Raw genomic sequence first — 63,563 nt, 5'->3', positions numbered from 1 at the left:
GAGGGGCCATGTGGTGATTCCAGAAGACACTTATCGAGTAAGAGTCTCCTAGGCCTGTTACCTGTGACCCTCGGAGCTTTACAGGCATTTGAGTGTCAGGGCTGTGCAGTGTCACGGGTATTATTCCTAAGACACCCATGCAGAGGCCTTTTAGTGGCCTCCACTTTGCCAAGACCCCTCTGGCCTCTGCAGGATCAGAGTCCCAAAGCCTGGGTAAGTTGACTGCTGGGTGGACACTCAGTTCTGAGGATCCTTGATCCTGTGGGAACAGCAGAAGCAAAGACTGGCCCCAGGGGGTCAACCACTGCCCCCTGGGCCCCCAGGACTGATCGAGGCAGCCATCCCACAGGGAGTCAGGCCCCTGCTGCCCTCTGCCATCGTCCTGGCGACCCGGAGAGGTGAATGTTTGTACTTGTCCCAGCAGGTGTGTGGCCACACCTGACTGGGACCAGGCTTGCCTGTCACATAAGAGTTTCCTTCCATCTGTCCGGGGAGGCCCTTCCAGCGGCCAGGAAGACACAGAGGCTGCAGGAATTACCCTGAGGAGCCCAAGATAGCAAAGTCCTGTAGAAGGGCTCAGCTCTGGCCACATTGCTTGGCTGCTGCTTCTAGAAGTTTCCATGAACTGAGGCATGTTAAAATGAACCATTTTCCTGTATGATCACATATTGACCCTGCTGCAAGGAGGGTGAGCCAGGCCTAGGGCCTGGTTTGGAGGCCCCAGCCGCCCATCCCCCAGCACGGCCCTTCTGCAGCTGGTCCCGGCCCTAGGGAGTGACCATCTATGCGGCTGCAGCCGCACAGACCTGTGACAGTGGAGGGGCAATCCGGCCAGCCCACGTGCTGGCAGCCGTTCCATCAGGCGCCTTGGGCTCCGAGGCCCGCGCCCCAGCTGCACCTGCGCGGATGCGGGCGCTGCGTGGGTGCAGGGATGTTCCGCCCGCTGCGCCCCGCCCACCCGCACTGGGAAGTGAAATTGCTGGGTGGGCGGGCAAGGGGCCGGCGAGGGGCCAGCTAGGGATGGGAGGGTCCACAGGCGAGGCTGGTCTTCTGCCCAGGCGCAGGGGTGGACTCCGGTGTCCTCCGCACAGGATCTGCAGGCTAGGAGAGTGGGAAAGAGACCCCCGCCCTGCCGACATGCCTCTGACCACTGACCAGCCCAACACAGGGAGAAGGGGTGATTGTACAGCCAGATCCACAGTGCCCATGCACATGGGTGGCCTGTGGGTCCGGCGTCCCACGTGGCCGGTCTTGGGGAGAGGGTCCACCTGGCCTCATCACCCATCACTGCCCCCAAAGTGGCGTAGTTATCCACGCCCTCCCCTTGTGTAGATGAGTAGTCAGAACCAGACCCACGGCTGGCTGCCTCCTCCGTGCAGCCCGTGGAAAATGAAAATTCAGGCTCTTGTTTAAAAAGTATGAAGCATTTCAAGACGTTAACAGCTGAGTCTTAACCAAGTGCAGGCGCTCCTGACCCTTGCAGAGGGCCACGGGCTCGCTCCTGCACAGCCCCTAGCAGGCCAGTGCCACCTCCAGGCGCTCCCAGGCCAAGCTGGGGGTCTGAAGCAGCCTAGTCCAGGCACTCTCAAACTGGGTTCCCTAGAGAATCAGTTCCCATGGGCCTCCCAGAGGTTACCCTAGGGGGTGGCCAAGCAAAACCTCTAACTTCCACCACTGGACCCCCAGGAACTCCAATTCTAGCTTAGGTATTTGTGGTCAGTATTGGTTTTTTGGAGGAAAGATGGTTCAAAGAGTTATATGTGTTAACAATGTAAAACATGCGGAGAAGGCAGTAGCACCCCACTCCAGTACTCTTGCCTGGAAAATCCCATGGACGGAGGAGCCTGGTGGGCCACAGTCCATGGGGTGGCTAAGAGTCGGACACGACTGAGTGACTTCACTTTCCCTTTTCACTTTCATGCATTGGAGAAGGAAAAGGTAACCCACTCCAGTGTTCTTGCCTGGAGAATCCCAGGGACAGAGGAGCCTAGTGAGCTGCCGTCTATGAGGTCACACAGAGTTGGACACGACTGACGAGACTTAGCAGCAGCAGCAGCAGCAGTATGGGCTGCCAGGGCCCTGGTGCACTGTGTGTCCCCCAGCTGCAGGTCGAAGAGCCTGTTTTAAGTTGAATCCCAGACTTTTTTTTTTCTTTTTCTGCTAAGCTTCTGCATTCTGTTGGTAGTTGGGTTTTAGTTCTGGGATGTTTTTTTCCCCCACAAGGAGTTCATGTTTTACAACTGTTAGAGTTTTCTTTGTTTCGATTTTCTTTTTCTTTGCAGTTAACACTCTGGTTCAAACCTGAGTTAACCCAAATATTTCTGCCGACTTTATAATTGTACAGTTTTGTATAAAACATTTATGAAGTTATTAATTTAAATAAAAATCATTTAGTTTATAGTTTATATTATAGTTAATAATAAATGCTATTTTCATTAAGAGTTGCTTTTTCAACTATTTTATTCAAATTGCCTATTGAAGTTTCCAGCAATTATTTATTTTCAATAAATTCTGTGTTGTGATTAGAAGGAAATTCTTTCAAAGATGAGTTGGGTGTCAAAAATAAAACAATTTGCTGTAACGTTTGATGTGAATGGTTTCAGTCAATGGGTTTATATTAATGCAATATTTTATTGTTGTAAAAGATTTAAAAGGTTTAAATAAAACATTTTTCCAAAAAAAAAAAAAGTAAAACATGGATTTCATCCAAGCCCTGATTTCAACGTGAAGGAAACTGAGGCCCCAAGAGTTAGTGGGAGCTCCTGCAGGGCTGATCCTGGGTCCAGGCCCCCTGCCTAGTCACTCAGAGCTGCTTGGACAGGCTGGGAGCCAGTCCCCTGAGTCGGGTCTGGGGGGTCTCCTTGCTGACTGGAGGGCTTCTCTTGTGGCTCAGCTGGTAAAGAATCTGCCTGCAACACAGGAGACCTAGGTTCGATCCCTGGGTTGGGAAGATCCCTGGAGCCGGGAAAGGCTACCCACTCCAGTATCCTGCCCTGGAGAATTCCATGGACTGTATAGCCCATTCACAAAGAGTCAGACACAACTGAGCGACTTTCACTTTTACTTGCTGGCCGGAGGTGCTTCAGGACTTCCGACACCATTTGCAGCACGCCTACATCCACACACGTGACTGTCGATCAAGGTCCCTTCTTGTGGGACTGTGTCACTCTATCTTGAGATGCCTACCCCCCTGTCGGGGAGCAGGACCCACGTGTGGAATTGCCTCGGCTGTGGAGGGGCAGGTAACAGGAGGCCAGCCCGTTCTCACAGCTGGCTGCTGTCCCCATCCCCACCAGCCAAGGACCAGGAGCAGTGACAATAAAGGGAGGCCCAGCAGGTGCAGGCCAGAGGAGGAGTGGGGGCAGGGGGAATAGGAGGGCACACCCTACCAAAGAGACCAAACTTCCCAGATGTCACTGTGTCCTGGCCAGGCAGCGAGTGTGGCCAGGTCTGCGGTTCAGGCCCCCGCCCCATGCCTTGCAGGCCCTCCTTCCACTACGTGGGGATGTGGGCACACCCCACCCGCCTCATCGCTGCCAGCAGCAAGTACTAGCTGTGCAGCTGTGGGCCCTTGCCCTGGGGGTCAGAGCTTCGATCCCATTCTGCAAGGGGCCTGCTGTGTGGCCCTGGCAAGCTGGTGGGCCTCTCTGAGCTTCAGTGTCCCCACCTGTAAAATAGGCAGTATGCTCAGAGCGAATGAGTGGATCACACATGTGAAAGGCTGGCCCAGGGGAGGCTCATTCAAGAGACATTTTGCTTGGGTTTTTTTTTAAGAGTAAGTGTCTCCTGTGAGCCTTGCAGCTAAAGAAAGATGAGGGGTGGGCAGGGGATGGCCTCTGGGGGAACTGGGGGTGCTGACCAGGTCATGTCAGTGGTGCCAAAGCAGTGCCCAGGCTCTGCACTCTAGCTGCCATGGAGGCTGTCTGTCATCTGGTGTGCACCTCCAGTGCCGGGGTCTGGTCTTGCTGCTATGGCAGGGGCCCTGTGTGCCCAGACAGATGTGTGGCAGGCTGCCAGTCAGCCCTGCCACATCACTGTGGCTCTTGTCTGAAGAGTGTGTTGCCCAGAGTGGCCAGGCCTCCCTGTGGCAGCCCTGCCCCGATCGTGATGCCCAGGGCTGCAGGCCAAGCTTTAGTGGGCAGCTGCAGCCCTTACCTGTTCTGTCCTCTACTGGGGCTGCCAGGGCCCCTCCCATGCAGGAACTGCCTGCCGCTTACGCAGCCCAATGCGCTGACCAGTGAGGGGTGATCACCGAGTCCCAGGTGCCATGGGAGACCTGGGGGCAGGGGGTTGGCCCAGTCCCAACACTGAGCTTGTGCAGGGCTCTCAGCTGGAGCACTTAAGTCCCAATGCCCAGGCTCAGCCAGACCAACCCATCAGAACCCCCATCAGCCAGTGCCTGGCATCACTGACATGCACTCAGAACTGAGACAGAGCGATGAAAAGACAGTTAGGAAGGGATGTGAACAGAGTCCAGTCCTGGCCAGTCCCAGGGTGGTCTTCCAGGTCCACCACCCACCAGCTCCAAGGCCTTAGCAGATCCCTGCCTTCCCTAGTCCTCAGTTTCCCCATCTGTAAAACAGATGGGAGTACTTTCACCCTCCTGGGTTCTTGGGAAGATCGGACGAGAAGTCAGCCACCTGATATGCACTGCGGTGTCATCTGCAGAGGCCAGAGGCTTTGATCCTCACAGCTACCTAAGAACAGAGGCATTGTTGCTGCCACTTACAGGAAAGGGGACAGCGCAGCGGCTCAGCAGTTCACAGTTCATGAAGCCATGCAGCCAGGAGAGAAGGGAGCTAGAGATTCACCAGGATGATGACGGTGACAGCGGTGACGATGGTCGTGGTCGTGATATGTAACACGTTCGTGTGTGCTAAGTCCTGCAGTCGTGTCCAACTCTTTGTAACCCTACGCACTATAGCCCGCCAGGCAGGCTCCTCTGTCCATGGGATCCTCCAGGCAAGAATACTGGAGTGAGTTGCCATGCCCTCCTGCAGGGGATCTTCCCGACCCAGGGATGCAACCTGCATCTCTTCTGTCTCCTGCATTGGCAAGCGGGTTCTTTACCACTAGTGCCACCTGGGAAGCCCGTGTAACACTTCCATAGCATTTACTCCACACCTGTCACTGTTCTTAGCAATTTATACATGTTAACTCCTTTAATTCTCACAACTAACCAATGATCATCTCCAGTTTACAGGTGAGGACAGGGAGGCATAAAGAGGGGGAGTAAATCACCTGCTTAAATCTACACAGCCAGGAAGTGACAGAGCAGGGATTCAGAGCAACAGGATTTGTAGTCTGTGTCACGAGCTCCCCCATGAAGCTCTCCTGCCTCCCACAAAGGCACCCAGTGAGAACAGCACAGGGCTGAGCCTGGAGCTGAGAGTGAGAACCCCGTGGAGGAGCCAGGGTTGTGCAGAAGATAAGGTTTGAGCTGGGCTTTGAAGGATGCATATAGGGGCTAGGTGGGAGGGTCTGCCCGGTATGGGCAGGGCTCTCCAATGGACCCTCAAAGAGGGAGTCCCGCTCCAGGGAGCCACAGCCCCCCGAGTCACTCGTCCCACTGACCAGGAGGTTCCCTCCTGGGCTTGGGGCTTACAGCCTCTCCACCTCAACCCTCCCACCTGGAGTCTTGCCTTCAGACCTGATCCGGGCCACACCTGGTGCCAGATGCACTGGAAGTTACTGGACTCAGGCAGGGACAGTGGGCTCTCGAGGGGGCACCACCAGCAGGCGCAGGCCTCAGAGCCCCTGCCTCCAGAACCCTCGCTTCCCACCTCCTCCCCGCATCTCACTGCTCCCTCAGCCACACCACAGGACACAGCCAGAAAACCCCAGACTTGGAAGAAACCTGGACTCCTCGCCCCCCACCTCAGTTCCTTTTCCTGGATATACACCCGATTTCGGCAAACACCACTGGCTGTCTCGTTCTCCCTCAGCAACACGGCCCAGATCTTCCCCTTGGAGTGACCACTCTGGCTCAGGTGGCAGTGTGGCCGCCGGCCCACCTGGCTGTTGGCAGGACTGTTTGGCAGCAAGGCCTGGGGTGTCCACTGGGGGTTTCCATCTCTACTTCTGCCAGGGGGCACTCTGGGGAGGTCAGCTGCTCTGGGTGAGGGGCAGAACAGGTTCCCAACTCTTGGCTCTTAGGCCGGTTAGTCAGGCTTTCGGCTGCTTGCACCCATGGCCACCCCATCACCTTCTTGTCCCAAAGATCAGTGGGACAGGGGTGGGACACCTGTGTTGGCTGGGAGGCGGGGCCCTCGGGCTCCTTCCTGAGTTCCTCTTTTCCAGTGGGACTCTACTCCAGAGACAGAAGGAAAGACAGAAGCGACGTCTGTCGGCCAAGCCTGCCTCTTCAATGTTCTCACTCAATCCCCCCCACCCCTCTGGAAGTCAGTGCCTCTGCTCAACCCATTTTATAGATGAGCACATTGAGGCTCAGGGAGGCTCGGTGGTAAGCAATGGAACCCGGACCCTCATGCCTGTGTCTCTCCTCTGCTGCCCCTCACAGTTCCTGAGGCTGCTTTCCCTTCTGTTGGGGCCCCAGCTGCAGCTATTTCTGCTCGGCACCCCCTTCCCTCACCCCATGGGGCCTGTCTGTGCTCGAACGCAGTGGTGTGTCTATCCATACCTCCATAAGGAGGACAGTCTCCGCTGCCTGTCACTCGCCACGTGTGGCCCCCCAACCCCAGCTCTGCTTCCTGGGCTGATCTGCAGTGGGTGGTTTTGTGGCCTATGCTGGCCCTGAGGAGAGCTTGGTGAGTTACTCGTGTCACCACTTCCACCTCACCATTGGGACCACCCTGCCTTGTTTCTGCAGGGCCCTAAGGGCCCAGTCCATCATGCTCTGGACCGTCAGATGACGGCCTCCTATGCCAAAAATCAGTCTGACCCGTGGCCTCTCCCGAGCCCAGGTACCCAGGGAGCAGCTCCCGTCTGAGGAGACAGGATGGGGTCCTGCACAGGAACCATCTGGTCCAGCATCTGGCCCTCCGGGCGGGGAACAGAGGCATCAAGGGGCGGTGGCACAGCAGGCAGGGGAGTGAGGACAGGACGGCTGTGCTGCAGGCTGGCTCGCCCGGAGCCCACTCTGGAACGGCCTGGGGCGAGGGGCCCAGGGCACTCAGCTGTCATTCTGATTACATCAGACGCCCCTCCCACCGGTGCACGCGTGTCCTGGGAGCATTTAAATGAAAAGCACAAGGATGGAGAAGTGTTTCTAGGAACCACGTGGGGCTTGGGGAGGGGCGAGCAGGCTGTGGGGTCTCCAATGCTCGCCCCTGGCCAATGGTCCTGGGCAGGGAGGTCCTCCCTCCTCTGCCCACTGCTTCCAGCCACTAGAACAGCCCATACCTGCTTGTTAGGAGCTGGGCAGGTGTTGAGCATGGGCTCGGGGCCACCTGGCTCCCCTAAGGCCGCCCAGGGAGATGCCTGGGTGGAGCATGGCCCACGTGTTCTGAAGCCTCTGCCCTGGGTCTGGAAATGGGGCGTTGAGCCCAAAGTGACCTGAATTCAAATATTCCGACAGAGAAGAGCAGAGGAGACCAGGAGCGGAGGCTGAGTCCAGGCCCCAGGATGGGGAACTTGAGTCCAGGCCCCAGCAGATGCGGCACGTCGGCGCGGCTCAGAGCCGGTGCTTGCTGAAGGGTCGGGCGGGGCCAGGCCCGGTGGGAGGGGAGGGGCTTCGTGGGGGAGGGGCCTCATCGGAGGGGAGGGGCCTCGTGGGAGGGGTGGGGCCTGCTGGGCTAAGGCTATGATCTGCACTCAGGGGACCTCCTGCTCCAGGCTCGTCCTGTCACACAATATGGACGTGAGCCGGGCAGGACCCCGGTCCAGAGCCACCTGCTGAGCCCAGACTACGGCAGAGCTGGGCCCTAGACTGGTCTGGAACCTTGTCAGGACGTGGTTTTCCCAACAATAAACTGCTCTAGGGAGCTGGGGATGACCCTAGAGCCCGAGAGACCACTCAGCCTCTCACCCCCATGCTCTGCCCTGGAAACCCAGCATCTTGCCGGACCTGGGGACACTGGACGAATCCCTCAGCTGCTGGCTTCGGGGGTAGCTCTGAGCTTGTGACTGATGTAGAAAGACCCACGGGGGAGTCCAGGTGCATTGTCTGGTTCACTGCTGCCCCTCCGCCTCACTCTTCCTCTCCCCTCCAACCTCCACAGACTCCTAGCACCGCTCACCTTGCTGACACCTGCCACCTCCGTCCCTGCAGCTGCCCAGACTCCACCTTCTTACTCTCGAGTGAGAAGCTGAGACTCAGATTAACTTACTTGCTATCACTATAACTAGTGGAAGCAGGGTAGTGGCTTTCTGTTACTATGTTCAAATCACCCCACACTTAGCAGCCGCCATGGCACACACTTATCTCACCGTTTCTGTGGGTCCAGAGCCCAGAAGTGGCTCGGCCTTGAGTGAGGCTGTGTCTCACCTGGAGGCTCGACCAGGGCTGGAGGCCTGATTCCTGGGAAGCTCCTCCCTCGGCTGTGGGTGGGGCCTCAGTTCCTCCCACGTGGATTCTCCCTCCAGCTGCCTGAGCGCCCTCACTACGTGGCTCCCCGGGTAAGCAATCTGAGAGTCAGGAAGAAGTTCAGGGCCTGTCATGACTGTGCCCGTCAGGAAGAAGTTCAGGGCCTGTCATGACTGTGCCCAGAGCCACTCACAGTCCTGCCCAGGTCAGCCATCTTCAGCTGAGACAGACGGTACATGGCAGGGACACCAGGAGGTGGGTCCAGTGGGACTGGATCTCCCATCTTGGAAGCTGGTGGCCACAGACAGGGTGGAAATCCAGGCCTTGCCTGACTCTAACCCCAGCTGCTGACCGGCCTGTCCTCTGTGTGTCCAGGGCCCGCTTGGCACCCTCAAACCTGTTCCCCACATGACGGCCATCCCTCTGCAGCGGGAGGCTCCATGCTCACAATCTGCAAATGTTCCCCTCCCGAGAACGCTGCTGCCAGCACATCTGTGTTTTGCTTTAATCAAGTGAAAAGGTGTGACCCGACGCCCCCAGCAGTTTGGGCTCATTAAGCTGGAGGTGTGAACAGAACTGGTGGAGGAAAAGCCTGCTGCCTGGTCTCCTGGGCCCCCGGGGTGCTCCAGCTGGAAGGGTTTCCCCAGGGGAAAGCTGGAGGTCAAGAATGGAGGGGGCCTCAGGGCAAGCTTCAGGTGGGGAGGCTCCAGTCTCAGTTGCCCTCTGTGGAAGCATCGCATTCATTCCACTCCCACTGACTGAGCACCTGCATGGGGTCTCTGTTGAGGGGCGGGCAATAAAGATGCTGGTGACGCCAGTAGCAGAGAGTGTCCACAGTTAGCACTGATGAACAGCTCTAAGTGTCCCGGCTCCTGGATCCTCCCAGCAGGACTGAACCAGGAATGGAGGTGGGAGCTGCCATGATCTGTTTTCATAGACTTGAGAGTGTGGATGCCAGCAACACTGCCACACGTCCTTGGGGCTCTCAGTTGGAGGCAGGTGTGGACTGAGTGGCCAGTGCCCCACAGCCCTGCCGAGGCTGCCCCCCACCAATCCTTTCCCCAGGGCACTTCTCCCAGGGTCAGATCCAAGACCAGCCCAGGTCCAGAACAGCTGGACTCCTCCAGATACCCCAGGAGCAGGGAGGCGCTCATCTTCTGTGGCCTCCCAGCTCCAAGGGGCTGCCATGCAAGGCGGCCCCCAGCACTGCACACAAAGGGATGGCCCCCTCCTGACCACATCAGCGACCATGGGGAGATCATAGTGGCCAAGATCCCAGCAGCCTGTCTCTTCCTCTTTCCAGGCACCCCATCCTTCAGGGCATGTCCGCGTACTCAGCGAGACACCTAGTGCACATGGTTTTGTGTTACAGTTTTTAAGTGTTAGTATCTAGGAGTTATTTTATGCTATTGGTATCCAGCCAGCTATGGCTGTGAGCAAGTCTAGCATTTCTCTGTGGCTTCGCTGCTATAGTTGCGTGGCCCTTCGTCTTGCTGTTTTCCTCTCTCCTGACTCAGCATGCCCCAGGCAGTACTTAGCTTGTTTCCTGGTTGTGGAAGCAACACCTTTTGAGGACACAGCTGTGGAGACCACTCATTCTTGATGGAAGGAGCTGTCTTGCGCTGTGTGGGGAAGACTTTGGTTTTAAGCACAGCAACACACGCCTGCTCATTCACTCAAGAATCTCACAGCCACGAAGAGACTAGAGGCCCAAGACAGGGGGCAGAGCTCTGTCACTTGGTCAGAGGGAGTGTGGACACTGGAAGCCTCAGTTTCCTCATTTGTAAACTAGGGACGACGCAGTCCTGGTGTCACATGGCCCTCAGACCCCCCGCCTGGTAGTGTACCCCTCCCAGGGCCCTGGGACCTCTGTGTCTGCAAGCCCTCATGGCCTTGCCTGACTTGATTTTGGTCCAGGTCACTGTCTGTCTTGGCTCAGATGGTCTGTTTCTCACATTTCTGGAGGCTGGACATGTGAGACCCCGTGCCTGATGAGAACTCATTTCATGGCATCTTCTCACTGTGTCCTCACCGGCTGGACAGCAGAGGAAAGCAGGCTCTCTCGTGACTAATCCCACCCTGGGGCTCCACCCTCATACCTCAAATAACCCCGTCTCCCAAAGACCCTGCTTCTTAGCACTGTCACACAAGGGATAGGGTTTCAACATGTGCATTGGGTGGAGGAGATTCACTCTATAACATTATCAATGGCGTATGACTTGTCTAACTATTCCCTTTTCTTCTCCCCGTGATCATGTTAAGTGACAGGAAGGCAAGGGCTCTGTGTACATGCTCAGTAGCCAGACCATACCTGGGGACACAGCGGCACCGGCACAACCACCCACTGGCCTGTCGTGAGCTGTGGGAGGCCGTGGGGTCCTGTGTTGCTTAGCTGAGGTGGTGGCGTGATGATAAGAATTTGCGATGGCTGCTGATCACGCTCCTTTTCCTGTTGTGTGCCTGGTGGAAAGGAAACCCTGGCAATCCTAGAAGTGTTTTGAGAACTGGAGGTGAGAGTGCAGCCACGGAGACTCAATGATGGGCGGGGGCTGCCTGGAGATGGAGAGGAGCCACGTTCTCGTGGGCATTCTTGAAGCGTTTCCCTGTCCCCTCCCCATTTAAAAGTTACTTTATAGTCTAGTTGAACTTTTATCTTTATCACAGGCATACGCAGCAATCCATCCACACAGTTTAAGAAACCACCCTTCCCTTCTCAATCACCAGAGGCACGACTTTTGGCTGATTCCTTGATATTTACCACCACATGTCCAAAGAGCCTATAAGGTCACTGTTACAGTTTGCTTCTGCAATGGACACCTGGCTTCACTCTGTCCCTCCATCCCAGCCCCTTCCTGTGTCCCCATCCCTCCAAGGCAGCTGGGGGGGGAACTGCCTAAACGCAGATAGATCGGTGTCAATGTTTGCATTATTTGTTGTCATTCAGTTGCTCAGTCATGTCTGACTCTCTGCGACCCTGTGGACTGCAGCATGCCAGGCTTCCCTTCCTTCACCATTTTCCGGAGACTGCTCAAACTCATCCACTGAGTTAATGATGCCATCCAACCATCTCGTCCTCCATCGCACCTTCTCCTCCTGCCTTCAATCTTTCCCAGCATCACGGTATTTTCCAGTGAGTCAGCACTTCTCATCAGGTGGCCAAAGTGTTGGAGCTTCAGCTTCAGCATCAGTCCTTCCAGTGAATATTCAGGATTGATTTCCTTTAGGGTTGACTGGTTTGATCTCCTTGCTGTCCAAGGGACTCTCAAGAGTCTTCTCCAGAACCACAGTTTGAAAGCATCAGTTCTTCGGTGCTCAGCCTTTATTGCAGTTCTGCAAATGCTGTCTGAACAAAGCCTCCTAGAGCCACAGGATACTTTGCCTTTACTGCTGTTTTCCCAGTATTTAATCATCACCTATTTCCTCTTGACCAGTTTTCTATCCTTCTTCTATCCTTCCCAGTATTTATCCTTCTTCTACCCCCAAACTCTCCCTCGATGCTTCAGATTTTCTCTCAGTAGATCAAATGCACCCATTATTGCCCCAGCTTCACCTTACTGAGGATGACTGGTCCTGTCTGTCTGGTGGGAGACCCAGAGTCCAGGATGCTAGGATCTGACTCAAGTGGTCACTGGACTACTCCAGTTGCTGTGCTGGGAACAGAGGGGGTTGGGTGTGCAAGCAGGGAAGCCAGGAGGAGGCTATTTTAGTAAGTGGGGTATAGGACCAGGCTCCCTCCTCCTCTGTGGTTGCAGTGCTGGTGGTGGGAAGTGGCTGGACTCTGAAAGATGCTGAAGGAGAAACCAGCAGAACTGCATGTGAGGTGGGAAGGAAGGAGAGGAGAGGAGTGTGCCTGACCCCACGAATGATGGATGCAACAGGATCACTGATTAACATCCTCAGGCAGGGGCAAGTTCTAGTCCATCCACACTGTTATAACAGATGGCGCAGGCTGGGGGGTGGGGCGGGGAAGGGGGATAGTTATTCCAGTTATGGATGCTAGAAGTCCAAGGTCAAGGTGCCAGCAGACTCCGTGTCTGGTGAGAGCCCCTTCCAGGTTCATGGAACGGGTCCTCTCACTGTGCCCTCACCTGGAGAAGAGGTGAGGGAGCCCTGTGGGGTATCTTTTCTAGGAACCCATTCATGGAATCCCTGCCCTAATGACCTAATCACGTCCCTGAAGGCCCCCCTTCCTGACGCCATCACATTGAGGGGTCCGAGCTTCAACACACGAATTCGTTCGGGCACAGACATTCAGGTCACAGCAAGGAAGATGCCAGGTTCAGGTGAGGCCACGTCCACGTGGCTCTCAGGTCAAGTGGGCGGTTAGGGTGGTTCCCAACCCCAGGCTCGGAAACAGCCCCGTTGTTCGCCCAAGGGCTGTGGATCTACTGCCACTCACTCCCACCAGGAGGTTCTGCTGATTTTCTTGAATTTCGTCGGTGATTCCTCCTTTGTCTTGTCTGCGGTCCCTTCCTGAAACTATTACACTTTTCTTACTGGACAGATCGGAGGCCCGGGGATCTTGTCATTTTTCGTCTCCATCGCAGTCGTTCTGCTGCTCCTGGGAGATTCCCAGCTTCTCTTCCCTCAGGCTCCCGTCTTCAGACCCCCGGGGATTCACGACCCCGAGGGTGCAGCGGCCCAGCCCTGGACCGGCCCGCCCCGGCCCGCGGGGCCCGGGGAGGAGGGCGGGAAGCACGCTGGCTCTAACCGTGTGTCTGCAGCCACACAGAGTGCGTGTTTATGGATTTGTTACTTAGGAGAAGTCTCACGTTTCGGTCCAATGGACTTCGTGCCCAGCTCCGCCCCGCAGGGAGTTAGCACACCTGCGGCGCCTGATTCCCAGCCCGCTTTGAGTCCGGGAGTGGGCGCGACCCCCTGAGGGGAACGTTCGCGTCCGGAACCCTCGCCGCCGTGCCCCGTCGCACCGGGGGAATGCGCTTGGGTGCAGGACGAGCGGTGCGCGGGTACCGCGGTTCCTGTTCCGGTTTTGACCCGGCTAGGAGGAGGTGCGCGATCCCGGCCTGAGGAGGTAGAGCCCGCCCCCTCACCCCTCACCCTTCACCCCCCTCACCCCGCCCACCGCGTCCCGTCCCGCCCCTCCCCCTCCCACGCAAGGGCCGCGTCACGTGGGGACCCTGCCTGGCCTTCTCGGCTCTGAGGCGACGTCCAGTCCCCTAGGGTGTGGGAGGGAGTCGACTTCAAGTTCAGCCAGAGTTGGAGGGGAATTTGCTCTGTTGTGACGGAAGTAGATCCGTTTCCTTCCTCGTTGGCCGCTGGAATCCTCCTCGAAGCATCCCCATACAGTCTTTTACACTAAAGAGGAGGTGGTAGTGAGGGGGACTCTGAAGGATGATTAGGAGTTTACCGAAAGGGGGAAGGATGACAACGTAGAGGTGGGAACAGGAATCACGTGTTGGGAAGTCTGTAGGTTTCCAGCCCGGGGAGGGGCGATGTTTGTCTGGAGGCCTAGGCAGGGACATTTGGGGGTAGGTGGGCACAAGTCCACAATGGGCTTCCGAGGGCCCCTGGCGGTTCTGTTGTGAAACGTGACAGACTAGCAAGTCTAGCGACCTTTCCTCAGCCCCTGCTGGGGCCGGGCAGTATGCAGAAGATCCACTCTTCAAAGCAGACAAATCACGGGCCAGGGGTCATAAGCTTCTTCGCTCCAGCTGGCATCTTTAAAATGGTATTTTATGTCCAAATATGGATATAGGTTTAAGTATTTGTTTTCTTCCTTTTTTTTTTTTAATACAGTGTGAATGTCTGTTACTTAAAAATGTAACTTTGAAAACAGCTCCCAAACCACAGGTGGCGTGCTGAAACAAGTGTTCCACCCCAGAGGGAGAGTGTGGTCCCCTCTCCTGCCCCACACCTCCAACCAGGGCTCAAGACAGCAGGAAGGAGGATGGGGGGGAAGGTGGTGCTGACCCATCAGGTGCCATTTTACTCATTTCGAAACCAGCCACCTTCATTTGAATGCAAGTATCATTCTTATCGAGTAATTTTTGTCACACGGCTCCGTGGTGAGCAAGGTGCTGAGCATGGCTAGTCCACTAGCCTCCCCCCTCTGTCAGTTCTCACAGGAACTGAAGGCTCAGACAGGTGAGGAAAACTCAGAAGAACCAGTGAATGTTTCAGTCTGGGTCTGTTTTGACTAAAATCTGTGCCGTCAACCAGCACCCTGGTTAGGACACGACAGATGTTATCATCTTCCAGGTGTCGGGCTTGTGTCCTGAGAGGGCCGTGCACCTCAGTGCTCTGACCCGAGAACCTGATGGTCAGAGCACCGGGTGGCCTCTGCTGCTTCTCTGCTGGGCTCCAGCCACCTGGCGGAATCTGAACGCAGGGTGGCCTTCCTAGGAGCAGGCGTCTGGCTCACCACAGTTCAGGTTTCCGTGCTCTTGGCTGGGATCCTTTCCTATTGCACACCGTGACAGTGGTCTTGTGATGTCGTTGACTGAGACAGGAAATATTCCTGGCCATGTTGCATGGCAGCATCACTCCAGTCTGTACCACGGTGGGTGAGGGCAGCCCGTGACCAAGTACACCTGTGGTTAGGAGGCAGGGCTCTTCCTGAGGCAGCTGGTCTGTCTGGACCTGGACCTGCTCAGGACACAGTCCTCTGCCCTGACCTGGTGCTTTTTGCTGCTCCCCATGGCCTTGGACATGTCTGACCATGGACAGAAGAGCCTGGCAGGCTATAGTCCATGGGGTCGCAAGAGTCGGGCATGACTTAGCAACTAAACCACCACTATGACCTTGGAGGTTTTAGCTCTGTTGAACAACTGGAAGATGAGTGGCTTCAGGAGCACATGAAGCTGTTCTGAAGGGGTGACCCCCCGTTCCCACATTTGGCCAGAGAATAAGTTAGTGCAGCCTCTCTGGAGGCCACTTGGGCCGTATTTACAGTGAAAGTCACTGTTGTTGTGAGGCTCAAGGGTGAGTAGGAGGGGCCCTTCTCAGCCTCTGCTTCACAAACACCCCTGGGTGAGCACAGCTAAACGTCCCCTCAGTTTTCTTCCCTGCAGGCTGATGTGACAGGCTCCCTGTCTCCCCAGCTCCAGCCACCTGCCCCACTGTGCCACAGAACACCCATCTCTACACGGAGCCAGCTGATCTCGCCACCTCCGAGCCCTGGGACACTGGGGTCAGGTCACTGCTGCTGGATACTGCCTGGCAGTGCTCTGAGTGCCAGTGTAGCAGGCTTCCAACCGACTTGATAACTGACTTCTTCATTCTCCATGTGAGACTTCTGTGAACTGCTAGCCTTAATTAAGAGAAGGCCATTGTCTCATTTTTATTTGCTTCTGTCATTTTGAGAAATTAAAGAGTTATTGACAATATCAAACACCCTGTAGATACACCATCCAGAACACATAATTTTAATATTTTCCTGTTTCTTTTATGTATCAAAATGTTTGTGCTGGGGTTGAAATAGCTCCATTTTAAAATATAAGCATCATTTACTAAATTTTTATTTTCCTGGGCTCCAAAATCACTGCAGATGGTGACTGCAGCCATGAAATTAAAAGATGCTTGCTCCTTGGAAGAAAAGCTATGACCAACCTAGACAGTGTATTAAAAAGCAAAGACATTACTTTGCCAGCAAAGGTGCGTATAGTCAAAGCTATGGTTTTTCCTGTAGTCACATACGAATGTAAGAGCTGGACCATAAAGAAGGCTGAGCGCTGAAGAATTGATGCTTTTGAACTGTGGCATTGGAGAAGACTCTTGAGAGTCCCTTGGACAGCAAGGAGATCCAACCAGTCCATCCTAAGGGAAATCAGTCCTGAATATTCACTGGAAGGACTGAAGCTGAAGCTCCAATACTTTGGCCGCTGGGAAAGATTGAAGGCAGGAGGAGAAGGGGATGACAGAGGACAAGATGGCTGGATGGCATCACTGACTTGATAGACATGAGTTTGAGCAGGCTCCGGGAGATGGTGCAGAGAAGCCTGGAGTGTTGCAGTTCATGGGGTCATAAAGAGTTGGACACAGCTGAGAGACTGAACAACAGTTAGACTTTTAAAATCTGATCACAAAAGTCATACATGCTCATTGCATAAAAACCGCAGAGAGTGGAGAAGCACGAAGAAGAAAACAAAAGCCACCTGCCATCTGGAGGCTCACCTTCCCATCCCTGGGTGGGATGTCCCTCCCCTGGGCCTCACTGAGGGGGCTTGTGCGGTCAGGCTGTGGCCCAGCCCCACACACACGTGTGTGCCCTGCTCCCCTCAGATCTTCCGGATCACCCAGGTCAGCCCTAATTTTTCAGTATCAGAAATAATGCTGCAGTGAAGACCCATGGTGAACCTTCACGTACATCGCTGATTATTTCCTTAGGATGCATTTGAAAAACAGCCGTAGGAACAGAGGGCTTGCATTTCCTATTTTCGTGTTTCATCTTGAAGGGACCACTCGGATGGTTGAGCCGAGGCCCCAGGCCTCACTAGGCTGGGGGCGCCAGCCAGTTAATGTGCAGTGTCTCTTGGGGCAGCTCGCAGCATGGTCTTGACCTTCCTCGCCCAAGGCCTTTCTCACCACTCCTGGTGTCGCAGGGTGGTCAGGGCCTGCGGGCAGCTGGGCCTGGGTTTGGGAGCTGCTTTTCCTGCTCCTCTGTGGCCCTGGGCAGGTGGCTTCACCTCTCTGTCTTCCTTGGAGGCACTGCTCTGGCTGCTGGCTCACTGCATCCGTTCCCGCCTGCCCCATGTGCAGTCAGAGGTCAGCTAGCCCTCCTGCCCTGGCTGGGGTCGGGGTGTGGGCAGGGAAAGTGGGGTTCAGCCCTCTTTTTTCCAGTTCAAGTCCTAGAAGCCCAGCTTTTCGCTGGGGTGGTGCAGCCCAATTCCCCAGAGGGAGCCGGCAGACGGCTCGCCCCTTGGCCCCTTGTGGTGTTAGAGGAAGGCCGCTCCAGTGGTCTCGCTGGCAGCAGTGTGACACTGCCCGTGCCGCCCTGTGGGGCCTGGTAGTTAGAGGGGTGGGAGCAGCAGCCACTCCTGGCCGTCCATCTGTCTGCTCCTCTGCACCCCAGAAAATGCTGCCGCTTCAGCAGGCATCCCTGAACATCTCTCTTGCATTGTCACCAGCAAAAATCAGGCCTCGGGCCATAACCCAGAAACAGGCGGTACGTTTTCTGTTTACGGTTTCCGTTTGTTTTCGTTTCTCTGCCCTTAAAGCAAATAGAGAAGGATTTGCTAGAAGTGAGAAGGGGAAGCACTGAACCCCTGGTTTGCTTTTCAGTGGCTCACTTTCTCTCTGAATCTGTCACATCCCACATGTTCGTCACATTTCTTGTTTTCTCTGGTCCAGCCGAGCTGTTTTCTTAGAACTTGTCATGTTTCTTTATGGTAACAAAAATCCAGAGGCGTGAACGGCTATGAGCCCACCTCTGAACCCTGCATAGCGGGTAAGCCATAAGACACTCCGGCTTTTGGTCGCTGCCTCTGAAAGGGGTGTGGGCCATGTGCCCTGGAGGGGCCATGGTGATGGAGGCCTGGAGCCTTCCGGAGCAGCTGCTAGGCCGGGCAGGCATCTCCCCCGTTCCAGGCTTCTGCCTGCTGGGCCTGGAGGCTGGTAGACCTTGTGTCAGGAGCCCCTGCTGCGGGGAGCAGGTGGCCGGCAGGCTGCACAGGGAGGGGCTCAGGACAGGTCTTTACTGCTGGGGGCTGTGTTTTGTTAGGTAATTATAAAGTGCTGTGTGTAATCTTGTTTTAAATGAAAAACAGAGGGCAAAACTGTTTGGTACAAATAACAAGCACAACACATTCTTTATCCTGGAGCAGGTTAGTGACAGAGAAAGTGAGGCTTATCAGGAACGGGATGCCTGAATCCAGGGCAGGGCGTGGGGGCTGGGGTTGGGGGCAAGCCACCGAGCCGTGGGTGAGGGGCCACCTGCTCATTTTAGCCTCTGACATTCAGAAGAGCCCTCTGGGGTCCCTGCACCTGTCCTCTATCCCTCAAACACGGAGGGATGCTTCCCCCGACAGTGCAGCCAGGATCAGGCCATTTCCTTGTGCTCTCGTGGGCAAGGAGGATGTGGGGTCTGGCATGGTGGCTGATGGGGAATGATGGCTAGGGGTGAAAGGCTCTGGCTGGACTCTGGGCTCTGATTTAGGAGCAGGCCGACTTGGAATTTTCTCATGGGTGAGATAGGGTTACCAAAGGTTGCCCTATTTCCTGAACAAGGCAGTTGAAGATGAAAACACATCATGATATATTAAGTGTAGTACTGCTGTCAAATAATGCTTGTTAAAAATCCTCTAAGAGAACTTCCCTCGTGGTCCTGTGGCTAAGACTCTGCTCCCAGTGCAGGAGGCCTGGTTTCAATCCCTGATCAGGGAACTAGATCCTATATGCTGCAACTAACACCCACTGCAGCCAATTAAATAAATATTTTTTAAAATCCTTTGGGAACAACTCAGAAAGCTGGTCTACCCATCATCTCCTGGTCAGGGATGCTGCTCTGGCCAAGAGCACCAAGGTGGAAGAGGTGGGCCTTGAGACAGGGCAGGTAGTGGTCTGTGGACCTCGCAGGCCGCCCTGGTGCTGGGAGGGAACCATTTTCAGTGGTACCGGGTGGCAGGCGGGTTCCTGACTGCTCCAGTTGCGGGGAGGCGTGGAGAGGGTGTGCCCAGGCCCCTGACCACCCAGGGTGGGTGGGGTCCTAGGGCAGAGCACAGAGTCAGGCTAGCCCTTCCCCAGGCTTTGTCCTCTCAAGCAGTCTGAAGAATTCCAGGTGCGTGTGGCGGGTCACGGCCCTCCTGGCTGTGTTGGTCGTTGTTTTGTCATCAGGTTGTGGGGGAGAAGGAGGGAGTTCTCTTCTAGCTTAAAGAACAGATGCACAGACTGTTGAGTGTGCTGCCTCTGAGGGTCTGCTCTGCTTTAGACAAGTTCCTGGGTGACCTCAGCGAGGTGAGTGTCCGGAGCCGAAGTGAGCCCTGTGTCTGTATCCGGCTCGCTGGAGCCTCCAGGCGCCTGCTGAGGGCGAGGGAGCACAGTTTGGGGGCTGGGGTGGGAGTTAAGGCACCAACCCCACACAGCTGGAAATCCAAGTAATCTCACAGTCAGTCCTCCTGTGCATCCCCAGCCTCCATGTTCATGTCATGGAAGGACGTAAGTAGCTCTGTTTCTCCTTGACTTACCTAGTTTAGTTCATTGTTTTAGAATCTTGTATGTTTTTAAAATCCTTAACATAATGAGATTAAATTAAAAGCCATTTAAGTTCCAAAGGCATGTATCAAGAGGGCGTTAGTGTTTCCTGTCTTGGGACGACCCTCGACTGGAGGTGAGGCCGCCTCTCCTGGCCACCATGGGCGTCAGGCCAGGGCAGGCTGTGACCTCAGTGCCCTCTTTTCCCTCCCAGGTACTGCCAGCTGGCGTCTGCTGCCGCGATGCCATCACCACACATGGGGATGGCCCTCCGGCGCCTGGCCTGGGCCGTGGCTTCCCGCCGGCTGGCCCCCTGGACATGTAGAGCGAGTGGCCTCCTGCACACGGCCTCGGCCACATGCTCAGACTGCAGTGCCCCGGTCTTCAGCCGCGCCCCGGCCTTCGGGGACAGGCTCGCCCTCGTCGACCAGCACGGCCACCACACGTACAAGGACCTCTATTCGCGCAGCCTCCACCTGTCCCGGGAGATATGCCAGCTCCGCGCACGTGCTGACGGGGACCTCCAGGAGGAGCGGGTCTCCCTCCTGTGCTCCAACGATGTCTCCTTCGTGGTGGCGCAGTGGGCCGCATGGATGAGCGGTGGCGTGGCCGTCCCCCTCTACAAGAAGCACCCCCGGGCCCAGCTGGAGTACTTCATCCAGGACTCGCGCAGCTCCGTGGTCCTTGCCAGCCCAGAGCACGTGGAGCTCCTAAGCCCGGTGGCCCAGAAGCTCGGAGTCCCGCTCCTGCCTCTCCCGCCCACAGTCTACCATGGGGTGGCCAAGGACCCTGAAGATGGCCTGGTGCCAGAGCGGGACTGGAGAGACCGGGGCGCCATGATCATCTACACAAGTGGGACCACGGGGAGGCCCAAGGGTGTCCTGAGCACCCACGACAACATCAGGGCCGTGGTGAGTGACCGGGCCGCCACCTTCGAGAGGGGTGAGCTGGGTCCCTGCAGTCAGTCCCTGCAACAGCCATGGCCAGACAAGTGCCTTCCTGGTGGCCTTCTCTTCACAGGCCCGTGACAGCTCTCACCATCATCCCCACCCTGCTGGAAGCACCCAGAAATGTAGGGCCAGGGCCGTGGGACCACCAGCCCCACTGGCCATGTAGGGGCGCTATGCCAAGGTGCCAGGGTTATGGGCCCCCCAGGCTCCTCCAGCACAGGATGGGCCACTGTACATGGGGGAAGGTTTTCAAAGAAACCAGCTGCCAGTGAGTACCAGGACGGTGCCCTCAGCATCTTGAAGCGTGGCTTCTTTGGGAAGCAAGAGAGGAGGTGCGTGCCACGGCTCAGGTATTACTCTGCATACTCAGTTACTGTCTTTGTAAAGCTCCACAGCTGCTTTATTCATCTGTAGTTTATACTATTCTTGCTTCCAAAAAGTATGTGCGTGTACAGCAGGAGTGGGAAATAGAAGTTCAGATCCACCAGAGGGAGGCCAGAGATCTGGCTAATTCAGTCCATAAGTCAGTGTGAACCGAGTTGGGCTGGCTGCAGGCCAAGCGTGATTATAGACTCTGTCTCCCAGGAGAGGCCATCTCTGGGCCAGTATTTCTGGGGGGTGGCAGTCACTGCAGCATGCACGAGGATGGGCTCGGCAGTGACTCAGGAGTTTTTGGTGGAACTGGGGAGAAAGAGGTTCTGGAATCAGCAGGGTCAGACTGGCAGCTGGATTCAAGCCTGGGCTTGAATCTACAGGAAGCACTTGTAGATTCTCTGACCGCCTTGAGGGAGAGCTGCCCAGAGTCTGCAGAGGTCTTGGGACTCCAAATTTAAGGTCCTTTTAAACTGGCTGAAGTCCCTGACTGCATGCAGCCCTGCTCTCCAACAGAAGGGTTGGTGGCTGGACAGACAGCCCCAGGTCAGACCCCAGGTCATTTTGTTATCAGCTCCCCGGGATGCGCCAAGGGCGGGCCAGCGGGTCTCCCTCTCCCCGCCTTGGCTAGGGAGGCCAGCCCTCCTGCCCTGAGGCTGTGCTGTCGTCCTGCAGGTGACGGGGCTGGTCGACAAGTGGGCCTGGACAAAGGATGATGTGATCCTCCACGTCCTCCCGCTGCACCACGTCCATGGTGTGGTCAACAAGCTGCTGTGCCCACTCTGGGTAGGGGCCACCTGTGTGATGCTGCCCGAGTTCAGTGCTCAGTTGGTAAGTTGGGGATGAGCTCTCAGTGTTGCCGGCTGGGCCCCTATGGGCCCAGCACCTCCTGGGGTGGGGCACAGGCACCCAACAGGGAGTTTCCTGTTGCTGCTGGAGCCAGGGATCCCGAGTCAGAGCTTCAGGCAGCACAAGTTATTCTGTCAGTTCTGGAAGTCCAGGTCCAGAAGGGTCTCACAGCGCTGGGGTCCAGGTGTCTCGGGCCTGATTCTGTCTAGAGGCCCCAGCAGGATCTGCTCCTGCCTCTCCCAGATCGTGGAGGTACCTGCATCACGCTAGCCTCTGCTTCTGTGTCCTCGTGGCTGCCGTCCCTTCTGTGGTCAGACCTCCCACTGCCTCCCTCCTGTAAGAACCATGTGATTGCATCGGGCCCACCCGGCATCTGGTCTGGTGGAGTACATCCCTGTGGTGTCATCTAGTGTGTCTCGCTGTCCCTTCTACTTCTAGAGATGTGATGCCAAACTGTTTCCCGGAGCTGTGGTAGTGTTCACGTTCTCACCAGCAGTGTGTGATGACTCCAGCTCCCCCCATTCTCACCAGCATTCGTTATCTCACTGTGGTTTAAGTTTGCATTTCCCTGATGACTGAGGATAGTGAGCATTTTTTCATGGTCTTATTGGCATCTGTGTTTCTTTGGTGAACTGTCTATTCAGATGTTTTGCCCATTTTAAAGTCAGGTTGTTTGACTTCTTAAGTTTGTTTATTCTGGATGCTAGTTCCTCATCACATAGATGGTTTTGCAGGTATTTTCTCCCATTTTGGCTTGTCTTCTCATTTTCTTAATGACATCTTTTGAAGCACACATGCTTTTAATTTTTTTGATGAAATCTATTTTATCTGTTTTTTTCATTTCTTAGATCATGTTTTTGCTGCCATACCTAAGAGATCTTCACCTAACCAAAAATCATGAAGATTTTCTCCTATGTTTTTTCCTTGAAGTTTTATGGTTTTAGCTGATACGTTTAGGTCTCTGACCCACTTTGGGTTAATTCTTAGGTATGGTGAGAAATGGGTCTAGAATTCCTCTTTTTGGATGTGGATATTCAGTTGTCTCTGCACTGTTGGTTGGAAAGATTGTCCTGCTGGAGTGATCTGGTGCCCCTGTCACAGATCAGCTGGCCGTCATCGTATCGATTGTTTCTGGAATCTCGTCTGCTCTAATGGTCTGTGCATCTGACCTTACACCAGCATCACATGCTGTTGAATGTAGCGCTCTGGAGTCAGTTTGGGGGCATTCTTCACTTTCCTCCCTCCTTTTCACATTTGTTTTGACTCCTCCGAGTCCTCTACCTTTCTCTGTAAATTGTAGGGTCAGCCTGTTGATTTCTGCAAATCAGAGCGTGCTGGGGTTTGGGGAGAACTGCTGTCTTAGCAACACTGGGTCTTCCCATCCGTGGACGTGGATGCATCTCTACTGACCGAGCACGCTGTCTCTCCTGACGTGTCATGCTGTGTCACCTCGTCCTACACTTGGTGACGCTCTTTTTCCTCTTCTCTCCTGTATGTATTTCTGTTTGGATCGTTTCCATTGACTTGTGCCTGATCTCTGTCTTTTCTCTGCTGCGTCTAGTCTGTTAGTGTTTGCAGTGAATTCCTCGTTTCGCATAATGTACTTTCCAGCATATAATGGTTCTCTTGTATTCCTACTTCTCTGATGAAATCCTTGATCATCCCCCAATTCATTCCTCCTCTCCAAATTTCTTAACCTATTTAATAATTTATACTCCTTGCCATAATTTCAACATGTGTATTCTGAGGGTCTGCTCCTGTTGACTTTTCTTCTTTTCATACAGGCTTTATAAAGGGGCGGGGTTGTCTGTAAAAGAACGATACAGTTTTCTTCCTACAGAGGCACACCTTTCCTGTGGAGTAGCTCAGGTGAGGAGCTAGTTACTAGCGTCTGATTAGGAGCCAGGGTAGGGGCTGCCTGTGGGAGAGGCTGTCTATGTGGGGTGTGCTGAACTGCTGTCCCACCCTGACCAGGTGCTGGTGCAGTGGCTCCATGGAAATGAGGGTGAGCACGCGCGAGCACTTTGTCAGTGTGAGCTGAAAAACTTGAAGCATCTCTATAATAAAACAAGAAACATCTGTTAAAGAGAGTAAAATACAAAATTGACGTGACTTCTTCGGATACAACAGTACCACCCTCTGCCCCCATCGTGCGTGGTCTGTGCTGCGCTCCAGCCTGCATGGCCCCTTCCCCGGCTGCGTCCACGCTCGTCTGCATGGCTGGAAAAGTCTGAGGTGCCACCTCTTGCCTGATGGTGGATCTGAAGCCAGTCCCTGAGCCAGGACCCATCCCCTGCCTGCCCCCCCCATCCTCTTCCACCTCAGACCAGACGCCAGGGTCCCCTGCACAGTGACTACACGAGGGCCAGGAGCTTCTGTCACCCTGTGAAAGTGAGACCCTCTGGCACTTGAGAAAAGGGGGTCCTCTGTTAATAGCACTATTCCTGGAACTGAAGGCCCACACACCTGTCTGTGCAGGTGTGTCTTCTAGTCTTTTTGCTGTCTGGGTCCTTTTCTCTTTTTAGGTTTGGGAGAAGTTCTTAAGTTCTGAAGCTCCCCGGGTTAATGTATTTATGGCAGTGCCTACCATCTACAGCAAGTTGATGGATTATTATGACAAGCATTTTACCCAGCCTCATGTCCAGGATTTTGTGCGTGCAGTTTGTGAAGAAAAAATCAGGTCAGTGAATATAGTCCACCTTCCCATCTGGAAAGTCCTAAAGATCAATAAATGTAACTCACTTTTAGTGAGTCAGTTCTACTAAGTTTTAGGAAGCACTGTGTTCTTTGTACTTTAAAATGTGTCTCTACATCTCTCTCAACACACTTGTATTCCCAGCACAGCTGCCTGGGTTCTGCATCCGTGTCTTTGTTCTGTCTCTGGGTCCCTCTGTCCGTCTATCTCTGTCTGCCCACCCATCTTCCAGTGGAGCCTGAAGGATGAGGGTGAGAATGTCCTATCTGAACCCACATCTGCAGGCTCTCAGCAGCCCCCAACCTCCACACAGATACCCTTCCTAACAGACATGCTAGCTCTTTGGCCCCATCTGTGGCACGTTTGGTCTCCATGTTCCCACGAGTCTGCAGACCACGGCTCCTCTCCGTTTGTAGTTGCTCGGTTCACCTGAGAGTGCAGGTACAGAAGTGACTAGTTTGGCAGGTCTTGACAGGTCTGATGACATGTGCACCGAGAGCCCGGACAGCCATGAACTTGGCACCCTCTGTGTATCTGATTCCTGGTTCTTACAAGGAGCTCAGGAAGGGTTTCCTGGAGAGAGTTCCCGACTGCCTGAGATGAATATCTGATCTGGGCCTTCTGCTCCCGTTTAACCGCTCTCTGCTCCTCTTCTGTAAGATGCTTGGTGGAACTGGTGCCCTCTGTGAGGGTGCCACCCTCCCACGAGGCACTGCTCTGGGGCCCCCAGGACAAGGATAGCATGCACTGTGCTGAAGCAGCTGTATGCTCCTGAGAGACTGAGATGCCTGTGGTTGTGCTGGGCAGGTTGATGGTCTCGGGCTCTGCTGCGCTGCCCCTGCCAGTGCTGGAGAAATGGAAGGGTATCACCGGCCACACTCTGCTGGAGAGGTACGGGATGACGGAGATTGGCATGGCCCTGTCCAACCCCCTGACCGCAGCTCGCCTGCCAGGTATGAGCAGCGCCCGCCAGCTGTGTCCTCCCTCTGCTCTGGGTCCTCGGGTGGACCAGTCTACAGGCGATGCTGCCCTGCTGGGTTAGGGGAGCCTTCCCAGGTGACCCTGGATTCCACGTGACCCGGAAGCCATGTGCTTGGTAGAGCACCCCCAGGCTGGGTGCTGCGTCCTCCAGACCAGGTCACCTGTGGCCCAGAGCCTCCCATCCAGGTGCCCTGAGCCACACAAGGGCAATGGCAACAGAGGAGATGGCGGGTGTGGGGGGCAAGGGAGGAAGGGCCCCCACCTGTGCTTGGTGACCTGCGTGCCTCTGGATGGCCTGCTGCTCTGGGAGGCCTCCTGCCCTTTGGTCTTCCTGTCCCTCCTTCTCTAGGGCATTCCACACAAACAGCCTTCAGATCTCGGATCCCTGAGAGGGAACCTGAGGGCAGAGTCTGAAGCCTGAGATGTGAGCCTGTTCTGTTCTGGGCTCTTTTCCAGCCCTTGTGGCCTGTCTCCTCCAGTTTGTCCAAAACACAGGAGGAGTCTCAGAAATAAATCTAAGGTGATTCTGTGCCTGTACTTCTGTCTGTCCATTCACTTGTCTTACATGGACAGTAAAAGGCACCCTTCTTGGGGGGTGGTCTGTGAGTTCTCAGTATGTCCCCCAGCACTGTCAAGTAGGCGACTCTGAGTCACCTCAAGAGCCTCCCCCTTTGTGGTCAGCACCTCCTCCCTGGCCAGCGAGCAGGTCCCTGGTTGCACCCCCTGTAGCTGTGCTTCTCCTGGACTATCGCACAGACTCAGCCTCTGGACCTGCCTTTGGGGTCTGTCTTCTCTCATGTGGTAGGACGAGTCTGAGACACATCCTGTGCCAAGCATCATCTATGGTGTTCATGGGCTGCCTTTTGCTAACCTGTCCACCACGGATGGATACTGGATTGTGTCCAGTCTTGGACAGTTACTAGTCAGCCTGTTGTGCAGGTTTGTGTGCAGGCTGCTGTGTGAACATGTCCTTACATCTCGTGGGCAGATGCCTCAGAATGCAACTGCTAGGTCACAAGGTGGGTGTGAACTGTGCACAGAACAGTCCTGAAGCAGAGTTGATCTTATCCTCGATAGATGAGGACCCTGAGGCTTGAGCAGTTGTTCATGCTCTGTTGCCACCAAAGACAGTTGGGTCTGGGGTAAGAGAGGGGCCAAGAGGTGGGCAGGGAATCTCCTGATCAAGACCAAGAGAAAGCTCAGGCTGGGAGCTGGGACCAGGGCCAGGATAGGATTCAGCAGCACAGGGCCATTCGGGCGTCTGCGGAAAGGTGTGGAGCACGCTTGGGGTAGAGGCAGAGGCCGGGGACAGAGGGACCTGCGCTAGCGCCCTCCTAGGGTGAGGCCCCGGGGGTGACCTGGACACGCACTGACGGGAGGCTGCCAGCACTTACTGGGCCCGGCCAAACAGGCACCCCAGGACCCAGTGCAGCACGACTTCCCGCCCCAGAAGCCAGGAGGGGCCAAAAGACAAAGTCACCCGGACACAGCTGACACCCATTTTAAAGGGAAGCGGAAGGATGGAGTGACCCTGACCACAGCCAGCGAGCTCCTTGGTGGACACGAAAAGTCCATGCAGTGTGGGAGGGGCTACGTCACACTGCAAAGAGCAGGGCTACGCCTCCATGTTGTGGGAGGGGCCGCATCCCCACTCTGTGGGAGAGGCGGTCACACCGTGTGGGAGGGGTCACTCCCCTCTCTGTGGGCGGGGCTGTGTCACGCAGTGCGGGAGAGGTCACGTTTCGTGTTGTGGGAGGGACCATGTCCAAACAGTGTGGGAGGAGTCATGTCCCGTAGTATGAGAGGGGTTGTATCACGCCCTGTGGGCAGAGCCACGTCCATGCAGCGTGGGAGGGCTTTGTCACACAGAATGGAAGGGGCTGCGTCACACCTTGTAGGCAGGCCGGTCATGTTCACGGCATGTGGGAGAGGCCACATCAACCTCATGTGGGACAGGTTTCTTTCTGGGCTGACAGAAAGTTATGGAACTACATGGGGTGCTGCTTGCACAACGTTGTGAATGTGCTAAATGCCACTAGTTCTATGCCTTATACTAAATAACTGCATCATATATAGATTTTGCTTCAGTTTTTAAAACCTTTGGGAGCAAAAGAGGAGGAGGCCCCTAGAACCTTAAAAGACAGGCTGAAATGAACAAGACGTCACCATCTAGCAAACTGAGACGTCACCATCTAGCAAACTGAGACCCGGTCACAGACTCTCCCAAGAGTGTGGATCCCAGAATACTGGGCAGCTCGTGGAGTTTGCCAACTGGGTTTCCTGGGGGTTTTTCAGTTCAGTTCAATCGCTCAATCGTGTCCGACTATTTGCGACCCCATGGATTGCAGCACGCCAGGCCTCCCTGTCCATCACCAACTCCTGGAGTCCACCCAAACCCATGTCCATTGAGTCAGTAATGCCATCCAACCTCATCCTCTATCGTCCTCTTGTCCTCTTGCCTTCAATCTTTCCCAGGATCAGGGTCTTTTCAAATGAGTCAGCAAGGGCCTGAAACGAAGTGAAGGCTCAGACACCAGGCCTCTGGCCCTAGAGGCTCTGTCCTGCCTCAATTGTTCATTATAGTGTCGTTGCAGCCACCACCTGCCCTCACTTTTGCAAGTTCAAATGTTGATTGTAACGATGCGGAGGAATGCACTGAGCAAACTACAGGGATCTAATAAGTGAGCCAGGATGCTAGCTGCATCACTCCTGCTGTGAGGATGCCCACTGCCCCCGCCCCACACCCGTTCCACTCTTGCCCCTCACCAGAGACAAATTACAGTCGCCTAGGCCCTGACTACCCAGACAGGTGCTCAGTGAGGCAGACGTTCCCTGCATCCGGCTCTGGGTGCTGGGCGACCACCAAGGTGACCTGAAGACCTTCTGGGGCATTTGGAGCCCCAGCTGCTGCTCTGTGGTTCCACCTAAGGCTCTGCTCTTGGCTGCTGGTGCTTTGCCCCTCGGTGTGCACCTGACCCTAGGTGGGATCCCCCTGTCTGTGCACAAGACGGTCCGCGGGTCTCCCTCCACCCCACCCCAGTGTGCCCACATGACGTCAGGCAGCTCCCAGCACCTCCGCATGCGGGCACTCTCCAGAATCCTACTGACCACCTCTGTTACTTGTGCCTTCCCGCCCCTTGCAGGGTCTGTGGGGACCCCGCTGCCCGGCGTCGAGGTGCGCATTGTGTCGGAAAACCCACAGAAGGACGGCTCCCCCTACATTATCCATGCAGAGGGAAATGAGGAGGACACCAAGGTGAGTCTGTTCGCACTGGTGGCACGTGGGCATTGCACAGCCATTACCACCCAGCAGGCCAGTGGCAGAGGCAAAGTCCCTGCTGTGCAGGGCAGCTCCTGGACCACAGCAGTGCTGGTGGACCTTGACTCCGGGCACTGCTGGTGTTTAGGGCACTGCCCACCATGCGGACAGTGCAGAGCAGAGTGAGGCCAGGTTTCTCCTCGGCTCCTTCCTCTGAGCCATGTTGAGGGGGGTCAGGAGGATCTCAGCTAGGACAGCCTGAGCTGATGGTGAGACTGGCCCCCCCAGCCTAACAGTCACCCCTTTGGAAAAAATTCATTGGAAATGGAGATTCCTGCTTGGGAAGCCACTGTCTGCTGTCTGTGTTGTTCTAAGATCTGGAGGTAAAGGGAAGCAAGGACTGTGGTCTCGTTTCAGTGAGGACTGTCACAGCCACAGGCCTGCTGGTCACCAGTGATCAGGGTCACAGAAGAGGTCAGGATTGGTGGGAAGTGGAATTTTTAAGAGATTGTTTTATGTACAGCAGCTCTTTATACTGTGGACTTCTGTTAAGCTGAAAGTACCAGGGGTTCCTCATTTCAGCATTTTTTTTCTTCCTGCCCGTGCTCTAGTGTCACTCCCCGTGCCCCCCACCCCACCCCTCACCTGTGCCTGGAGGGGCCCAGGCATCCCTGCCCTTGTGGACCTCAATCTCATCATGGGAGATGGCAACATCCAGGAGATGGTTGTTGAATGTCTGAGACCGAGCACGTGGGGGGAACTTGGGTGGTTTTTACTGTGATTTTATGAAAAATGACATCAATGCCGTGGTCTGGGCATGGGTTGGAAAAGAATTTTCAGACAAGAGGCAGAATGAGAGGAGAATGGAGTTTATTAGGATGGGAAACAGTGAGCTGAGACCTTTCGTGGGCTAGTAGCCAGTTTTTACAGCCTCAAGACAAAGGTCCTGCTGGAAGAGTGGCATTAGGTGATTGGTTAGGGTGCTATAAGGTGGGTATTTTTAGCTAATGTGAGGTCAGGGGGCTGCTAGTTTAGATCCTGGGGGCTCATGGCAATGGTTGCTTTGGGACTCGGTTGTTCTGGAGATGACCTGGGTATAGGACTCCACAATCAAGAAGTATGTGTTCCTTTAACTCAAGAACCTCTCACCTGGGTTGCTTTTGCTGGGCTCGTGTGGGCCTCTAGACCAGCCTTGTTCACGTCCACAGTGTGTGGGCAGCTTTCAGGGTGGCCTAGAGGTCCCCAGCCCTGGTCGTCACTCCCTGACCGTGCTCTGCCTGGGCTCTAGCGCCAGCCCAGCTGGCTCAGGGCCGGCAGCCACACTCACATCTCAGGATCCTTCTCTGGCTCTTGGCCTGTTCCCTAAGGTCCCCTCCGCCTCCTCATGGACTCCTGCCCACACCCAAGTCACCTGCCCCAGAGTCCAGCCCTCCCTGCAGTATCAGGGCAGCCCCCCCAACCCTTCTCCCCGCACCCCACCGCGGATGCTCAGCCCACCCCCCACTTTTGGTGTTTTTCCAGGGTCCCCGCACTGGAGGAGGTTTCCCCAGCAGAGGAACTGTGTGGGTAGCTGGGCCCATAGGCAACAGCAGCACAGACAGCATGGGGGCCCTTGCACCACCCTCCTCCAGGTGCCTGAACACCTTTCTGCGAGATATCTCAAGACCTGCTGGAGAGAAGGCAGGGTGGGGAGCAGGTCCCTTCTCAGTCACAGCCAAGCCTAATGACTTTGTCCCTGTGGGGCGAGCAGCCCGCCCCCTCCGCCAGCTCCTGCTCCAGCCTGAAGGGCCCTCCTCACTGAAACATGCTCAGAATAGGAGGCTCCAAAGCGGCAGCCCGGGCCCTGAGCACCTTGACAGTCAGAGAAGGAAGCGAGTGGTCCACAGAGGTGGGGGCTCCAGGGCCCTGGGGACAGCAGAGGTGAGGAAGCTTGGGACTTGGAGCTCTAAGCGGCATGCTCTGGAGCGTTTCCAGTTCAGTTGAAGGGCCCATGGGAATGGAGATGTCTAGATGGCTCACCAACAGGTCTTTTGCCCCCTCTGCCATGCGCCACCCCCCATGCTTGTGCTCACGAGAAGGGTGGCAGCGCCCCCATTCTGAGGCTGGGTGGGACTTGGGGTACTTCTCACTGCCCTGCCCCTGTAGGGACCCTGTAGAGAGAATAAAGCAAGTCTCCATGCAGGAGCAAAACCTGCATGGAGCCTACGCCCGGCTTCCTGCACTTAGCGGGACAAAGCGGCCAGGGTGAGGCCCAGAGGCATGGCACCCAGGCTCAGGCCTTGCTGGGGGGAGCTGGACGCAGGTACTGTGCACTGCTGATGGCGGCAGAGGAGGACGTGGGCTCCCAGGTGCGCACCTGGTCTGAACACGTTACTGAAAAGTACTGGTTATGTCCCTGACCCGGGACTCACAGCAAAACCCTCCAGCTCTCATCTGATGGCTGCCCGCACTCCACACAGTCCAGACAGGAGGCACTGTAATGTTCGGAAGTCAGGGTTCAGGGGTTTTGTTAACATCTAATTGAAAATCACTTCAAACTTACAGGAAAGTTGCAAAAATACTTGAGTCAAGAAAGCCCGCTGGCCTAAGCCCACTGCACCTGTCCTTCCCCACGCATGTGGGCTCACCCTCCTGACAGTGGGCCCAGGCGGGTGTCCACTTCTGCCAGTCCTTGGCTCACTGCCTGCACACCCCACCACCCCACCTCCGTGCAGTGACACCACGTGGCGACTTCCTCCCCTGCAGGCTCATCAGGGGTCTTATTTTTTCCATATGGAGATCCAGTTGTTCATATGCTATTTGCTGAGAAGACTACTCTTTCTTGTTTGTAAAGTATATACCTGTGGATCACAATCAACTGTGGAAAATTCTGAAAGAGATGGGAATTCCAGACCACCTGCCTGCCTCTTGAGAAACCTATATGCAGGTCAGGAAGCAACAGTTAGAACTGGACATGGAACAACAGACTGGTTCCAAATAGGAAAAGGAGTACGTCAAGGCTGTATATTATCACCCTGCTTATTTAACTTATATGCAGAGTACATCCTGAGAAATGCTGGGCTGGAAGAAGCACAAGCTGGAATCAAGATTGCCCGGAGAAATATCAATAACCTCAGATATGCAGATGACACCACCCTTATGGCAGAAAGTGAAGAGGAACTAAAAAGCCTCTTGATGAAAGTGAAAGAGGAGAGTGAAAAAGTTGGCTTAAGGCTCAACATTCAGAAAACAAAGATCATGGCATCTGGTCCCATCACTTCATGGGGAAACATTGGAAACAGTGTTTATTTTGGGGGACTCCAAAATCACTGCAGCCATGAAATTAAAAGACGCTTACTCCTTGGAAGAAAAGTTATGACCAACCTAGATAGAATATTTAAAAGCAGAGACATTACTTTGCCAACAAAGGTCCGTCTAGTCAAGGCTATGGTTTTTCCTGTGGTCATGTATGGATGTGAGAGTTGGACTGTGAAGAAAGATGAGCGCAGGAGAATTGATGCTTTTGAATTGTGGTGTTGGAGAAGACTCTTGAGAGTCCCTTGGACTGCAAGGAGATCCAACCAATCCATTCTAAAGGAGATCAGTCCTGGGATTTCTTTGGAGGGAATGATGCTGAAGCTGAAACTCCAGTACTTTGGCCACCTCATGCGAAGAGTTGACTCATTGGAAAAGACCCTGATGCTGGGAGGGATTGGGAGCAGGAGGAGAAGGGGACGACAGAGGATGAGATGGCTGGATGGCATCAGTGACTCGATGGACGTGGGTCTGAGTGAACTCCGGGAGATGGTGATGGACAGGGAGGCCTGGCGTGCTGCAATTCATGGGGTCGCAAAGAGTCAGACACGGCTGAGCGGCTGAACTGAACTTATATACCTATTTGAATATATGTGTTGTTGTTTAGTTGCTCAGTCCCGTCTGACTCTTTTGCACTCCAAGGGTAGCCTGCCAGGCTCCTCTGTCCATCTCCTCTGGGATTTCCCAGGCAAGAATACTAGAGTGGGCTGCCATTTCCTTCTCTGGAGGATCTTCAACACCCAGAGACCGAACTCACGACTCCTGCATTGCAGACGAATTCTTTACTGCTGAGACTCCAGATATATTTTCTTCCATTGATATATGTATCTGTTCTTCTGCAGTACCACAGTCTTGACCACTGTGACTTTATAGTAAATCTCAAAATTGTAGTGTTAATCTAACAACTTTATTCTTATTCGAAGTTTTTCTGGCTGTTCTAGTTCTTTTGCTTGCCCATACCATTTCAGAAATAGTTTGCCTATATCTACAAAAAATTCCTTTGGGAGCTTGGTGAAAATTGCATTCAACTATATATCAGTTTGGGGAGAGTTGACATCTCTACTCTAAGGATTCTTTCAATCTGTAAATGTGGTACACCTCCCCCATTTACTTAGTTCTGCTTTGGCAGGGGTTGTGTGAGTGAGATCTTCAGCATGCTGCTGCTGTACATGTTCTGTTAGATGCATACCTGAATATTTCCTCCTTTCTCCATCTCTTACTCATTTTTCTCTTTTTCAATGATTGTAAGTGCAGAATTTTTTTTGGTTTTTGTTTCTAATTATTTATCCCTAGTATATAGAAATAGGATTGATTCAAGCTATTCACTTTGTATCTTGGTAAATTCATTTTTTAACTTTCAGTTCAGTCGCTCAGTTGAATCTGACTCTTTGCGACCCCATGGACTGCATCACGCCAGGCCTCCCTGTCCATCACCAACTCCTGGAGTTCACTCAAACTCATGTCCATTGAGTTGGTGATGTCATCCAACCATCTCATCCTCTGTCCTCCCCTTTTCCTCCCACCTTCAATCTTTCCCAGCATCAGGGTCTTTTTCAACTGAGTCAGTTCAGCGCATCAGGTGGCCAAAGTATTGGAGTTTCAGCTTCAGCATCAGTCCTTCCAATGGACACCCAGGACTGATCTCCTTTAGGATGGACTGGTTGGATCTCCTTGCAGTCCAAGCGAGTCTCAAGAGTCTTCTCCAACACCACAGTTCAAAAGCATCAATTCTTTGGCACTCAGCTTTCTTTATGGTCTAACTCTCACATCCATACATGACCACTGGAAAAACCATAGCTTTGCCTAGACAGTCCTTTGTTGGCAAAGTAATGTCTCTACTTTGTAATATGCTGTCTTGGTTGGTCATAGCTTTTCTTCCAAGGAGCAAGCATCTTTTAATTTCATGGCTACAGTCACCATCTGCAGTGATTTGGGAGCTCCCCAAAATAAAGTCTGTCACTGTTTCCATTGTTTCCCCATCTATTTGCCACGAAGTGATGGAACCAGATGCCATGATCTTAGTTTTCTGAATGCTGAGCTTTAAGCCAACTTTTTCACTCTCTTCTTTCACTTTCATCAAGAGGCTCTTTGGTTCTTCTTCTCTTTCTGCCGTAAAGGTGGTGTCATCTGCATATCTGAGGTTATTGATATTTCTCCCGGCAGTCTTGATTCCAGCTTGTGGTTCATCCAATCCAGTATTTGTCATGATGTACTCTGCATATAAGTTAAATAAGCAGCATGGCAATATACAGCCTTTATGTACTCCTTTCCCAATTAGGAACCAGTCTGTTATTCCATATCCAGTTCCAACTCTTGCCTCTTGACCTGCATACAGCTTTCTCAGGATACAGGTCAGGTGGTCTGGTATTCCCATCTCTTTAAGAATTTTCCACAATTTGTTGTGATCCACACAGGCAAAGGCTTTGGCATAGTCAATAAAGCAGAAGTAGATGTTTTTCTGGAAATCTCTTGCTTTTTTGATGATCCAACAGATGTTGGCAATTTAATCTCTGGTTCCTCTGCCTTTTCTAAAGCCAGCTTGAACATCTGGAAGTTCATGATTCATGTATTGTTGAAGCCTGGCTTGGAGAATTTTGAGGACTACTTTCCTAGTGTGTGAGATGAGTGCAATTTTGCAGTAGTTTGAGGATTCTTTGGCATTGCCTTTCTTTGGGATTGGAATGAAAACTGACCTTTTCCAGTCCTGTGGCCACTGATGAGTTTTCCAAATTTGCTGGCATATTGAGTGCAGCACTTTCACAGCATCGTCTTTCAGGATTTGAAACAGCTCAACTGGAATTCCATCACCTCCACTAGCTTTGTTCATAGTGATGCTTCCTAAGATCCACTTGACTTCACATTCCAGGATGTCTGGCTCTAGGTGAGTGATCATACCATTGTGATTATCTGGGTCACAAAGATCTTTTTTGTATAGTTCTATGTATTCTTGCCACCTCTTCTTAATATCTTCTACTTCTGTTAGGTCCATACCATTTCTGTCCTTTATTGAGCCCATCTTTGCATGAAATATTCCCTTAGTATCTCTAATTTTCTTGAAGAGATCTCTAGTCTTTCCCATTCTATTGTTTTCCTCTATTTCTTTGATTGATCACTGAGGAAGGCTTTCTTATCTCTCCTTGCTAGTCTTTGGAACTCTGAATTCAATTGGGTATATCTTTTCTTTTCTCCTTTGCCTTTTGCTTCTCTTCTTTTCACAGCTATTTGTAAGGCCTCCTCAGACAACCATTTTGCCTTTTTGCATTTCTTTTTCTTGGGGATAGTCTTGATCACTGCTTCCTGTACAATGTCATGAACCTCCGTCCATAGTTCATCAGGCACTCTGTCAGTCAGATCTAACTGCCTGAATCTATTTCTCACTTCCACTGTATAATTGTAAGGGATTTGATTTAGGTCATACCTGAATGATCTACTGATTTTCCCTACTTTCTTCAATTTAAGTCTGAATTTGGCAATAAGGAGTTCATGATCTGAGCCACAGTCAGATTATATTCTTTGGCTGCAAAGAATACAATCAGTCTGATTTTGGTGTTGCCGATCTGGTGATGTCCATGTGAAGTCTTCTCTGGTATTGTTGGAAGAGGGTATTTGCTATGACCACTGCGTTCTCTTGGCAAAACTCTATTAACCTTTGCCCTCCTTCATTCTGTACTCCAAGGCCAAAAATGCTTGTTACTCCAGGTATTTCTTGACTTCCTACTTTTCAGCTTTAGGACTTTTAAAAAATTATTTTTCCTTGAGATTTTCTACATACGCAGTTGCAAATAGAACAAATTTATTTCTTCTTTTCCAATCTGTATCCCTCAATTCTTTTTCTTGACTTATTGCCCTGACTAGGATTTCCTGTATGATGTCAAAAAGGAGTAGTGAGAGTGAGTGTCCTTATCCTATTTCTGATCTTATAGGGAAGGTATTTGGTCTTTCACTGGTAAGCATGACAGTAGCTAGACTTTTTGTAGATCCCATTCCGTTTTTGATATGCTGAGAGTTTTTTCTCATGAATGGATATTTTCAAATGTCTTTTCTGCATTAATTTCTTCTTCCTTATTTGGCTGCTAATATGATGGATTATGGCCTACCCTAGTGGCTCAGACAGTAAAGAGTCTGCCTGCAATGCAGAAAACCCGAGTTCGATCCCTGGGTTGGGAAGATCCCCTCGAGAAGGGAATGGCAGCCCACGCCAGTATTCTTGCCTGGAGAATCCCTTTGACAGAGGAACCTGGCGGGCTGCAGTCCATGGGGTCGGACACAACTGAGCAACTAACTCACATGGTGATTGCACTGAATGATTTTTCTTTTTTTAACATTTACTTATTTATTTGGCTGTATTGGGTCTTAGTTGTGGCACTCGGAATCTTGGTTGCCTCATGCAACAGTCTCTCACTGTGCTGCGCAGGTTCTCTGGCTACAGCCCCATGAACTGTAGCCCTCATGTAGCACCTTAGTTCCCCAACCAGGGATCAAACCCTTGTCCCTTGCATTGCACAGTGGATTCTTAACCACTGGACTACCAGAGAAGTCCCTGCATGATTTTTCTAATATTGAACCAGCCTTGCATTTCCAGGACACACCCCACTTGGTTATGGTATATCATTCTTTCTATATAGTATTGGATTTGCTTTGCTGACATTTGTTGAGGATTTTTGCATCTGTATTCATGAGGGATTTTAGTCTGTAGTTTTCTTATACTTTTTTCTGTCTTGCATATGAAGGTAATGCTGGCATCATAAAATTATCTGGGAGGTGTTCCCTCTTTTATTTTCTAGGGAGGATTGCATATAATTGGTGTTGTGTATTTTATAGAATTTCTACCTAACCGTCAGGCCTAGTGGTTTCTTTTTCTTATTTTTGGAAGGTTTTAACTATGAATTTAGTTTCTCTAATAGTTATAGACGATTCAGATCATCTCTTACATTTGGTAGATTGTGGTTTTTGAGAAATTGAATACTTTATGCATGAAGTTTTTCACAGTATTCCTTTATTGACCTTTTAATGTCTGCTTAGTATAAAGTGATATCCTTCTCACAACACATATTGATAATTTATCTCTTCTATTTATTTTTTCTTTGTTATTCTTACTAGAATTTTATCCATTTTTAAAATGTTTTTTTAAAAAAATTCACTTCAGGATTCCTTGATTTTTCTCTATTTCTTTTCTCTTTGCAATTTTAATTGGTTTCAGTTTTTATCTATATTGTTTCTTTTCTTCTGCTTGCTTTTGGCTTACTTTTCTCTTTTTCTATTTTCTTAAGGTAAAACTTTAGGTTATCGATTTGAGACTCCTTTTTTTCTAATATATGCATTTAATGATATGAACTTCCCTCTAAACATTGCTTTAGCTTTGGTGGTTTAGTTGCTAAGTCATGTCTGACTCTCAGAACCCCTTGAACTGTAGCCCACCAGGCTCCTCTGTCCATGGAATTTTCCAGGCAAGAATGCTGGAATGGGTTGCATTTCCTTCTCCAAGAGATCTTCCCAACCCAGGGATCGAACCCATGACTGCTGCATTGCAGGTGAATACTACTGAGCCACCAGGGACGCCTTACCTCTGAAATTTTGATACATTGTATTTTAATTTTCATTATATTCAAAATATTTTCTAATTTCCCTTAAAACTTTTTCTTTGACTGATGGATAAGTTAGAAGTATGTTGTTTATTTTCCAAGTTTTAAAATTTTTTCTTTTATTGATTTCTAATTTAATTCCACTGCAGTCAGAAATGGAGAAGGAAATGGCAACCCACTCCAGTACGCTTGCCTGGAAAATCCCATGGACAGAGGAGCCTGGTAGGCTACAGTCCCTGGAGTCGTGAAGAGTCGGACACGACTGAGTGACTTCACTTTCACTTTTCACTTTCATGCATTGGAGAAGGAAGTGGCAACCCATTCCAATGTTCTTGCCTGGAGAATCCCAGGGACCGAGGGGCCTCGTGGGCTGCCGTCTATGGGGTCACACAGAGTCGGACATGACTGAAGCAACTTAGTGGCACCCACAGCAGCAGTCAGAAAACAGACTCGGTATTATTTCAGTTTTTATAAATTTGTTGAGATGTGTTTTATGACTCAGAATGTGGTCTTTCTTGGTGACTGTTCTGGTGCACTTGAACAGTGTGTATTCTGCTGATTTTGGTTGGAGTGTAAATGTCCCTTAGATGAAAATGGTTGATGATGGTGTTCAGGTCTCTCTCATATCTGTGCTGGTTTTCTGACTACGAGTTCTAGTACCACGTGAGGAGCGTTGAATTCCCCAGCCATGATTGTTTGTCTGTTTCTCCTGTCAGTTGTGCGCAGCTTGTGGGATTTTAGTTCCCTGACCATGGATCGAACACAGGCCTGCAGGAGTGAGAGTGCAGAACCCCAGCCCCTGGACCCCCAGGGAATTCCCTCCTATCAGTCTTTTGTTTTGTGCACTTTGAAAGTCTGACGCTTGGTGAATACACATTTATAATTGCTCTGCCTTCTTGGTGAATTGACTTGTATCATCATGTAAGGCCTTCTTCAATAAACAATGCAAAGAAATAGAGGAAAACAATAGAATGGGAAAGACTAGAGGCTCTGCAAGAAAACTGGAGATACCAAGGGAACATTTCATGCAAGGATGGGAACAATAAAGGATAGAAATGGTATGGATATAAAGAAGCAGTAGAGATTAAAAAGAGGTGGCAAGAATACACAGTAGAACTGTACAAAAAAAGGTCTTAATGACCTGGATAACCACGATGGTGTGATCACTTACCTAGAGCCAGACATCCTGGAATGTGAAGTCAGTGGACCTCAGGAAGCATTTTTCCAAACAAAGCTAGTGGAGGTGATGGAATTCCACCTGAACTATTTAAAATCCTAAAAGATGATGCTGTTAAAAGTGCTGTGCTCAATATGTCAGCAAATTTGGAAAACTCAGCAGTGGCCACAGGACTGGAAAAGGTCAGTTTTCATTCTAATCCAAAGAAGAGCAGTGCCAAAGAATGTTTAAACTGCTGTACAATTGCACTCATTTCACATGCTAGTAATGTAATGCTCAGAATCCTTCTACTTAGGCTTAAGCAGTACATGAACTGAGAATTTCCAGGTGTACAAGCTGGGTTTAGAAAAGGCAGAAGAACCGGAGATCAAATTGTCAACATTTGTTGGATCATAGAGAAGGCAAGAGAATTGTACAAAAACATCTACCTCTGCTTCACTGACTACACGAAAGCTTTTGACTGTGTGGATCACAGCAAACTGTGAAAAATTTTTAAAGAGATAGGAATACCAGACCACCTTACCTGTCTCCTGAGAAACCTGTATGTGGGTCAAGAAGCAACAATTAGAACCAGACCTGGAACAACTGACTGGTTCAAAATTGGGAAAAGAATACGACAAGGCTGTATGCTGTCACCCTGCTTATTTAACTTATATGCAGAGTATATCATATGAAATGCCGGGCTGGATGAATCACAAGCTGGAATCAAGACTGCCAGGAGAAATATCAACAATCTCATATATGCATATGATACAACTCTAATGGCAGAAAGTGAAGAGGAACTAAAGAGCCTCTTGCTGAGGGTGAAAGAGAGGAATAAAAAGCCTGGCTTAAAACTCAGCATTCAAAAACTGAGGTCGTGGCGTCTGATCCCATCACTTCATGGCAAATATAAGGGGGAAAAGTGGAAGCAGTGACAGATTTTCTTTCCTTGGGCTCCAAAATCACTGCAGGTGGTGATTGCAGCCATGAAATTCAAAGATGCTTGCTCCTTGGAAGGAAAGCTGTGACAAACCTAGACAGGGTATTATAAAGCAGAGACATCACTTTGCTGACAAAGGTCCATTTAGTCAAAGCCATGGTTTTTCCAGCAGTCACGTGTGGATGTGAGAGGTGGGCCATAAAGAAGGCTGAGTGCTGAATTGATGCTTTCAAATTGTGGTGCTGGAGAAGACTCTTGAGAGTCCCTTGGACTGTAAGAAGATCAAACCAGTCAATCCTAAGGGAAATCAATCCTGAAGATTCACTGGAAGGACTAATGCTAAAGCTGAAGCTCCAATGCTTTGGCCACATGATGTGAAGAGTCAAATTATTGGAAAAGACCCTGATGATGGGAAAGATTGAAGGCAAAAGGAGAAGGGGGCAGCAGAAGGTGAGATGGTTAGATATTATCACTGATTTAATGGACATGAATTTGAGCAAACTCCAGGAGATAGTGGAGGACAGAGGAGCCTGGCATTCTGCAATCCACGGGGTTGCAAGAGTTGGACACAACTTGGTGACTGAACAACCGTGAAGCTGCTGGTAACATTCTGCTGTTAAATTTATTTTGTTTGTATTAATATAGATGCTTCCTGATCTATGGCTTGGTTTCTTCTGACTGATATTTGCATGGCATATATTGTTCTATCCCTTTGCTCCTAACCTGCCATGTAACTGTATTTGAAGTGAGTTTTTTGTAGATAGCACATGCGTGTGTTAGTCGCTCAGTCATGTCCGACTCTTTGCGACCCCATAGACTGTAACCCGCCAGGCTCCTCTGTCCGTGGAATTCTCTAGGCAAGAATACTGGAGTGGGTTGCCATGCCCTCGTCCAGGGGATCTTCCTGACCCAGGGTTTGAACCAGATTCTCCCGCATTGCAGGCAGATTCTTTACCTTCTGAGCCGCCAGGGAAGCCCTGTGGATAGCACATAGTTGGATCATGTATGTCTTCTAATCTAATTTGAAGTTTGTCTTCTAATTGTTACATTTAGACCATCATGTACATTTAATATGACTGTTGATATGTTTGAATTTAAGGCTCTCATTTGTTATTTGCTTACCGTTCTGGCCCTCAGTTTTCTCATTGCTTGGCTTTCCTCCAACTGCCCTGTTTGAGATCATTTTTTTTTAGTATTCCATTTTAATTTGCCTGCTGAGTTTTTGAACATACATCTTACAGTTTTTAGTAATTGGTCTAAGGACTACAAAATACATGGTTCACTGTTTGAGATCGACTTAGACTCAACATTGTGACACTTCCAGCAGGACACAGAACTCCTACTACTGCCAAAGAAAAGGTAATCATTGCTCGTGTTAAGTGCTGAGGCTGACAAGGACCCACATGATGGGTGTAGGGACCCCTTCTGGAATATGCAGAAGGCAGAGAGACTGGGCTCATCCCTGAAAAGAGCATCAGCAAGAGCGGGTGACAGCCAAGGAGCAGTGGGGGTCACTGGATGGAAGTTTACCAAGAGGAAACCTCATGGGTCAGGGGGATCCTGGCTAAACAGGATCCTAACAGGATTTGTACTGAAGGCCAGCTGGGTGGGTGGTCAGCCATCACCAGCGAGGTGGCGGGGATGAGGAACTGGACAGATAGGAGGGTAAGCAGATATCCAAGTGGAGGGGCCTCTCACTAAACTGACTTAGCTGAGTTCTTGCTAAAACTGGCTTTCTTAGGAAGTACACTTTAGCTCAGTTGGTAAAGAATCTGCCTGCAATGCAGGAGACTGCGGTTTGATTCCTGGGTCAGGAAGATCTGCTGGAAAAGGGTTAGGCTACCCACTCCAGTATTCTTGGGCTTCCCTTATGGTTCAGCTGGTAAAGAATCCACCTGCAATGCAGGAGACCTGGATTTGATCCCTGGATTGGGAAGATCCCCTGGAGAAGGGAAATGCTACCCTCTCCAGTATTCTGCCCTGGAGAATTCCATGGACTGTATGGGGTCGCAAAGAGTCGGACACGACTGAGCGGCTTTCACTTTCACACTGATGGGCCTAGGAGAGGTTTAGGAGGCTGACCGCTGTTGAATGGGGCAGAGGGTCTTTGTCATACCGCTTGGGTCACTGGGCCTTCTCCCTTTTAGGTTGTGGTTGTCATACATAATGGCGCCGTGTATGGCAAGCTTCCTTAGACAGTGGTACAGTTTTTGCTTTCAGTGGTCAAAAATTCACAAGGAAAAGAGTCAGTTTTATTCAGCCAAATATTTACCAATTCTGTTGCTTTTCCTTTACTTCTGATCTTCCAGGTTCATTCTGACTAAGGAATTTTGTAGTAACTTTTTTAGGTCAGATCTGCTGATGAAAGACTCTTTTATTTCTTTCTTCATTTAAGACTGTCTTTACTTTATCTTCATTCTTGAAAGTTATTTTCACTGGATTTGGAATTCTGGGTTGTCAATTATTTCAATGCCTAAAACATGTTATTCTGTTTTTTTTTTTTTTTTTTTTTTTTTTCTGGTCTCCACTGTTTCCGCAGAGAAGTAAGTGTTGTTTGATTGCCTCAAAGTATGCCCTGATGTCAAGAGTTTTGTCTTTCTTTTTAGTTTTCAGTGACTGGATTATGATATGTCTTGGCTTGTATTTCTTTGGGCTTATTTGGGGCTCATGGAGCTTCTTGAGTCTTGAATCTTGAGCCTCTTGAATACATTTCTGTATTTCACCAAACTTGAGGGATTTTAAGCCAAATTTTATCAAATATCTTTGTGTCCCTAGCTTTTCCTCTTCTGAGAATCCGATATCATGACTGTTAGCCCTTGTGATACTGGTCTTGGCTTCTCATTACTGGTTTATTTTTTCCAGTAGTTTTTTCTCCTGTTCAGGTTGAGTAATATCTATTGCTGTTTCTTCAGGTTCTATGATTCTTTCAGTTTTGCTACTGAGCCCATTCAATGTTAGTGTTAGTCACTTCAGTTCAGTCACTCAGTTGTGTCCAACTATTTGCCACCCCATGAATCGCAGCACGCCAGGCCTCCCTGTCCATCACCAACTCCCGGAGTTCACTCAAACTCATGTCCATCGAATCGGTGATGCCATCCATCTAGCCATCTTATCCTCTGTTATCCCCTCCTTCTCCTGCCCCCAATCCCTCCAAGCATTAGGGTCTTTTCCAATGAGTCAACTCTTCACATGAGGTGGCCAAAGTATTGGAGTTTCAGCTTCAGCATCAGTCCTTCCAATGGACACCCAGGACTGATCTCCTTTAGAATGGACTGGTTGGATCTCCTTGGAGTCCACGGGAGTCTCAAGAGTCTTCTCCAACACCACAGTTCAAAAGCATCAATTCTTCAGTGCTCAGCTTTCTTCACAGTCCAACTCTCACATCCATACATGACCACTGGAAAAACCATAGCCTTGACTAGACGGACATTTGTTGGCAAAGTAATGTCTCTGCTTTTCAATATACTATCTAGGTTGGTCATAACTTTCCCTCTAAGGAGTAAGCATCTTTTAATTTCGTGGCTGCAGTCACCATCTGCAGTGATTTTGGAGCCCAAAAACATAAAGTCTGATGCTGTTTCCTCTGTTTCCCCATCTATTCCCCATGAAGTGATTGATGGGACCAGACGCCATGATCTTCGTTTCCTGAATGTTGAGCTTTAAGCCAACTTTTTCACTCTCCTCTTTCACTTTCATCAAGAGGCTTTTTAGTTCCTCTTCACTTTCTGCCATAAGGGTGGTGTCATCTGCATATCTGAGGTTATTGATATTTCTCCTGGCAATCTTGATTCCAGCTTGTGCTTCTTCCAGCCCAGCGTTTCTCAGGATGTACTCTGCATAGAAGTTAAATAAGCAGGGTGATAATATACAGCCTTGATGTACTCTTTTCCTATTTGGAACCAGTCTGTTGTTCCATGTCCAGTTCTAACTGTTGCTTCCTGACCTGCATATAGGTTTCTCAAGAGGCAGGTCAGGTGGTCTGGTATTCCCATCTCTCTCAGAATTTTCCAGTTTATTGTGATCCACATAGTCAGAGGCTTTGGCATAGTCAATAAAGCAGAAATAGATGTTTTTCTGGAAATCTCTTGCTTTTTCTATGATCCAACAGATGTTGGCAATTTGATCTCTGGTTCCTCTGCCTTTTCTAAAACCACTTTGAACATCTGAAAGTTCATGGTTCACGTTTTGCTGAAGCCTGGCTTGGAGGATTTTGAGCATTACTTTGCTAGCATGTAAGATGAGTGCAGTTTTGCAGTAGTTTGAGCATTCTTTGGCATTGCCTTTCTTTGGGATTGGAATGAAAACTGACCTTTTCCAGTCCTGTGGCCACTGCTGAGTTTTCCAAATTTGCTGGCATATTGAGTGCAGCACTTTCACAGCATCATCTTTCAGGATTTGAAATAGCTCAACTGGAATTCCATCACCTCCACTAGCTTTGTTCGTAGTGATGCTTTCTAAGGCCCACTTGACTTCACATTCCAGGATGTCTGGCTCTAGGTGAGTGATCACACCATCGTGATTATCTGGGTCGTGAAGCTCTTTTTTGTACAGTTCTTCTGTGTATTCTTGCCACCTCTTCTTATATCTTCTACTTCTGTTAGGTCCATACCATTTCTGTCCTTTATCAAGCACATCTTTGCATCAAATGTTCCCCTAGTATCTCTAATTTTCTTGAAGAGATCTCTAGTCTTTCCCATTCTGTTGTTTGCCTCTATTTCTTTGCATTGATCACTGAGGAAGGCTTTCTTTTCTCTCCTTGCTAGGCTTTGGAACTCTGCATTCAGATGCTTATATCTTTCCTTTTCTCCTTTGCTTTTCACTTCTCTTCTTTTCACAGCTATTTGTAAGGCCTCCTCAGACAGCCATTTTGCTTTTTTGCATTTCTTTTCCATGAGGATGGTCTTGATCCCTGTATCCTGTACAATGTCATGAACTTCTGTCCATAGTTCATCACGCACTCTGTCTATCAGATCTAGTCCCTTAAATCTGTTTCTCACTTCCCCTGTATAATCATAAAGGATTTAATTTAGGTCATACCTGAATGGTCTAATGGTTTTCCCCACTTTCTTCAATTTGAGTCTGAATTTGACAATAAGGAGTTCATGATCTGAGCCACAGTCAGCTCCTGGTCTTGTTTTTGTTGACTGTATAAAGCTTCTCCATCTTTGGCTGCAAAGAATATAATCAGTCTGATTTTGGTGTTGACCATCTGGTGATGTCCATGTGTAGAGTCTTCTCTTGTGTTGTTGGAAGAGAGTATTTGTTATGACCGGTGCGTTCTCTTGGCAAAACTCTATTAGCCTTTGTCCTGCTTCATTCCGTACTCCAAGACCAAATTTGCCTGTTACTCCAGGTGTTTCTTGACTTCCTACTTTTGCATTCCAGTCCCCTATAATGAAAAGGACATCTTTTTGGGGTCTTAGTTCTAAAAGGTCTTGTAGGTCTTCATAGAACCGTTCAACTTCAGCCTCTTCAGTGTTACTGGTTGGGGCATAGGTTTGGATTACTGTGATATTGAATGGTTTGCCTTGGAAACGAACAGAGATCATTCTGTTGTTTTTGAGGCTATATCCAAGTACTGCATTTCGGACTCTTTTGTTGACCATGATGGCTACTCCATCTCTTCTAAGGGATTCCTGCCCACAGTAGTAGATATAATGGTCATCTGAATTAAATTCACCCATTTCAGTCCATCTTAGTTCACTGATTCCTAGAATGTTGACATTCACTCTTGCCATCTCCTGTTTGACCACTTCCAATTTGCCTTGATTCATGGACCTGACATTCCAGGTTCCTGTGCAATGTGGCTCTTTACAGCATCAGATCTTGCTTCTATCTCCAGTCACATCCATAACTGGGTATTGTTTTTGCTTTTGCTCCATCCCTTCATTCTTTCTGGAGTTATTTCTCCACTGATCTCCAGTAGCATATTGGGCACCTACTGACCTGGGGAGTTCCTTTTCCAATATCCTATCATTTTGCTTTTTCATACTGTTCATGGGGTTCTCAAGGCAAGAATACTGAAGTGGTTTGCCATTCCCTTCTCCAGTGGACCACATTCTGTCAGCCCTCTCCACCATGACCCTCCTGTCTTGGGTGGCCCCACACGGCATGGCTTAGTTTCATTGAGTTAGACAAGGCTGTGGTCCGTGTGATCAGATTGGCTAGTTTTCTGTGAGTGTGGTTTCAGTGTGTCTGCCCTGTGATGCCCTGTCGCAACACCTACCATCTTACTTGGGTTTCTCTTATCTTGGATGTGGGGTATCTCTTCACGGCTGCTCCAGCAAAGCGCAGCTGCTGCTCCTTACCTTGGACAAAGGGTATCTCCTCACAGCCCCTCCTCCTGACCTTGGACGTGGAATAGGTCCTCTCAGCCCTCCCGCCTCTCCTTGGATGTGGGGTTGCTCCTCTCAGCCACCTCCCCTGACCTCGGGCGTGTGGTAGCTCCTCTCGGCCGCCATTAGTCACTTAGTTGTGTCCAACTCTTTGTGACCCCATGACTGTAGCCCACCAGGCTTCTCTGTCCGTGGGATTTCCCAGGCAAGAATACTAGAGTGGGTTGCCATTTCCTTCTCCAAGGGATCTTCCCAACCCAGGGACTGAACCCTGGTCTCCGACACTGCAGGCAGCTTCTTCGCCATCTGAGCCACCAGGGAGCCCATTCAGTAAGTTTTCCTTGTTTCTGTTGTTGTAGTTTTAGTTCTAAAATTTCCATTTGGTTCTGCCCTGTGTCTTTTATTTCTCTGCTGAAACTTTGTATTCCCACATATTTGCAGTGTTTGCCGTTACCTGTTGGAGCATGTTGATAATTTGTGCTTTAGCGTCTTTCTTAGGCGCACCCAGCACCTCTGCCATCTGGTGCTGTCCCATACTGATGCCCTTTTCTCATAAGAGTTGGCACTTTCTTGGCATTTCACGTGCTGAGTTAATTTTGTATTGTGTCCTAGACACTCTGAGTGTTGTGTCATGAGACTCTGGATCTTGTTCATGTCCAATGGAGAGGTCGGTATTTTTCTGTTACTGTTATTTAGTTGGTCTAAGTCTGCAACCTGCCATCTCTGAGGTCAGTTTCCATGTCAGTTTCATTTTCACGGCCTCTGCTTTACTGTGCATACTTGCCCTGCAAACATGGCACCCCGTGGTCAGGCCAATGTTAGCAGTGCAGCAGATGAAAGATGGCAGTGGGAAAAATGGTGAAATTCAAATAAAGTCTGTGGTGTAATTGAAAAAACAAACACCTCCTCTGAGCAGTCGGGATGGCAGAAGCCCTGCTGGCCTGGAACACGCAGCCCAGTCCCCCTGGGTGACATCACTCCTGTGTGGGAGCCAGGCGGGGGGGAGGGTCCCCTCGCTGTCCACCCGCTGTGTCAGTCCCAGGGGCATTCAGCTTTCCGTCCAGGCCTCAGACAACTCAGACGATTTTACAGCACATTTCCAAGGGTGTCTTTTCTTTAAAATAGGGGGATGTTCTCCCCTCCGAAAGGTTCATCCCAGGTGGGAGCTGATGAGCTGAGCGGGGTTTTCCAGGGGCACTTGGTCTCGTGGGTCATAGTTACATTGCTGTCAGCTGAGCCATGAGCACAGAGCCAGCGAGGCTCCACTGAACGTGGTTCCACCTTTGCTCTGTCCTTTTCTGGCATCACAGACCCCGACTCCATGTCTTAGAACACTCAGCCCCCTTCCACCCTCACCGTGCCCACAGCGGGGAGACTCTAGGGTCCCTGCTTATGACTGCCTGGCTCTCCCAGGCACCCAGCTTCTCCCCCCGTAACCCCCATGGGCCCCCTTCCCGCCCTGCACAGCTGCTAACCCCAAGCTCTTCCCAGCAGCCGTGGCAGATGTGGGCAGCTGCCCACTTCTCCCGTGTCTGAGGTCTGTCTAAGAAACACCATGAAGACTGTTTCACAGGATCGTGGCCCTCAGAAGTGGACAGACAGGCCAATCATGCTGGGCTGTAAGCTCTGGGACAGGGTGGGCACAGAGGCCTCTGGCAGCATTTCTGAGGGGGGCGTGAAAGCTAGTTGATGCTTCCCATCAAAGTGTCTAATCTCAGGAGAGCGTGTGGGCCTCGGGAGGAGCCGGGGTGGTAGAGACCAGCCTGAAGGGGTGAACTCTGACACCTGCCTTACTCTCTCACCACAGGTGACCCCAGGGTTCAAGGAGAAGGAGGGTGAACTCCTGGTCAGGGGGCCCTCCGTGTTCCGAGAATACTGGGACAAGCCGGAGGAAACGAAAGCCGCCTTCACCTCAGACGGCTGGTTCAAAACAGGTAGGCGAGTGGGTCCAGAGGGGACGAAGGGGAGCCAGTACCACTGCAGCAGGACACCCCCAGAATCCTCCCTGGAGAGGGGAAGAAGGCACTTTGCATCTCCTGTCTTTAAAGCTGCACCCCTGACACTGTACCCTAGTCCCCCGCAGCCTCTGGAAAGAAGATCCTGAGGCTATGAGCCTCAGGGGCCAGCTTCCCCCAGCCCTGCAGCCAGACTCTGGCCCTGTCCCTTGCCCAGCCGCCCTGCACGTGGTGATCTGTCTGTCCCTCAAGGGTCAGGATTCCCCTCCTGAGGGACTGCTGCTCTCCACATCAGAGACCCTCCCTGCCTTCCCATCCCCACTGCCCCTGCTTCGTAACCCCTTCCCCACCCCCACAGAAGGAGTTTGCTTGCTGTTTGGTTTGGTCCCCTGAAGTCTGCTCTCTGTCACCTGCCTGCACAGTGTATGTAGCCAGAGCCTGGGGCCCTGTGCAAGGGCAGGCAGGGGTCCCCCGACGTCCGTGCACCCAGAGACTGCTCTGAGGTGCCTCACCCCTGCCCCCATCCTCCATGCCCGTCTCCTTGGTCCCAGTGGTCCCGTTGAGTATGAGGCCGATTCAGCAGATACTGGGAGTGTTTGAGTTTGTAGCTGCATGGGATTCCTTGGTGTGTGTTCACACAGGACACTCCCAGCAGTTCCTGACAGCCAGGAGAGGGGCTCTGGGCATTTGTCCTTTACTTGTTGCCTGTCTGAATTTCTAAAATTTGCATGCTGAGCGTGCATTATGTCACAATTATCTTAATAATCTTAAAGCAATATTTTCCCAAAAGAAAGGCCTGTTCCTCTGTCATCGTGAGACAGCCTCCTAATTAGAAACACACCTCTTGGCAGCTCCTCTGTGGGCAGCAGAGCTGAGGAGAGAGTGATGCACAGCCGTGAGGGCACACGGGTGCGTCTAGGGGTGGGAGAGGCGGTGGGCATGCCCTTGGCCTGGTGACCCCCTGGGAACCACTCCTGGCTGAGGCACACACGTGAGTCTTCATGGGCTCAGGCAGCATGGGTTCTCAGGGTAGAATTCACTCTCCAGTCTGCCACCATCGTGGGCCTCAGGTCACCAGGTGACAGAGCAAGGCCATGTGCATACCCCACAGCAGTCCTGGGGTGCTGGGGGCCCGTCAGGTGGGGCTTGATGGGGAGGGGCAGATGAGAGTTCCCCGGAGCAGAGCAGAGGCCTGCTCCAGGGACCCTGGCTGGTGCCGGCAGAGGGCTCAGTGGTTGGGCCCCAGGGCCGGGGCAGCTGTTCATGTATTCCAGCTTCCCTTTGTAAACACTGAATTTGTACAGGCCGGCCTGGGGGCAACAAGATTACTGCTGCCCTTGAAATGCAGGGTTTAAGAAATACAACTTTAGGCTCATCCTGCTTTTGTGTGTCCCTCCTGGAGCCCTGTGAGCATCCTGACTTAGAAATCTGACTTCTTTGTGGCCATCTTCCTTTATTTTTAAACTCAGCTAAAGCTGCAGTCTTTTTCTTTAAAAGCACGGGAACCAAAGCCCTGTGGACTTTGCCAATAGCAGGGCTCGCGCACGCCGGGCCGGCAGCGTGCAGTGAGGGGCAGTCAGCATAACACGTCTCAGTCCCTGGTCGTGATGAATATTTCAGTTGAAAGGAATAGCATGCATTAATTATTGTAAAGAGATGTCTTTAGGAGAAAATGATTTTGAAATTCAGTTTAATTTCATTGTAATGTGCAGCAAACAGGAAGGGAGTCTGTGTGTTTAATTGGCTCTCGGGGGTGAGGCCTGGAAGCCGCGTGCCTTTGTCACAGGCCATTAGTGATACAGGCTGCATAATGTGCACGGCAATCAACTCACAGCTGCCGCTCCTGCGGGGCAAGCGAGCGGGATATTAAGTAGAAATCAGGATGAATTAAACTTAACCCTTTCCCCGACCAGCCCTCCTGCCACACACATTCTGGCCCAGGCTGCAGGGGGCTGCGTCCGGGACTTCTCAGAGGATGAGGGGAGAGAGGCCGCCCTCCCCAGCCTGCACAGAGCCCAGTTTCCATCGCCGGGAGCTCCCTGCCAGCCCCTGGGGTGCTGGCTGCTGCTCAGGCAGGAAACCAGAGCCCTCCCTCCTGGAGCGCCCCCGATGATGACCCTAAATGCGTTCCACCTTCCACACGTGCCTGCGCACGGGCTCAGTGCTGGCCCCCAGGTTGGGAAACGGTTATGCCAGAACTCCCTCCTCAGGGCTTTACACTGACCCTGCTGTCGAAAACGAGGATGTGGGACAGACAAATGTAAGGACACAGGATGAAGCTAAAGAGAGAGATGAGGACACAGCCTGGGACAGATGATGACCGAGACAGAGCCGAGGACACGGGACAGACGTGGGCACACAGCACACATATGGGAACACAGAACTGAGCCGAGCCAGCGCTGCAATCGTCCTGCCCTCTGGACGCAATAGAGCGACTGGCAGCTGAACAAGGAAACAGAAACGTCACCTCTGCCTTATTCTAGAGAAGATCTCCTGGAGCTTCTCTGGTGGCCCGGGAGTAAAGAATCTGCCTGCCAACAGAGACACAGGTCCATCCCGGACTCGGGAGGATTCCCCGTGCCATGGAGGAGCTGAGCCCATGCACCACAACCACTGAGCCCGTGTGCCCTAGAGCCCAGGCTCTGCGGGAAGAGGGGCCACCACAGTGAGAGGTCCGCTCGCTCGCCACAGCTGGAGAAAAGCCTGCCCTCCAGCGAAGACCCAGCACAGCCAAAGTTAAACATATGAAAAAAGAGACAAAGTCTCTACCCTTTAAAGATCTCCTCACAGTGTGCTGTTAGTGACATAGGAGACGGAACATCCCTGATGATAAATCCACACATTTGTAGAAGAAGCTCAGGTAACTGGGGAAGGGTGCGTAAGAAGCCCACCAGAATGTAACAGGGTACCTTGGCATTGAATTGATGATCCCTTTTTCTTCTCTTAACGAGCACACAATGATATTACCAGAGAAAAACCTTAAATGGTGTTTATCCAAAAAAGAAGAAGATTCACCAGCAGAAAACAGAAGGGAGCCATTCCGTGGCCCTGTGCACACTCGGCTGAGCGTGGGGTCTGCTGAGAGGTTGGGGAGCCCAGGACATGAGGGCTGACCCAGGCTGAGAGCATGGCCCCCTGCGCCCAGAGCCCAGGAGGAAAATAAGGCCATATGCAGGTGGAGGGGAAGTGCGGTCGGCTGTAAAAATGCAGAAACTGTTTCACTTCCCAATGGTGAAAGGCAAGTATGGAGACAGACTCCATCCACCAAACTGGCAGAGACTCTTCCGGAGCTGATGCTCTGTGCTGCGAGGTGGGTGCTTGGCTCCCACGGGTGGGGTGCGTGTCAGGAGGGCTCCTGGGAATCCATTCACAGACAGAGGTGTAGGCTCCAATGTTTATAGACCCCTTGTTTGCTGCTGGGTTCATGGACCCCTTGGGTGCATCCGACCCACAGAGGATCGCGAGCCTTCCACACCCACAGCCCGAGTGATCCCAGCCTCAGGGAGCCCTGCTGGCATGTGCCACACACGCGTGTCCACGTGCGTGCGTGGCTGTCACAGACGGGTTTGTGCACCATGCGCAGGACACTAGCTGCTGTCTCTGCATGATTCCCTCTAGTCCTTTGTTTCTCTTGGCAGAATTTCCTGGGTGAGCTCCACTGCCACACGTGAAGGTGAGACGCTCTCAATTGTCTGAGACAAAGGCCCCCCTGCCTGGCGCTCACCCTACGCCAGGCTCACCTGCCCTGTGCTCACCTGCCCAGTGCTCACCTGGTGCACACTGAGCTCTGACGCATTTTTTCCATAACCTGTGCATCCATTGTGACCAACAACAGTCAGGAATCAGGCAGCGTATTGAAAAGAGGGCGTTTCTTGTTAGGGTGTGACAGCGCGTGTAGCTGGAGGATGTTGACCCCTTCGCATCTGCTGACCGTGAACGACTAGCACATGCCTGCCCCCCGGCAGGGCCCTCCAGACCCCCAGGATGCGCGGTGCGGGCAGGCTGCTGACCCACTGGCCCCGCCACCCTGCGGGGCACAGCCTGTGCGGGGGACTGTGGTGCAGCCCGGCGGCCGTCCCTTTATGTGGGCTTTACTTTGTGTCTTGCGTGAAACCCTTTGTTCCCCAGTGGTCGCCGAGATCTGCTTCTCTGTGTTCTTCTGGCACACCCCGCTTTGCTTCACCTGGCACGGCTCCTGTGCGGACGGCGGGTCCCATCCGGTCTCGCTCCTGTTGGGCCTCTGTGCTGCCCTTTGGCCTCCGTGTCTGCCCAGGCCGGCCCAGGCCTCTGGGCAGAAGGTCCTTGTTTTCATCAAGGTCCCATACAGGCAGCTGGGAGACTCCAGCCATCTGTCAGATTTGGGGAGGAGCTCTCGTACCCCAGCTTTGTCCACGCTGGCGGCTGGAGGCCGCCCAGGGACTGTCAGATACTCATGGACACACTGTTTGGGGCTTCCTGAGTTGGGGTGCTCGTCTGTCCAGCCCCCACAAGAGAGCCCCCAGTGCTCCCCCTCCGCCACACCAGCATACAGCTCCCACCCACCTCCTCCTTCCTCCAGGGTCACGTCTGTCCCTACACCCCTGTGTCATCCTCCTCAGCTCGGACCATGTTCCCAGGAGCCTCTGAAGCGGGCAGCAGCAGGTGCGCTCCGGAGAGCTGTGTCCACTGGCATACTCGTCTGGCTGGGCCCAGCTGGGCCAGAGCTTCCGGGGGCGCTGCTGGCTGCAGCCGCGTTGCTCCTGGTGCATCATGACCTTTCCTCTTTCTTGAGTCCCTTTGCCCTGAGAGCCCTTTGGTCAACAAGCCCCCTGCCTCCGGGGCTCTGACTGTTTTCATCTCGCTAGCGCACTTGATGGCTGAGTTCTCCTCTCTGATGTCCAGCGGGGGTCGGGGGCTGAGAGCAGAGGCGGGTTGGGGCTGGGCTCCGTGCTGCCGTCCACCCCCTCTGTCCCCATAGCGAAGGCGGTGGCCGTGCACTGAGGGCCAGTGCCCCTGCGCCCTGCTCTCAGCCGCCCTCTGCGCCTCCCCCAGGGCACCTGCCAGCCTGGCCATAAATGGCCCGCAGAGTCTGTCTCCCTGCCTGCCAGCTGCCTGTCTTCTCCCCAGCATGCCCTCTCCCGTCCCCTCTGCATAGCTTTGGTGCCTTGAAAAAGCCAGTTGCTGTTGACTTTATTCCAAGAGGGAGCGATCTGAGCTGTGTGTTGAGGCCCTGCTCAAGGGAGGTGTCGTGTGTCCACTTTCCTTCTGTTCTCTTTGGCCTCCTGCTGGGCCACACACCCTCCGGGACCTTCTGCCTCCATCCTCATGTTCTGCATCCGTCTGTCTGTCTCAAATCTCTGTCTTCCTCCCTCTTATGAGGGTGTTGTGACCAATTTGAGGCCACTGGGTAATCGAGGACCTCCATGACGTGTATCCTTACTTCCTGCCTGACGGTGACCCCAGGGAGTAACAGGGCCTCCGTCACTCAGCACACAGACCCGGGACCTCCCCCAGTCTGGCATCCGTGTGTCCTTCCACCAGCCCTGCCATCTTGGGGCTGGCTCTGCTCAAATACCCTAGGCTCACTGCTCTTCATGTGGCTGGAGGAGGTCAGTAAGTGGACCACCTGGTGTGCAGGGTCGAGGGGGGTGGCAGGTAGCTGGTGAGGCCATGGTAGTGATGTCTGAGCGGAGTGGCGGACAGGTGAAGAAGCAGATACTGCAGGTGGGCAGTGGGTATGAGCACCCCCGGGCGAGGGGCATGGCTGGGGGTCTGCTGGAGGATGTGGGTGCGGCCGTTGGGAGCCCTCACCCTGGGTTTAGTTGATATCAGAGCAAGGAGGGTGCAGGTGTTGTGGCTAGGAGCCCTGAGGCCACCTTAGCCTTGGTGTGGGCATTGGGGGTGTCCCTGGCAGGACCAAGTGTGGGACGCGGAGCCCAGGGCAGGGCAGTGACCCCCACATCCCGGGTCTCTGGCAGGTAGAGGCCAGTGGGAGCCAGGTCTGGAAGCCGCAGGAGGAACCACCCTAGGCTGGGGTTGATACTCAGGGATGGAGAAGCTGTCCAGTGTGGAGGGGACACGGCCAGAGCCAGAGCCGCATAGCCAGGGCCCTGGTGGGCCTCGGGGGATGGGGCACCCTATGTCCTGTCCCTGCAACCTGCCTGTCACTCCTGTCACATGTGTCCTTCCCTGCCATCCACCAGCCATCATGCATCCAGGGACCGCGGTGGCTCCCAGGGCCTCCCCTTCATCCTGCTTCATGTTGGGCAGGAGGGCCCCCACCTCAGGAGCCCAGCTCCCGCCGCGGCCAGCCGGGCACAGCCATCCATCTTGTTTAATAGGCTGGAGCGCCCCGCGCGGCTGGGCTCCGGGAGAGCGAGCTGATGGATGGGCCTCCTGCGTTGGACGGCAGTGTATCATGAAATATTGATTTATTCCAGCTAATCACCCACGTGAAGTGTGTGAGAGCAGACGGTGGTGCGTCAGTGCAGCTCTCAGAGCACAGGCAGGCATTCCCATGTGCCCAGTCTCACACATGCATGCACACTTGTGTGAGCGCGTTCACACTCAGCCCTGCTCTCCCTGTGCCCATGATGCCCCAGCGGGCATGTGTCCCGCGCCCTTGCTGGGGTGGGAAGCACCCACACTGAGCGTGGCAGGGGGGTCCCTTCCTCCTGCCAGATCCCCCACGTGACACCACTTGTGGCCCACGCCCTGTCGGGAAGGGTCTACCCTGATGCCCACTCCAGGCCCCTCTGTGGCTGGAACCCAGGGAGGCCCTGTGGGTTGTATCTCCTGCCTCTGTGGTCCTGGGAAGCTGTGGGCTATTTCACGATGGTCCTTGTGGGACATGGCCGCAGAGGCGTCTGTGTGGGCATCATGCAAGGCCCCAGCTGTCCACGTGGCACTGGCCGGCTTGTTCCAGAGAGATGTAGACTCCCCGAGTCACAGGGCCACACCCAACCAGCTGACCCAGGCCTCTCCCCAGGTGACACAGCAGTGTTCAGGGACGGCAGCTACTGGATCCGTGGCCGCACCTCTGTGGATATCATCAAGAGCGGCGGGTACAAGGTCAGCGCCCTGGAGGTGGAGCGGCTCCTGTTGGCCCACCCCAGCATCACCGGTGAGTGGCCCTGTGGCCCTGCCCTTCAGCTGACACAGCTGCCCTCGGCTTCCCGGGCCGTCTTGGGACCGGTCCACATGTGGCTTCCCGTGTGTGTCGGGGCACACCTTCAGGTCCTCCGCTCCCCTCCCCACTCCCTGTCTCAGGTCCAGGCTGGCCAGTGCAGGCCGTGACCCCGTGGTCAGGAGTGGTGGTGTCCCCGGCTGTCCTGACACCCCAGGGTGCCCTGTGCCCCCCCGTTTCTGGCCACTCAGGCTTCTCTGGGTCCTTCCTGCAGCCTTCGGTGCTCGTCCTCTTGTGTCCTGAGATCCCTCCCTCTGCTTCCTCCACAGACGTGGCTGTGATTGGAGTTCCAGACATGACATGGGGCCAGCGGGTTACCGCAGTGGTGACCCTTCAAGAGGGCCACTCGCTATCCCACCGGGAGCTCAAGGAGTGGGCCAGGTGAGGGCTGAGCTATGTGATCCTTATGGGAGCTGCTCCCCGCCCTGCCATACACACAGACACTCGTGGTGTGAAGGACCCCAAGACAGCTGTGTAGTGATGGCTAGGGGGCACCGTGGTCCTTACAGGAGCTGCCCCCACATACATAGACATAAGGTGTGAAGGTAGTCCTTAAGGAGTCCCTCCCCCACAAAGACACGTGAGGCGTGAAGGACCCCAAGAAGGCTGAGTTGTGATGGCAGGAGCAGATGTAGAACCCTGACCCCTGACTCAGGTCTGAGCTTCCAAGGCAGGTTCTGAGGCAGGCAGGGGACTCGTATGCGCCTGTGTCCTCTCCTGGGTGTAAGAGGGACCTCGTCAGGGAAGGTCCATTCGCAGAGCCCGGCTCAGAGGACACTGGGCCAGGCTGAGCAGGCTGGGGCAGCGCTGAGCTCGGGGCATCGCAGGGGCCTGTGGGTGCTCGCTGCCGCCTGAGCTCAGAAAGAAGCTGTTAGTTCTGTCCCCCGGTTCTTTATCTTAGATGTAGGAGGCTCCTCCCTCTCCCCTGTCCACCCCCCCTCTGCTGCCTCCTCGACACCGAAGATACTTGTGGCTCCCCCAGCAGGGTCTTGGGAGCTGGCGGAGTCCATGTTTATCGGGCAGCACAGCTGGGCCATTAGATTCCCCTGGATTTGCAGAATCACAGCTGGAACATTATAGTTTCACAAAGGCGTGAGCGAGATTCTAGTTGGCTTTGCTGCTTTGGTTAAACAGTTGCTTTGTTAACAGGCAGAGCTCACCATCCTGTGTTGAGAGCGAGTCTCCCGGTATTAGAGCTGCCCCTTGTCGCCCCAGGCTCCCGGCATCCCTCCACGGGGTCTGCTGCCTGCCGAGAGCTTGGGGTCCTAAGAGATGCTCCCTGCAGGGTGGGCCTGGGGCAGCTGGGACCCACCCTGGGCTTTGTGTCCTCACACGAGGCAGCCATGGATAGTGACCCCTCAACTGCCCACCCCATGGAGGGAGGGCAAAGGTCCTCCTCTCAGAGGGCAGGGCCGGCTCCAGATTTGTCTACACCCCTGGTGGGGGAGTATGCAGGAGGGGCCTCACTCCAGTCCTTCTTGACACTGGCTCAGTGAAGCTGCTGTTTCTATGTCATGTCTGTTGCCATATATGGGTCTTTTTTAAAGGTTATTTTAGAATAATGTTTTCCCTTCCGCTGCTGTTTTTTCATTCATGAAGATTCTTGCCTCCATCCTGCCCCTTCCCCCAGACTGCTGTGCTCCTAGCGGAGTTGGGAGAAGCTGGCGGCCACCCCCTCCCAGCTCAGGCACTGTGACACTAGGAGTGCGCGTGGCTTGGGGCTGGGCAGCAGCGCCACATTCCCGGGTCTGGACATGGCCTGCCCATCACACTGTCCAGTCACAGAAGCCCATGTGGGGCTTACACCCTCTGGGTGTAAGGGGGTGGGGGGTTAGTTCAGGAATCCCGTGCCCAGATGGAGCTCTGCGGGATCAGGTGTTGAGCAGGGACGGTGCTCCCAAGGGGCTGAACAGTGGGGATTTCCCTGCAGGGAAGCTCTGGAACAAACCGCTCAGCTCTGCGGGGTTCCCACTCAGGCAGCACTTTGCCCTGACCAGTTCCTCCCAGACCACTTGCTGAGCTGATGCTCTCCAGAGGAGAATGGGTCTGTTCTCAGAAATGGCGAGCTCACAGGCTTTTAGACTGCTCCTCTCCATGCCTGCGACTTCTGTTCCCGTCTTGGTGTCTGTGGGTTGGGGTTCGGGCTGTGTGTCCTGCCTCGGTTGCCCCCCTGCCCCAGGCAGCACCTGTGCTTCTGCTGGTCTCTTACAAAGGGGCCTGTGTGTGGCCATGGCGCAGGGAGCTCTGCTCAGGATAGCCGTGGTGCCTGCAGCCTCAGCATGGGGTTCAGAGCTGACCGGGGCTGTTCACAGGAGGATGCCTCATCAACGGGGCCCCTCCCACTCTGTGGGCGTCAGCTCTGGTGTGGGCAGGGCAGTGCTGGCCGCTGTGCATGCATGGTCAGGACACCCAAGGGTGTGCGAGGTGCCAACCACCCCCCTCCAGTAACCTCCCACTGGAGAAAGGTGCCAACCATTCCCACGGCCCCTGCACTCAGGCCCCTTGTCTCTGCAGAGGCGTCCTGGCCCCGTACGCTGTGCCCTCAGAGCTGCTGCTGGTGGAGGAGATTCCACGGAACCAGATGGGGAAGGTCAACAAGCGAGACCTCGTCCGACAGCTTTACCCGCATGAGAAGGGCACCACCGAGGCCGGGAACCAATGAGCCAGCCTCCCACGCAGCCAGAATGGAACCGCCGATAACCCTGCAATGGCATTGTGGCTGCAGCCACACCCCAGAGTTCCATATGCTCCGCACCCCTGACCCCCAGGTCCCTGTATGTCCAGAGGTATCTCAGGGAAGCCGGTCTCCCTGGAAACTCAATAAAGGCCTCGAAGAGAAGCCAGTGCCTGTCCGGCAATCCTGCCTGGGTCTGTGTGGTCCCTGCCCTCGCATGGGGAGGGCGTGGTCCGCACGTGTGTGCGCACTGCGGAGCGGGGTGGACGGCGGCCCTGGGAGGGCGTTTCCCGCAAGAGTGGGTGGCTGTGGAGTGTCCAGCACCTGTGGCCCTGGCCGAGGCTCACTAGGCCTTCAGGCGACCAGAGGGCAGGGAGTGCCTGACTCTTGGCCCCAGAGTGGCCACCTAGACCAGGTCGGGCTGGGAGCTAGTATCTGGGGCTCTGGGGCCACTTATTCCCAGTCGTAGCTGCAGCCTGGATCCCACCATCCTCAGGGTCCAGAGTGCTCAGTAGCCAGAGGTTGACCACGAATGGCCCCACTACTGCACCCCTGACCCTTGACCCCTTCCTTCCCCTGTACTGTTCCTCTGCAACACCCCCAGCCCACTCCAGTCTTTGTCTGGATGTCTCTCTCCTTCCCAGATCCCCACTGGCCCCTGCTGCCTGGCCCCAGGACCCCCTGCCCTCCCCAGCCAAAGGCAGAGGTGCCCTGGGAGGCCCAAGGGCCATGGGGAGGCTGAGCGGGAACCAGGACAGAGCCGAGGCCCAGGTGGGGAGCATGTGGGCCAGGGCCCCTGCCCCACCCTGTGTGTGCGCGCGCGGCCCGAGATGGCCCGAGGCCAGCCCCGCGCACATCCACCTCAGCACCCTCCCGCGAGAGGCCTGGCCATGCACAGTCACTGCCTATGCAGCAGGCTGGCCTCCCCGGCTGGGCGCTGACCAGGGGCCAGTCCTCTTGGGTGGCACCGGACCTCTGGCTCCTGCCGTTCTCATGTCGCTGGCTCTTCACCTGGTCCCACTGGCTGACTCTGGCTGAGGGGGCTGCGGGGTAAGAGCTAGTTGTTCTTTAAGTGCTTAGTTCTTTAGTGCTTACTTCTCTTTTGTCCAGGAAAAGCATTGGCAGGTTGGACAAGGCATGGTGTCCACTCAGGAGAGTGTGAATCAGGAGTCAGTTTCGGCTGCCTAGTGATGTCACCCCTATAATTAGGTTCTTGTGAGGTTAGAGGGGGAGGGAGCTGCCTTCACCATGCCAAACCTGCTACAGACACCTGGAGATGGAGTCCCTACACACTGGCCAGGGGTCTCACTTAGGGCTCTGAGGGAGGGTGAGGCTGGCCCGAGACCCCCAGGGCCAGTGGTCTCCTCGATCGGGCTGGGCTGTCTTTGGTGATGGATTTGGGCTCTTCAGGGGTTACGGGTTTATTCAGAGATGTTACTTCCATTTAATGACCTGAATCTGCTATAAAGCCGTTTACTTCACCCAGGTTTCAGACCTACTGGCACGAAGTCCCTCTCCAGTCTTGCTGGTGCGTCTGGTTGGCTCTCCTTTTTGTTGGCTCACCCTCCTCCCAGTTTCTTCTGTTTCTTTAGCATCTCTTTTCCTGGTGGCTGACTGGACCTGCCCTCACTGTCTTCACCTGGCTGTTCTCCTAGCCCCTACCTGGGCGCCTCCCTCCCCACCCAGCTCCAAACTCTGGGTCACTTCTGCTTTGATTTTTTTTTTTCCTTAATTTTTTAAAATTGGCTTTGTTTTTGGCTGCACCGGGTCTTCGTTGCTGCGTGCAGGCTTTCTCTAGTTTCGGCGAGCCAGGGCAACTCTCTAGTTGTGGTGCATGGGCTTCTCGTGGTGGCAGCTTCTCTCATTGCAGTGCACGGGCTTGAGAGCACAGACTCAGGAGTTGGGGCTCCCGGGCTTAGCTGCTCCACAGCCCGTGGAATCCTCCTTTAACCAGGGATCGAGCCGATTTTTAATCACTGGACCACCAGGGAAGTCTCCTGCTTTGATTTACTCTCTTAAGCCATGAGTGATGAAAGCACATCCTGTGTCCACCGTTTCCCCAAAGGTCTCTACAGTGACCCCGAGAGTGTGGGCCACGGGGCTCCAGTGCTTTGGAGTTCCTGGTACCTCCTGTGCCCCCTTCACAGCAGCAACTTGTCCCTTCAGGAGGCTGCTCTTCTGACTTGTTTCAGCAGTAAGTGCTTAGCCCCTGGTCATACCCCATTATTACGTATCAGTTCAATTCAGTCGCTCAGTCATGTGACTGACTCTTTGTGACCCCATGGACTGCAGCACGCCAGGCTTCCCTGTCTATCACCTACTCCCGGAGCTTGCTCAAACTCATGTCCGTCAAGTCAGTGATGCCATCCAACCATCTCACCCTCTGTCGTCCCCTTTTCCTCCTGCCTTCAATCTTTCCCAGCATCAGGATCTTTTCCAATGAGTCAGTTTTTTGCATCAGGTGGCCAAAGTATTGGAGCTTCAGTTTCAGCATCAATCCTTTCAATGAATATTCAGGAGTGATTTCCTTTAGGATTGACTGGTTTGATCTCCACAGTCTAAGGGACTCACAAGAGTCTTCTCCAACACCACATTTCAAATTACCTGTGGAGTCTCTTTATCTCGTTTGAGTTTCCCTGTTAAGTCACAAACTGCCTGACCTCAGTACTGCTGTCTGGCTTCTGGGGTTGGTGTTTGTTCTGTCCCTGGGCTCCTTCGCACCCCGCCCCCTTGTGGCTGTACTGTCTTGTGAGCAGCACATCTACATCTGATGTTTTTACTCCAGTGTCTTCTTTAGTGAACAAGTGCAGTGCATTTATGGTTACTGTTGATGTCTTTGGATTTATCTCCACAATCCCTAGTTGTGTTCTCTGCCGCCACCTTAGGGATGTGGGGTTGCTGTTTTGCCTTCTCTTTCATTGTAGTAATAAACTTCTCTACTTTTTTCTCTTTGTTTGTTTGGAAATTATAAACTTCTGTTTTTTGAGTACCCTTAAGACGTTTAAATACTTGCTAATATTAAAAAGCAGAGACATTACTTTGCCAACAAAGGTCTGATAGTCAAAGCTATGGTTTTTCCAGTAGTCATGTATGGATGAGAAAGCTGAGCACCAAAGAACTGATGCTTTTGAACTGTGGTGTTGGAGAAGACTACTGAGAGTCCCTTGGACTGCAAGGAGATCCAACCAGTCCATCCTAAAGGAAATCAGTCCTGAATATTCATTGGAAGGACTGATGCTGAAACTGAAGCTCCAATACTTTGGCCATCTGATGCGAAGGACTGACTCATTTGAAAAGACCCTGATGCTGGGAAAGATTGAAGGCAGGAGGAGAAGGGGATGACAGGGGGTGAGATGGTTGGATGGCATCACCGACTCTATGGACATGAGTTTACAAGTTCGGAGAGTTGATGATGGACAGGGAAGCCTGGCATGCTGCAGTCCATGGGGTTGCAGAGTCAGACACGACTGAGCAAGTGAACTGATAAAGTCTGAGTTCTTCACAGTTATGCAGCACAGGGCTCCCCCATGGCCAGGATGATGTCTGCCAGTACCTGCCCCACTGCCATCTCAATAGGTTTCTATAACAGTTCAGTTTTGTTTTTGATACAGAAATTAATAGGCTTCAGGGCTTCCCTGGTTGTCCAGTGGTGAAGAGTCCATCTGCCAATGCAGGGGCATGGGTTTGATTCCTGGATCACTGGACTGAGAAGATCGCACAGGCCTAGAGGCAACTAAGCCTGTGTGCCACAACTACTGAGCTTGAGCTCTGGATCCTGAGAGCTGCAACTACTGAGGCTGCACACCTTGAGAAGCCACAGCAATGAGAAGTCTGCACAGCACAACTGGAGAGTAGCCACGCCCCCTGTGACTAGGGAAAAGCCAGTGCAGCAGCGAAGACCAGCACAGACAAAAGTAAATAAAAATTTAAAAAGAAACAGAATCAGACTTTATTTTTGGGAGCTCCAAAATCACTGTAGATGGTGACTGCAGCCATGAAATTAAAAGACGCTTATTCCTTGGAAGAAAAGTTATGACCAACCTAGATAGCATATTCAAAAGCAGAGACATTACTTTGCTGACTAAGGTCCTTCTAGTCAAGGCTATGGTTTTTCCTGTGGTCATGTATGGATGTGAGAGTTGGACTGTGAAGAAGGCTGAGTGCCGAAGAATTGATGCTTTTGAACTGTGGTGTTGGAGAAGACTCTTGAGAGTCCCTTGGACTGCAAGGAGATCCAACCAGTCCATTCTGAAGGAGATCAGTCCTGGGATTTGTTTGGAAGGAATGATGCTAAAGCTAAGCTCCAGTACTTTGGCCACTTCATGCGAAGAGTTGACTCATTGGAAAAGACCCTGATGCTGGGAGGGATTGAGGGCAGGAGGAGAAGGGGACGACAGAGGATGAGATGGCTGCATGGCATCATTGACTCGATGGACGTGGGTCTGAGTGAACTCCGGGAGATGGTGATGGACAGGGAGGCCTGGCGTGCTGCGATTCATGGTGTCGCAAAGAGTCGGACATGACTGAGCAACTGAACTGAACTGAACTGAATACTTTTCCGTAGTCAGTCATTAAATTTACTGAAATTTTATCCACTCTTGGCTCAATGGCATTTCATTTTAACCCGAAATTCTCTGCAGTTGTTTCAGTAACATGGCTGAGGGTGTATACAAGTCTCTACTTTTCCTCACTCTTGAATGACCGACGGGCTGTCTGCTCCTCTGGTGCCAAAAAGGTTTTCCTTGTCCTGGACACCAGTAAGTGTCTGCCTTACTCACGCCTAGGATGGACCCCTGAGGGCCTGGATGGGGGCAGGTCCAGAGGACTGGCAGGAGAGGAGCCACAGGGCACGACAGTCTGGGAAGTTCCGGTCCCCAGAACGTGTGGGGAAAGGGGTGGAGGTGGGGCTGGGATACCTGCCAGGTGCGCACAGGCTCCCAGCTTTCAGGAGCGAGCAGGACTTCAGGACCGAGCAGGACTTCAGGACCAAGGAGAGTGGCCAGAATGTATGACTCTTCTCCATTAGAGGCTAGAAGGCTGCTAGCTGGGCGCTGCTCTGTAGGGCCCGGGCCTGCAGCTCCAACCAGAGCAGGTCTGTCCCTGGACATCCTGCCAGGGTCCTGTGTCTGGTGGAGAAAGGCCGACAGGAAGGGCTCAGGTCCCCAAGCCCACCCAGCCCGCATCTTCCTCCTCAGGCGGGTCCCAGGAGAGGGACGCAGGGCCGCAGACCCGCCCCGGGGGGCCGTGCCTGCTGAGTGGGGAGTGGGCGGGCATGAGCTCCCGCCCTTGGGGAGTGGACCAGCAGTGAGCTCCCGCCCGCGGGGAGTGGGCGGGGAGTGGGCAGGGCGGTGCGCTTCCCTGCCTTCAGGGTGGGCAGGGCAGAGTCCTCTTACAGTGGCTGATTTAATCTGAATGGCAGTTAATGTGGTTTATGTGGCAGTTTGGGATCCTTTGCTTCCAACTTTGTCACTAGTCCTCTCTGTATTGATTGAGAGAAAGTGTCGCTGGTGCCCAGTTGGGCAGGCTGGGGATGGGGGAGAGAGTCTGCCTGGGCAGACGGGAACCCCACGTTCCTTCTGGAAGTCCCTCCCGGCGCACCGCATGTCCCCCTCCCATGCCAGCACCCCTCCATTCCTCCTGGCCCTCACCAGCTCTGATTGGGGAGGTGCCAAGGAGCAGCTGCACTGGTGGCATCTCTGGAGCGCCTGGGAAGAGCCGAG

The 63,563-nt window shown here is 52.9% G+C and overlaps 1 protein-coding gene across 6 annotated transcripts; it reads left to right on the top strand.

The window, feature by feature from the left end:
- The first annotated feature begins 13,446 nt into the window (after positions 1 to 13,446).
- Positions 13,447 to 58,027, top strand: ACSF3 (acyl-CoA synthetase family member 3). 6 transcript variants are annotated; one of them, XR_005723377.1, is made up of 11 exons: positions 13,467 to 13,517; positions 19,848 to 20,544; positions 21,631 to 21,786; positions 24,330 to 24,484; positions 25,307 to 25,452; positions 28,624 to 28,736; positions 47,857 to 47,983; positions 54,424 to 54,488; positions 54,972 to 55,106; positions 55,439 to 55,550; positions 57,684 to 58,027. XR_005723377.1 is itself a non-coding variant. In XM_040253683.1 (10 exons), the coding sequence occupies exons 2-10, from the start codon at positions 19,876 to 19,878 to the stop codon at positions 57,829 to 57,831; spliced, it is 1,761 nt and encodes a 586-aa protein (XP_040109617.1). In that variant the 5' UTR covers positions 13,447 to 13,517; positions 19,848 to 19,875; the 3' UTR covers positions 57,832 to 58,012. The 6 variants fall into 6 exon arrangements, 3 of the variants coding, with proteins under 3 accessions (XP_040109617.1, XP_040109619.1, XP_040109618.1); XM_040253683.1 differs by lacking the exon at positions 54,424 to 54,488 and having other exon boundaries at positions 13,447 to 13,517; positions 57,684 to 58,012; XR_005723376.1 differs by having other exon boundaries at positions 54,424 to 55,106.
- Positions 58,028 to 63,563: the final 5,536 nt, after the last annotated feature.

This window comes from Oryx dammah, unplaced genomic scaffold, assembly GCF_014754425.2.
Source record: "Oryx dammah isolate SB20612 unplaced genomic scaffold, SCBI_Odam_1.1 HiC_scaffold_13, whole genome shotgun sequence".
NCBI classification, from domain to species: domain Eukaryota; kingdom Metazoa; phylum Chordata; class Mammalia; order Artiodactyla; family Bovidae; genus Oryx; species Oryx dammah.
Note: the sequence above shows the minus strand (reverse complement) of the source record. Positions and strands in the feature narration are given on the sequence as shown.

Excerpts from the sequence above, each read along its gene's own strand:
- ACSF3 (XM_040253683.1), top strand. The coding sequence starts at position 19,876 with ATGCCATCACCACACATGGGGATGGCCCTCCGGCGCCTGGCCTGGGCC. Across the intron at positions 28,737-47,856 it reads GAAATGAGGAGGACACCAAG|GTGACCCCAGGGTTCAAGGA; the intron begins GTGAGTCTGTTC and ends CTCTCACCACAG. Across the intron at positions 55,551-57,683 it reads GAGCTCAAGGAGTGGGCCAG|AGGCGTCCTGGCCCCGTACG; the intron begins GTGAGGGCTGAG and ends TTGTCTCTGCAG.